Source organism: Molothrus aeneus, chromosome 4 (genome assembly GCF_037042795.1).
Source record: "Molothrus aeneus isolate 106 chromosome 4, BPBGC_Maene_1.0, whole genome shotgun sequence".
In the NCBI taxonomy this organism is placed as follows: domain Eukaryota; kingdom Metazoa; phylum Chordata; class Aves; order Passeriformes; family Icteridae; genus Molothrus; species Molothrus aeneus.
Window position 1 is genome coordinate 65,272,867 of NC_089649.1, and position 60,948 is coordinate 65,333,814.

Below are 60,948 nucleotides of genomic sequence, written 5' to 3' on the forward strand. Positions count from 1 at the left end.
TGAGGCCAAGACTGTATTAGCTGTGCCCGTACTGCTCTGCAAGATCAGCCCCCAGAGCAGGCTCTGCTCCGCGCGTCCGGTCTCTGCCCAGCACAGCGCTCGTGCCCGAGCCCAGGCTGCTGGCTCCCGGCCTGCCCTGGCAGCTCTGCCAGCAGGGTTCAGACACTCTCCTGCTCTGTCTGGCAGGACCTGCCAGAGCAGATCTGTTGGGTTTACTCCATGTTTAACTAGCCTGGTCTACCTGTCACTGCTGAGTGCCAAGGCTCAGAGCTCCAGCACAGCACCTCCCCAGCTCATACACAGGAAACAGCAGGGAGGCCTCCATGGCTGTTTTGTAGGGAAAGACCTGAATTAGTGATTAGTGGTAATCCTAAACTGAAGTCATTCTGCCATAAGCTTGGATCAAGCAGTTAGAAACAAAGGAAACAGTCATTGGTATCATAGAATAATTAAGGTTGGAAAAGCCCCCTAATATGATCCAATCCAACCAATAACCCAGCATTGCCAAGCCCACCATTAAACCATGTCCCTAAACACCACATCTACATTTATTTTGAACACTTCTAGGGATGGTGATTATACTACCTGCCTGGGCAGTCTGTTCCAGTGCTTGACCACTCTTTGAACAAAGAATTTATTTGTAATATCCCATCTTAACCACTCCTGGTGCAAATGAAAGCCTTTTCCTCTTGTCCTATTGCTTGTTGCCTGAGACAATAGGCTGACCCCCACCTGGTTACAACCTCCTTTCAGATAGTTACAGAGAGTGATAAGGTCTCCCCTGAGCCTCCTTTTCTCCAGATAAAAATACCCCCAGGCTCCCTCAGGTGCTCCTCATCAGACTTGTGCTCCAGACCCTCCCCCAGCTCTGTTCTCATGTTATACACCAACACCTCAGTGTCTTTCCACTGAACATCCCAATTTAAAAATGGTTTCCAACCTCAGTTTGTGCCTTGGTTCCCTCCCTGATACAAGGGGCTTGATCTCACTAATTAATTTGCAGGCTGTGACAAGAAGTACTTGTGTTTTTGAAGTACCCAAACACCAAAGAATTCCAGAGACATACCCAGGAGAAATTGAGTAACACTGTATTCAGAGCAGTGTTTAAAGATGGATATTAAATAAGACACTAGACCCTTCCACAACAGTAAGGGTAGAAGAAATTATTGACTAATTGCTCACTAACTGGGCATCATCCTTTCTGGGTACTAAATGAGGTGGGGGACTAGAGGAAACAATGTGTGCAACTATAATCTGTCTTCAAATGCATGTGCATGGAGGGGCCTGAATTAACACTGCATGAACACTATTAGTGCTGACATTTCCTTAGTTGAATGCTAAGTTTTGACTGCTTTTATAACACACTTTTCCCTCTTCCAGTCTTGTACTTCACTGCATTATTTGGGCCAAAGGAAATGGAAATTGAACAAAGATAGTAAATGTTTCCTTCTATTCTCAAACAGCAATTCTCTTCCACTCTACATTGGTGGGAAACAGATCTCACAACACAAGAGAATGGGGCCCTTGGCATCAGCACTGGGAAGCCAGGAACTGGGGTGTCCCAGAATCACAGTTCATAATTTGTGTTGGGACATGACTGTGCTTTTGTTTTCCTATTTACACAATAACAATGCAAATTCAATTTTCCTGAGGGATTTTCAAGGCCTCACCAATACTTGGTGGCACCATTCATAAAGAACCTGGGGAGAGCAGGTTTGCAGTTTGCAGCAGATTACCTGATGTCTCAGTCCTCAGGCAGTAGTAATTACCATTGATTGCCTGGTCACATTACCTGCCAGAATATGAAAGAGCAGAACAAACTGTAGTGAGAGGATCTGGTTTTGCTACAAGTAGCAAAATCCCCCTTAGACAACACTCTTACATGCTGCCATTGACCACAGCCAAGGAAAGAAATAATGCACTGGTGCCAAATATTTATATATTACAGCTCAAAAATACCCTCCAGGAAAAGCAGGAGAGAAAAGAAGTGAGAAGGCACCAACCTAAGACAAGAGGAGATCATTTATAAGAGATGGGCAGTTCATATATCTGTAGGAATGAATAGAGCCAGTGGAATGGTCCCTGTGACACAGCACAATAGTCCATTGTCTCGGTGTCGATAAATCAGCCTCTGAGGCTGTGCTTTGAGAGTCATATGTTCATTATTAAACACTGTTCTGTGCTCTCTCTTGCATTTCCTCGCCAGCCTGGTCCACGCTGTGCACAGGAGAATGCTGCCCCTCCTACCTGGATGAAGCTGTGCTGGTGACTGATCCTGGAAGGGCACTCCAGGTACCTCTGTCCCACAGGGGTTGTTTCAGCTCCACATTGCTCTGCATCAAAGTCTGGCTCCCAGCAGTGCCCATCACAGTGCACTAAACCCCCTCAGTGCCCACATGTGCTGCCAGGACAGATCTCTGTCTCCCCCATTTACCTAGTGGAGTAGGTTTATATGCAAGGTGTTGATAGTGGGGATGCTACAGGGTGGCTTCTGTGAGAAGTTGCCAGAAGCCTCTCCCATGTCTGACAGAGCCAATGCCAGCCAGCTCCAAGGTGGATGGAGGAGATAGGGAAAATCAGGAGCACAGTTAAAACCAGCAGGAAGGGTGGGATAGGAGGAAAGTGTCTTAAGATTTAGTTTTATTTCTTATTATGCTACTCAGATCTAATTGATAATATAATAATTCTTCCCAAACTGAGTCTGTTATTCCCATAACACCAATGGGTGAGTGATCCTTCCTGTCCACATCTCAACCCATGAAGCTTCTGTTAGGATTTCTGTTACCATTATATTGCAGGGGTTCCATACTGTTGTCTCCTTATTGCAAGAGTTTCATACCTCCTTGGTGTTTCTCATAGGCAGCTCCTCCAAGCACTGACTCTTTCTTCTTCTCACAGTAGCCAACTAACTCCAATCCACCAATCCACTCTTTTATAACACTCTTCTTCTCATTGGTTACAGATGTGGCCTGTTAAAGTCAGGCCTGCTCCTAATCTTTAATAATTGGCCCAGCTGCAACTCCTTAGGGGTAAGATTACTTTCTATACTACCTTTATTTTCTCATATTCTATTCCCCTCCAGATTTCTCTCCCCCGTCCAGTTGAGGAGGGGGAGTGATAAAGTGGCTTTGATGGGAACTTGGCATCCAATGAGGGTCAACCCACAATGTACCAGACAAGTCTGCACACCGAGGAGATCTCAGTTCTTGCCTCTGTCAATAGCATCTCCTCCTTCTAGACAGCAGCAAGATCACCCTGACTTGCAGGTTCCTCTTTGGGGGAAGCTTCTGTTGAGACCCATACTCTGATGAACACAGAAAGGTTATGAATTTCTTCACAAGAAGTTTTATAATTTTAAGCACTTTCCTGCTTGAGTGCCATGCAACATCATAAAGACATAAACAGCTTTATGTGCTACCAAACATGAAAAATGCCTTAGAGCCATCAAGAGCTTTTCCCCAAATGCAGGCTTTGCTCTCCACTACCTGCCTGCAAAACAGCTACAGCATATAAGGTGGGCAAAGATAGCTTTATGTGCACCTGGGCCCAGCAGGCAGAGATTGGATCTGAACTCCCCAGAGGCCACTGTTGGCTGAAGCAGATCTAGTGCTGTTTGAGAAGCTGGGCTGTTGATCATGGGCAGCTTTTAAGATTTCCCTTCCTCTGGGAAGGGTGTTAGGCACCATGTTCCCTCTCCCTTTAAAGTTGCCAAGGTTAAAAATGTCCCTAAGAATCCTTCACTGAACCAATCTAACCTGGGATATAAATCCAGTAAATCCAAGCAGTTCTAGGCACACATTTGTTTATCTTCAGTGCTTTACTCAGCTTATGCAATGAGCAGAGAACATTTCATTTGTCTTGGCTCCAAGTCAGCTTTTTCCTCAGTTGGCAGAGGGGAGGTGGTGTGTGCATTACAAGATCCAGTGTAAAACTCTGTTTGAAGGGCCACGGCTGATAACCAAGGGGACAGCAATAACTTTTTGCGTAAGTACCAGACTCAAATACTGGCCACCTGCCCTTATAAAGGGCAAATATTTTGTCAGTGCCCTCTGTGGGAAAGAGCTGGAGGGTGAGAAGACAATACAAGAAAGCCCTCAAAAGATCCTGCAGTCATTCCTGTGCACAGGTACTGTATGGCAGTACCTTCAACTGCTCCTAATTGATGGCTTTTGCTCAAAATATCCTGTTCTGGGGAGGAGGCAGCCTCCCCAAGCAATCTGCTGCAGTGTTCCTGTAGTCAGGTGAGGATGTCAGACGTGCATTATCCCATCCCCAGAGACTGGCTTCCCTCCTCCCTTTTTCAGCTCACTCTCTGGCATGGTTCAAGTTTGCTCAGTAGCTTGGCAGATTTGAAAGTTTCTTGTTCAGTGATCCATCTATCTCTTGCTAAGAAATTTCTCTTTTCCTCTGACCCCTTGATTCTTCCTTCCCTCTCTCTTGGGCAGCAGGGCTGGATTCTGGTGGAATCACTTGTCTGGGAGAAATTCTGACTGTGCTCCCAGGTACTCAAACACATTGCAGACCTGCCAGGCTCTTACTAAATGATGCTAAAGCTTCAAAAGATGGGGCATGAGCCAGTGGCAGGCATATGCCTCTCCTTGGTAAGTCCCCATACCAAATAAGAGCCAAAATTCTCACGCAAGCAGTGCTTGGCTGAAGCTGAAAATTAAAAGAATGATGTCTGGCCATGCAGAGGATCTGTGGCAGCCTATGAAAAAATGTGATTTACCAAGCAGGAGAAATAGAAGACAAATTTCATGCTGCAGATAAGGACAGACTGAAACAAAATAATGTCTGGGTGCAGAGATGAGCAGCTCTGAAAATCTGATATTATTAAAGGAAGATGTTGCATTTGGGAGTAATGGTCTCATTTAAACAGTAATAATGAAAAAAGCATTGGTTATAATATATGGCAGGGAATACATCCATCCTCCTAATGATAACAAGACAGATGATTTTTCCCAAAACTCATGCCACTTTTGGCTGTAACTGAGGAGGAACTGGGGATTGCTCCAGAGCATATGGACCAAGGATTTGCTCCAATGCACATCCTCTTGTGAACATGCCACAGGCTATGATTAAGTGTCTAAAAGCATTTGTGAACAGAAAAATGATATGTGTCTGATGTGGCTGTGTCCTACTGCTTCTGCTTTGAAAAAGGATTTGCAAAGTAATCCCAGTGTTTCTAATGCTTCCCACTGACTGCATGCAGCACATCACTTACATTTCCATCTCTCTGGAGTCCTTGTTTGTTCAAAGGCAAATGTGTAGGTCTGTGGGGGTTCCTTCCCTGTGTTGAATGATATTTTTCATGGTACAGCATAACACCTGGATTAATTTGAAAGCAGTTGCAGAGAGACATTCTAGGGATCCCAAGCAGAAAGGTCTATACCTAGAACAAACTGGAAGGTGCTGTCCCTGCTCTGGGCTCACATCCCACCTGACAGGTCTCTCCTGCTTAGCATACAGTCCTAGATGTGAGAGCAAAGCCCAGCCACTACTACAGGGCTGGGAAGGAAAAGAGAGGAAAAACAACAAATCAGCCAAATGAAACAGGAAAGCATTTTTTAATGCTTTTAGGAGCAGTACCACAGAACAAATATCAGCTCTGCACTAAACCTCTCTCTCCTTCTGGAACTCAGAGCAGAACAGTGTGGCTGCCAAGCTACCAGACCTCTCTCCAAGGCACTGCCAGGCTTTGAACACCTCAAGCCCTCTCAGCAGCTCAATTTTCCCTGGACAGGCTGATCCTCCAGCTGTCCTAGTGCTGTGCTCCAAGCTCACTTCCATATTGTACAGACTGAGCTTACTTCTAATTCTTCTTTGGAAGCTGCTCTGTATATTTCCACTGTCCTCTCTGAGTGTGAAACCTCTCCAGATCCTACACCTGGCAAGGTATTGCTGCCCCTCCCCACCAAAGGTCATGAACTGTGCTTCATACACTCCAGTCTTCTGGCATTTCCTATAGAAATTGGTCCCTCTGTGCCTCTCACCTGCTGCTGAGCAGACACTCTGCTGGTTTAACATGCCCTGAGAAAGCAAGGACAGACCCTGTCCCCAGCTGTGCTACTGAATGCCCTGGGCTTCAGGGGGTAGGCAGGAAATCATAGAATGGTTTGGGTTGAAAAGGACCTTACAGATCATCCACTTGCAGCCTTTCTGCTATAGACAGGGATTACACTCACTTGATCAGGTTGTTCAGGGTTCATCCAACATGGCCTTGAAGATTTTCAGGGTGGGGAATGCTAGAAAGAAGCAGGAAGGTGGCTTCTCAGCTTGAGGAGGTTTGCCATGGCAAGGGAAATCCCTTGTTGCTGTTGTATCCAGCCCTATGCCCTTCCTTAGGGTTTGCCACAAGTACAGGGCTGGGACAGCTGGTGGGTTTCAGCCCTTGATGTATGAGGTTTTGCAGGTGGAGGGACTGGGAGAGGAGGGGCCACTCCTGGCTGGCCCAGGTTGGGGTAGTAATTGGCAAAGGCCACAGCAGGTGAAGTGTGGCACCTGGGAAATGTGCCTGAGTATGAGGAGCTGGTTTTCCTGAGCTATGTGCCAACAGTGTGCCTCATAGCAAAGCCTGCAGACTCTGCTTTGCAGCAGAGCAGGGAAAAACAGCAGAGGCTTGTGGTGAATCTGTAAAGAGCTGGGAAACACTGGTCTGTTTGCATTCAGTTAGCAAATGGTCAAGAAAAATTCTCTGAGGGAAGAAATTTTTCCCTGCTTTCTTCATTCACTCTCCTGACTACCTTTGCCTGTGTCCTGGGGACTGAGAAGCCCATTGGATGTTGTTCAGGGGTATAAACTACTCTTATCCTCAAAAAGTGACTTTTCACAACTATCTTTAGACTTGTACCTGCCAGAGACATCTTCCAGCACAAAAAGATTCCCTTAGATCTCTAAGGCAGTGCAGATCCAGAAAATACTGTTTCAATAATGTAGAAAAATTGGATCTCCAGAGACTGGCATATGCTACAATGAGCTATATCTGTGCAAATAATCACAGACACAACCCACAGACATAAAGATGGAAGGGAAACATCACTAAATATCTAAGCACAGGTTTTTGGAATTTCCCTCTCAGGCAATGAAAAGACAGTGAGAATTTTCCATCAGGCAGCCCAGAGGTTTTTTCTCTTTGAAACTCCTTGCAGGGTGCTACAAGAGGAAACACTTTACTGGAACAAGGTATGACAGAGATATTTCTCATGAAAAGGTCCACTGTAAAATTAACATCCCCAGTTTGGAAGTAGTAAGGAACTTTTTGAGAGTCCTCACAAATGTGCTTCTGCCTTCCAGCTATCTTAAAAATACTGGTGTTGCACTAGAGGCAGACTAAGGCAAATTCAGAATCTAAAAGCTCAGGCAAGAAATTTGGATGCCAACCTGGGTTTTGTAATGACACCTGTTTATTGAACTGCACTGGTAACTGTATGGACAATCTACACCATAGCCCACGTCCATGGCTGGCTGCTGGAGCACTGACATGAGCTGTTCTTGTAGCCTGAGACTGTTTGAGAAGATGACTATGCAAAGGAAGCACAGGTCCAAGGGCAGAGCCCTGAGGGCCCAGAGCCTCCAGGCACAGTTCCAGGTGCTGGCACAAAGCAGTTACCTGGGACAAATCAGGCTCTGCCATCTGCCACAGAGAGATGCAGAGCTGAGCTGGAGGACAAGGGAGGAAGAGACCAGAAGGACTTTCTTCTGCAGGCCCCAGGGAGCTCACATAAGCTGCAGAAACCATTAGAAGCCCTTTTTTTCCAGGTGTTTGAAAAGCAGACAAAGTATTTTTGAGGGTCACAGGAAAACCAGGAAAAAGCATTGGAAGAAGCCTCTTGGAGTTACACTGCTCAGAAAAAGCTCATCAAGGGGATGATACATTCATTAAGGTCCTTGCCCTCTAGAAAGAGGAGGACAGCGCCCACTTGTCTCAGAACAAACATTTCAGGGCAGCTGCAGATTTAGGCTTGTGCTCTGTTGCAAAGATGTACTTGCTACTCTCACAGCCATCCTTTATAGGGGAAACTCAGTTTCTACAGATATAATGAGTCTTCTTTTGCTGAAAGGTCAGAACAGTTCCCGAGCACAGTGAGCTCTGCCAGCAAGATGACTTGTCTGCTACCCGAGGTATGTCCGGTGCAGGCTTCTGCTATCAAAAAGGAAGAGCAAAGCCCTACAATGCTGTGATATGGTCAGACATTTCTGGAACTGATCCCTTCTGATTGAGCACAGCAGCCTTGCTCAGAGCAAGGTTACAGCTGGGTTTTGGGTTGGTGTAACTGCTGTGCAGGAGGAGGCTCTGTCTGAACCAAGGTCTGAGTGGCTGTGGCATTCCTGCATCACTTGTGTTAAACTGGGTTGTTCCTGATTGCCAACATGGGCCAAAATGCCTCCTCTAGTATGCTTGGTCCTCTGTTAGGATAGAAGTGTCTGAGAGCTGTGCCCATGTTTCCCTGCCATATGGGATTTAGCTACATTGGTATAAAATAGCTTTATACCAGGCTAATGTCTTCCATTCTGCCTTTTAAAGTGGTTAAAGCAATCAACTTCCATGCACAGGCAAGACATGCCTTTCTTTCCATGCTTGGAAGGTTTTATTCTGAAGGCCAGAAACATAAAATGTTTCTTTTTTCCTTTGTTTAGTGAAAGTCTGAATCTCAGAGAAGAACCTCAGCTGCTATAGAACTCTTCTGTGCATGGGGACCTGAGAAACAGAAACATTTCATGTTATGGATCAGCTAAGAATTATATGAGAGGAATCTCCTCATTAAAACTGGTTTGTCTTGTCCCCACAGCTCGCAGTGGCTGGCAGCTGACTGTGCATGGCACTTTTTTATTCATGAGCTAATACCAGAAACTGCCTCTGAGCAAGATCTAACATTGGGCACAGCCTCAAGGCACATGACAGTGTTCTTCCACCCACTCTGATTTTCCTAGTGTAGCCATCACTCCTGCATCCAGATTTGCAGCCAGAACTAAGACAGACACAAATCTGGTTAGAATAAATCCAGCTGAGGGCTAGACCTAGTGGAGGGTATAAAGCTGGCCAGCTGCAGCTGGTGAGGTTGTGGTATTTCTTGTCACTAACAATTGTTATGCCCATCAGTTTGGATCAATGCCCTCCCCTTTCCTTTCGATTTTTGAGAATCTGCAGTGTCCACATCTTTGATTGGCTGCCACGTCTTTGCTCTGAAACCTCGTCAGGCTGAAAGAATGAGGCAAGAAACAGCCTTTTTGACTGACTAGATTTCAACTACATTTCTGCTTTTTGGGGGACAAGAAAAATGAATTTTCTTCTGCTGGCCTTTCAGAGAGCTGGGCTGCCTGAAACCAGAGGGACATCTTGGATGAGGAAGGTTGGAAAGAGCAATGCTGGAGCTGCCAGCACAGGTGAGCATGGCAGAGGAGGGGACATGGTCGTGTGTGGTGGATGGTCGAGTTGAAATCACTAAATCACAGAACCAGAGAATGACAGGATGGGAAAGGTTGGAAGGGAGCATGGATGGATCATCTGGTCCAACCACCTTGCTCAGGCAAGGTCATCCCAGGGTACGTGGCACAGGATTGTGTCCAGATGGTTCTTGAATATTTCCAGTGGGGGAGACCTCACACCCTCTCTGTGCAGTCTGTTCCAGTGCTCAGACCAGTAAAGAAGTTCTTCCTCATATTCAGGTGGAACTTCCTGTGCTCATTGCCTTTTGTCCTATTGCTCCTAGAAGAGCCTGGCTCCACCCTCCCTTCAGATACTTACACATAAATGATGACAAGTAGGAGCAGTCAGCAGTGGAAAGGGAAAGTCAGAGGGAGCAGCAAGAGGAAAATGTCCAGCAGACTTGGCTAGGGAAGGAGTGACCCCTGAGTGAGTGGCTCTAGGAAAGGGCAGTGGGATTGGTGAGACATCTCTGTGTCACAGCCAGCCCTGCAATGGGTGGAAGCCTGGAAAGCCTCAGTTCTTTTGAGACAACAAAGTCAATTCACTGCTTGTCCTCTCCAGTGAGGGGCTGCTGTGTTGGAGCCAAATCTTTGTCTGTGTGAAGGAGCCTTAGGAGCAGGACTGGGGAACGTGCAGGCTGAAGGCAGCTCAGGTATTTTTGATCTGGTATCTTCCAAAGGTACTATCCATGTTGATTAGCTCCTTATTTGGTGAGAGGTTACACGGTGAGCCCAGGATACTGTGATGTGTGAGTGTGTTCACAAGTTTGTCCCTTTTGAATGATTATAGTTGCTTCCTGAAACAATGTAGAATTAAGTGACAAATACAGAAGATCAGCTAATTCAGACACTGTTAAAACTTGCTCCATGTTTATGTGTGGAGTCAATAGAGTTGTTTGTACTCAGGCCAAATTTGAAATGACCTACCAAGTCTAAACTGGCCAGTATAAGTAGAAATTCTGACAGCTCCTTAAGGAAATTTAACCAAATGATACCACAAAATCATAGAAATCCATTCAAAAGGGATGACTGCTGAAGACCAGCTACAGGAACAGCACAGCACACACAAAATGTGTTCTCAGTCTCTCACAGAACTAGCCAGCAAAACTTCATAAAAGCCTGCAAATGTATAAAATGAAAGGAGACACAGAAGAAAGTTCAGACTACTGTGGACATGCTAAATATAGAGGGAGAAAAAAGGAGATGGTCTAGGAACACACTAGGTAGCTAAGCAACTAACCTACAAAATGCCAAGTTCAATTCTCCCCAAATTCCTCCAAGAATTGAAAGAACTCTTATGGCTGATACAAATTCTGAGTCATTGAGCAAAATCTCTGATAAAAAGAAGAGATGGAAAGAGAAAATAGCCATTAGCAAATCTTGCATAAGGAACTCAAACCCATACCCTATAATGAATCAGGGAAGGAGGAAAATCCATTCAAGGATACAGAGATGAACTCTAAAACAAATTGTGTCAAAGCCCAGGTGAATAAACTTTAAATTCATATAACCATGCTCCAGAGAAGACAGGAAAAGGACCATAAAAGCCCTTTTGGAAATGCAGATCATTACCTCAGGAGATTGCTTAAAACAGTCTGTTTGTTTTGCTGTAGGAAGAGAGAAAAACAGTTATGAGAAATAATTGCATGCTTTCCATATTTCTTCAGACTCTGAGGTATCTTCTTCAAATGGCAGGTTTTAGCACATTTTTAGCATATTTTTCCCTTCCAGAGCTCCTCTTCCTCAGAGCAAGCACTGACTGCAGTTCACCGTTTCTCAGCATGTCCCGGCACACGCAGGTTGTGTGTGAATCCAGCTGTTTGCCCCAAGGAGTGGGAAGAGCAGGACACAAGAGCAAGGCTGACTTACCATTTTCAAGGCTAAAATTTGGCAGTCTCAGCTAGAGCACTGACAGCATCTCCTGTGCTGACTAAATGTGACACTGGCTGGAAATTTTTTCTTAAAAGATGCTGCTCTAGGCAGGTTTAAGCTATTACTTGCCATGCCATTGCACAGCTCTGCAGGAGGGTTCTGCAGGCAAACCAAGCTCATTTAAGGAGATGTGTGCATTGCACTACAGAGCCAGAGGAAAATTCTTGCCTCAACTTGAAGCAAGTATAGCATTACATTCCTTGAGACCAGAAAATGTTCTGTTACATCCAAAGAGATGTTTAAAATGTGGCATTTTACTCAAAAGTACAGACACAGTGAAGGTGAATTTTCAAAAGAAAAGCTCTGTAATTTCTCATGTATGTGATGACAACTCTGCGTTTACTTAATATTTTATGAAGAAGCCAAATTCCAGATGCATGAACACTTTGGCCAAACCACAAAAACACGAAGGAGGTCAAAGATGCATCATTAACTGCATTAAATACTCCAGGCATAAGCCCCTGAATTGAATATTTCATGAATAGTTAGCAATCTATTTTATGAAGATCTGTAAAATCATTTCTATCCTGCTGCCAGTAGTGAATTCGTTAGCAAACTGTGTCTGCTAACTTTGGTTAATGTAAATAAGGACATAGATATGCTGGAAGCCAGGAAAATAATAGGCTCAGATTTACAGCTCCTGCCAGCTGGGGTAGCTCTGATGGCTTGGCTTCCACTGTAGGCATTCAGCTCACAGAATGACACCCACATTTAGGCATCTACAGGTGTGCATCAAAGTCCCCATTTCAAGCTGTGGAGAGGTAATTTCCCTCTCAGCTGACAGATGGCTTGAATGGTGCTTTGAACTCCACCACCAGTGGAGCAGAGTTCTACTCATGTAGCCCTGGATGCCAAATCAAGGTATCTTCACAGTCTCCACCTGAGGGTTGATCACAGTATGGGGAGCACAAGAGCAATCTTGGTGGGACAGACCTGTGCCTACTGCCCTCTCATTGTCATGGCTGGTGCTCACTTCGAAAAGAAATGGGCATAACTCCTCCCAGTACAGGAAGGTGCTGTCCCTCTCTCTGAATCACAAATTTCCATCTCCCCTCCTGTTCTCTTTCTCCAGATACTCCTATCAATTACTTGAACAGCCTCTCCTGCCAACTGTCACAGTCTTCTGGGTTTAGCATTATTTTTAACTCCTGTTTGCAGAGTTTACTGAATGCTGAGTGCCTGGGAAGATGCTTTTTCTAAAAATGACTCAGTGAGCAAGGTAAATCAGACCTTTTGCTGGAGCTAGCAAAGTATTAAACAGAAATTCCCATGTGATTTGCAGTCTCATGTTCAGTGATTACAATCATCTGCTAGACATGGCAGTACCAAAGTGCTGCCAGAGTGACTTTCTGCCTCTTTGTGGTAACCTGAAGAGAAATATTTTCTTCTTCCACAGAAATGTAGCACTTACTAAAGGTTTATATGGCTCTGAGTTTCATTTTTCTCACTTTGCTTATTTATCTTCTTGCCCTCAACTGTCCTGATACTCTTTGAAAGTAGCTGTTAAATTTATCCCTTCCTTTTACAGGTGATTCTCCTTCTAAGTGGTTTTTTAAGATAGGCCTTTTCCTCTAAAGGAGTGGGGTTTGTGCCACTTTTTTTCCCTTTGATGGCACAATGACAGCTTTGCTCCCAGGTTCCTGGTCTGTTCTCACTCCCTGCGTGCTCAGTGGCAGCAGTGAGCAGGATTACTGCTACTTCTTATCACCATCAAAGCTGCTTTTCTAGCTGTGATGCAACAGAGGGGGCAGGCAAGTAGAGGTAGTTACCAGCGGGGCACCTGCTCTTTCAATTAAAGTCACCTTTCCTTCAGACTTCTGGGTTGGCTAGAACAAAGAAGGAGAAGAACCTGTGCCATGAAGCTCTATTTTTAATCCCAAAGCACAGTGTAGTTCAACAACAAAATATGTGAGGACAGATTTTTGAAAAAAAAAAACAAACATGAAATGCACACATTTTTCCATTTCTAAAATTTTTCCATTTCTACCCTTATGGCTGTAAACAGAAATAAGGTACAAGTCCCCAGATAACTGCTGTATCCTCTGCTACTGCTGATGCACAAACCCATCATCTAAGGAAGCATCCAGGTACTTGCTCAGACTGTACATTGGCTGGAGAAGCAGATTTTCAAAACTTGTCATGTGAAATATCTGTCAGACTGGTGGTGATATTAAGATGAAATTATTTGCATTTTACCTAATGTATGTGAATTTCCACAAGCTGGACCTGAGAACAAGATGTTTTGATTCAAGCAGAAAACAATCCCAATATCAGGTGGCAAAGGTTGGTTTTGAAACACATTCATTTAAAGGGAAAAAGTGGGAGGAACTACTAAACTAATAGTACTAGTAAACAAGGAAGTCCCTGAATAAATCTTTTGAGGCATGAGGCTTTAGGCTGACAAAAGTTCAGCTGCAAACATAATACCTCATTTCCACTAAAGTATTCTGCATTTAAGACTTTTGGCTCATCCACGGTCCACTGAAGCCAGCAAAAACACTCCCATCTTTTTCCATGTGTTTTAGGTCAGGAACTTTCTGAGGAAGATGTGTAACAAATCCAGCACATTGAAAGCAACAGACACGTTTCCGGCTTTGCAGAAAATCTAGCTAGGGAGGGAAAACAGGCAAGAAAATAGGCTATTTTTGTGACTTTTCTTTTGCAACAGTATCTGACTGTGGATTCATTCTTTTTCCCACTTAATAGTATTGGTCCCTTGTTCTCTTACCTTGCCACTGTGTGTAATTGTCATTTGTTGTCTCCTGTCTCACTGTGAGCTCCTTTGGAGCTAGAGTTGTCTTTCTATTCTGGTTTTGTATGGCTCCTGGCCTAAGGGTTCCCATCTAAGATGCTACTGCAATAAAAAAAAAAAAAATCAATAAATAATGACAATATCTCTTGTAAAGACAGCAAGCAAAAGTGCCAGACTTTGCACAGGTTTGGCTGGGTTGAAGAGTCCCCATAATCCTCTCTGTGCCCTTCTGGGCTGCACAGTGCCAAAGGACTCTGTGACTTTGTCCCAGCCCTTGCTAAAATGCTGGTGGGGAGTGCTGAGCCTTTTTGTCTACTCTTGGTGACAAGGGTAGAGCCAAAGGCACTCAGCATGTTTCAGAAGATACTCAGCCCCTTGCAGGATGTGGCTCTGATGCATTGCAACTCTATCATAATCAAGAAGGATGAAATCTGTTACCAAGTCATGGGTACTAAATCATCCCTGTAGTAAGAAAAATGGGAAATTATGCATACCACACCATGAAGCAGTTCATTTTGGGAGGGCTTATTCTGACAGCTTGCAGTTCTCCTGAATGCTCTGCACAGATTTTGCAGACAGTGAAAACAACAGTCCTTCTGACATGCTCTGGAGCTAATTCATCAAAAAGTAACAAGTTTCCCATTACTGGCTCCCTGTCCTCTTTCTGTAGGCATTCTGCCACTCTAGTTAGGTATCCTGGCATCTTGTGCTGGAGCATCCAGCAAGTCCCTTCCCAAGGGCTGTCCGTGGGCTCCCGGCTCTCCAGTTCAGTGTTGCCTGGACAACGTGTTACAGGCTCTGTGAGCCATCAGCATCCCCACACAGACAGATGAGGCTGTGCCACCGAGATCACCCTCCGTGGCTCCATCAGCAAAGGCCCCAAACTGCTAATTAAAAATACATCAGAAGAGAGAGAAGCCAGCAGGCTTCGAGCCTCATCTGAAATGTATGAAGCGAGGACTTTGGATGACATCAGGAAGCGCTGACTCAGCGATCCAGTCCCCAGGACCCGCACTAATACGACAAGCACAGCCTAGAGATGAGGCCGGCTGTTAGGACTGATTAAGCTGACTCGCCGCAAAACGGCCACGAGATCAAAAATTCCGTGTAAGGTCGATAATTGAAGCCCGGCAAGCCTTGGTGGAGGGGATGCCCTTGCAGAAGGCAATTAAGGGCCGCGTTGGAAGCGGAACGCCGCCCAAGAGCAGGAAGCGATGCCCTGAGGAGCGTGAGGGGAGCCCGGGTAACCTCGCTGTGGGCCCGGCCCCGCCGCGCGGCCCGGCCCGAGCGGCGCCCGCAGTACCGCGCGCTGCCAGCAGGCGGCGGGGCGGCCCCGGGCCCGAGACCGGCGGGCGGCGCTGACCCACGGGATCGCAGAATCCCAAAATCACAGAGTGCTGGAATCCCAAAATCACAGAAACACAGAGTCACAGAATCACAGAATCCCAAAATCACAGTCACAGAGTCACAGAATCACAGAGTCACAGTGTCACAGAGTCACAGAATCCCAAAATAACAGAATCCTGGAATCCCAAAATCATAGAATCACAGAATTCCAAATCACAGTCACAGAGTCACAGAATCCCAGAATCACAGAGTCACAAAGTCATAGAATCCCAGTGTCACAGAGTCACTGAATCACAGAATCTCAGGATCACAGAATCCCAGAATCACAGATTCATAGAATCACAGAGCTGCAGTCACAGAATCCCAGAGTCAGAGAATCACAGAGTCACAAAGTCACAGAATCACAGAGTCACAGAGTCACAAAGTCACAGAATCACTGGGTTGGAAGAGATCTTCAAGGTCATCGAGTCCAACCCAGCCCTAACACCTCAATTAGACCGTGGGAGTGAGAGTGACAGGGACTCCCGGCCATGCAGGGACCCTGGTTTGTCCCTTAACCCATACCTATGGCCACCAGAAGCACTTCCCAGCCAGGTTTCCTACAGCCCCATTTAAATATCCAAACACATAATGAAGGCAGATGTTTCCATTCTAGTTTGATTTTCTCTTTCTTTAAAGAATAAAAATCAATGAGTCAGGTCCATTTTTGATTCTCGTTCATCTCACTTTCAGGCCTTCCACACTGCATCCCAGCAGCAGGGCATTGATTTGAAAACAAGTATTTCCCTCCTTTACTGTTAGCTGTAGAAATCACTGTGATTATGAAATACTTTTCAGTGTGAACAACACTGTCCTTTTAGAGGCAAGCAGCAGAGCTGAAACACTGAAAATGGTTTCCCTTATCAAAGGTGGCAACGAGGGGACGGAAGCAACATGCAAGGATTGCAGGCTGACTGCACTGAGTACAGAGTGTGAAGGCAGTTCCAAATGGATATTGATGCATAAATACAAGGTGCCCTTGAACCTCAGAGGTATAAGAGGCAGTGGAAAGGGCAAAACCCCATTTAGAAAATGCTTGGATTTAATTGTCTTTGTATTGGTGGTGTTCTTGAGCTGAGAGCTTCAGAAACCCCATGACACTTTCTCAGGGATGAGAAAGGAATGGGAACCCTCATGTCTAGGGAAGAGGGATGCTCAGAGCAGGAAGTGCTGCTCTCACTGTTGCTCCATGTACAGAATATTTCTTTCATAACTGCAGGGAAAGCACTCAGAGCTCCAGCCACAGAAAAAATAAAACAGACCTCTCAGTGACTTTGCGGATTTAAACTCTGAGGTCTTTGTGCTTTGATTTTCTAACTGCAAAAAGAGACAAACAATGCAATTTGCCTGCTGGAAACAGAAAAATGTTGACAGATAACACAGGGGCAGGGGACATACCTGCAAAGGAAGTCCACAAAGTAGGTTTATCACCAGGGGGTTGATTTATCTGTCATCAGTCAGATAAGTAAAAGTGTTCTCAGTCTGACAAAATCCATCTTGTTCAGCAGGTGAGTGCTAACAGACACACAGCTCTTTAGTTTTCCTGGATGGCACCAAAATATCATGTTTTCCTTACTGAAAAGACTGAATTTCACTCCAGAAGTTGCTTGTCCGCTGTGACCAGCTGTGTCCAGCACAGCACTCAGCAGTGAAAATTACAAATACCCTGACACAAAGACAGAAATCCACTCAGACCAAAGTATCTCTTTCTCCCTATAATCAGAGCAGCTCTTTTTCTGAGGACAGTAGCAGCTGGATCAGTTCTTACCACCAAGTTTCTATTGCTTCTACAAAATAACCAGAGAATATTTTGGATGGAGTTGTCAGCAATAACCCTGGGAACAATCTCTCGTATTTACAAGTCAGAAGCAAACTTCCTGTGTAAAAATCCTGTGGGGTCAAAGGAGGCCAACCTCTGCCATATGAGGGGGACAGCAAGTTTTATCCAGTAGGAAACACTGGAAATTCTTTTTTCTCCTGCACCAAAGCTTCACTTGCTTGCTGCAGCTTACTCCTTCCTGTGTCTCAGCAAGCTGTAATGTAAAAATCAAACCAACCCTGCTTAAATTTTGCACCAAAAAGCATCTGAGTACCTTTGTGAGGAGAAGGGCCCTAAGCATCAGCTGAGAAGTTCAGCATCATTAACTGTCTCAGTTTACCCCCATATGCAGAGAGCAGGAGAGAAAAGAAAACCACCTCTACTACATCCTACCCGTGAGAATGGAGAGTCTCAGTGGATGCAGGGACATAAAGAGGGGTTTGAGTGCAAGCAACTGGCAGCACACACAAGTCAAGTTGTTTAAGGAAATAAAAAAGTGGGATGTGCTAAAAGCCAACCATTGTCTCGTCCTGGAGAGTCGCCCACTCTGCAGGCACTCACTGCTTCTGTCAGCTCTGAGGCTGAATTTAATATTTACACAGCTCTGGAGACGACCCTATCTGGATTTGTGTGACAAACAGCATGAATATAAAATTCTCCTTCTCCAGAGGCACCTGGTTGGAGTTCTGTTTTTCTTGCCAAAACATCATTTTCTGCCTAATCTAAAGGAACGTGGCCCATCAATGCAGCCCAACATTCTTTGGAGCATCATCAGAGATTCTGAGACCTACATTAGCTGAGTATCCGGCAAGCTTCCAGTCCCCCTAAATCTTTTCTAAGCACTCAGCTCCCCGAGGGAAGAGATTTAAGAAGAAATTGGCATGCAGTAAAGCTACTTGTATTTGTTCTGCCACTGTCAGAGAAATGGCTGTGGGCTTCTTTTGGAAAGCTGCAGGTTTCCACTAACATTTTGACATTTGTGCTGTTTTGTCTGTAGCTGACAGGGCCCAAAATGATAAAAAATCAATTCACCTGGTCCCCAACTGGGTGCTGAAGAGAGTTAGTGTCTCTGTACACTGCTATTTTACCCTTTCCTGATGGCAGTCTGCCCTTGGGAACTGAAATCCCTGCCCAATCCCTCTCTCTTTTTCTGCAGTGTGGTGCACAGCTCATCCCCACTGCCATGAAAATGAGATCTTCTGGCATCCTCCCTTTTGGTATAATAAGCTGGGAATTTGCAGAAGATTCCTTAGCTGAACTTACAACACTGGTAAAACTGCCTGGTTCTGCAGCAGATATCCAGGTGGCGTCATGGAGACTGTGGTGGAAATCCTGTGGAGAGGAAAGATGGCCAGAAGGACAAAGTGCTCCAGGGTAAGCAGCCCCCAGACCCAGGAGAGGTCAGAGATTGGTTGGCTCCATTTTCCTGCCATGTCCTTTGATCCATGCCCACCTCAACTTCTGCCAAGGAGGATGAAGCCCTGCTGGAGATGCTGTGGTTCAGTGTCCTGTCCTGCACATGGCATCTCCAGGTGAAAGGCAGAAACTGCAGGTTCTCTTATGCTGGATTTGCAGTTATGGAATTTTCCTGTATTTATCGGAGCAGCTGGAGCTCAGCAACACCACAGTGCAAACCCAGTGCAAACAGCCTGACTCAGCCTTGTCCCTGCATCAGCCAATTCCCCTCTCATGGATGCTTCTCCCAGTTTTGGCAGTGCTGTTGTAGGACATAAATCCATAGGACTCACCCCAACTGCCCCAGTCTCTCTGTAGGGGGAGATTTTAGCTCAGTGGTTACAGTCCCAGCCAGCCCCACAGAAGTGCAGGTCTACTTTAGGCAATTCACCAGTGGAGAAAAAAATGTGGATTTAGATGCTGGCATCATTGGGGATTCTTGACACACGTTGAGCAGGCAAACAGAAGTAAAACAAATACAGACTGAATACGTGTGAGGCTGTCTTGAGAACAACTCCTGTGACTCAACATAACACCCTATCAGACCATGTTTGCTCTGAGGTTACCAGCACAAAGCCAAAAACTGACATATTACTGTGGCTGGATGATAAAATACAGAATAGCTCAATAAAAAAATAATTTTTTTTCATTTCAACCCAAGTTTTCTACCAAGTTTTCCACCATCTGTAGAGGGATTCCCGTTGAGGCAGATGTATCTCCTGCTGCACAGATGTTACACAGAGAAGAATTGGATTTTCCAAGGCTGTGCAAAAGTGCTGCCAAAGTGCCATGGTTAACAGTCCTGACAAGCTTGTATCTCACCATAAAACATGGCAAGCCTTGTCAAGAATCTTGTATTAGCATAGGCTTTTCCCATAGGGTCGTGCTCTAAGCATTTAGGATTGATTCTCTAACACCCAAAGAACAAAGACTGACCATCCTCTTCAGGCTGCAAAACATGTTCTGGGGCTATTTAAGTGACCAGTGTTGGGATTTAGTGTTGGGGAAATTCTTACAAACATTTCTCCATCCCCCCCCTTCCTGTACAGGGCATGACTGGAGAGAGCATATTGTGGTTTCTCAATGTGGGTTTTAGGTTTAACACTGAATTACAAAAAGGTAAAATTGCCAACAGCCCACACCTCTGTTTATTGACTGATAATAGAAACAGAGAAAAAAAATGTTGTGAGCAAACCTTTTTCATGAAGTGCTTGTGTAACTTGTTTTGCAAAACTGTTTTCTATGTTTCCATGCATGTTCAAGATTTACACTGCCACAGTTTGGCTGTGTTAATCTTTTACTAGCCTACACAGCACATGGGCTGATCAGACAGGCAGCTCTTGGAGAGAAGAGGACAGAAAATACAACCATAAGGAAGGAAAAATGTGTAGGAGTTCAGTTTACAAACCAGTGAAACCAACCCATGGGCTATAAATCAGGATGAAGTTAATGTGCCTTGCTTCAAGAAGACCCCATGCATTGAAAAAATAAAGTCTGACTGAACTAATGAGACTGATTCAAACACAATGGAAAAGATATTTGGTGCTGGTGTGACAGCAGAGCATCGCCAGGAGCAGTCTTTGTTGGATCTGTTTTATTGCAGACGTGCTCTTTTGATTCTTGGCATCACTGAGCCAGGGATGTTCACACTAGGAAGCTTAACCCAAATCATCTTACATTTCTGGAGCTGTCTAAAGCTGGATACTTGGAGCCACCTCTAAAGCAAAGCAGCAGGTTTTTGTTTTTGCTTTAAATTATAGAAAAAAATAGAGAGTGTTTGTGCTGCACTGAGTCCTGTGCTTGGGTGTACTAGCTTGGCATTCATGGCAATTTTCAGCCAGCAGGAGAAAGTGACACCTAATATTGTGTGGGCATGGCAGCTCCTGGTGATCACAATGTGGCATTGGTCCTGGTGATCCCTGTGGCATTCTGGTTGAGATTTTATATTTTCAAGGCGGATGGCATGAAAATACATGTAACACTCAGACTGCCCAGAGATCACTTGTTGTTTAGGAAGGACACTGCCATACCATCAGAAGATTGTCAAGATTCAGTGACTGCCAAACTCTGGCACTGTGTCATGCCCTCTGGACACTATTTTGTCCTATAAAGAGATGTAAAGAGACAGAAAGGTAAGACCTGCCCTACATTCAAAAGAGAGTTTGTAATTCAAGCAGCATATAACAAGTCCTCAATATCAAACAGAATTTTTGATTTGTACTGACAGATTTCCCAGACACTACCAGGCTGGTTTATTTGTGTACCACAGCGGTCAATAATGATGTGCAGTTGCTGCAGAACAGCACATACAATATAGGGTAAGTTTCAGAACTGTGGGACAGGAGCTGTGAGCTGAGATGTTTTCAGAGCTCTCACACCATTACAAGTGAGAACCATTTAAAGGCTCCCCTGAACACAAAGTCTTGGCAGACATAAGGAAGTGGGCTTTGCTTCTAGGTCATCATATGTGAAATAGCAGGGTGACGTTTATTGAAACAAATACACTTACAGCATTTGGATGCTGCTGATTTTTTTTCTAAATGTCCTCTTTTATTTTACATTATTATTAGGTACTGCCTCTGCTGATTTTATCTTACTGTGATCCTTTGTCCCTAAGGCAAATCAATTTTCATTCCACTGAATACCTGGAGAAAGGGGGAAAGGTTTCATGAAGGTTTCATTTCATACAATGTCCTTTGTTCCTCTTATTTTCTTTCTAAGTTTTATGGAATTTCTCCACATCAAAAATACAGTGGTGTTTTGTCTGTCTTTGTGATTGAAATTACACAATGTTAAGAAATGTATATTCACTTAGGTTTTAATTCTCAAATATGCAGTTTCTTCAAGTGACAGGAGTTTAGATGTAACTTTGTCCTTATTGTATATCTGATGTTCCAGTCCTCAAAGGATGTTGAATTAATAGGCTTTATTCTTTATATAATGAAAGCCAGAAGAAAATAATTACATGTAAAAATATTTACGATTTGATATATTGAGCTTTCTGAAGCTCTGAGTTTTTAAAATTCCCTGTGAATTCAAAGGAAATTGCAAATGTGAAAAACAGATCATTAACGTTTAGGGATGAGTTTATGGCTATTAAATAAATTTGCTTCTGGCCGATGATAAAATTAATGGGGTTTTGGATGTATTAATAAAGAGATGAAAAACTTACTTGGAAAGATGATGTCTAATGCTTTGATATTCCATTTCTATCTTGTTCCTAAAATGTCTTTAGCCCGTGAGCACTGCAGACAAGTAAATATTGTACAATTGTATTTACATTCCAGATTAATTTTAAAGGTCTACAAGGATGAACTTGATGATGAAGACAGAAAGGTGGGAATATGATCACTTTTCAGTTCTCTTGTCAAACACTTCTGATGAATTTCCTCGCATGGGTACCAGCACTTCCCTCTCTGTCCATGTTTTAGGAGGAAAATCAGCAGGTGGCTCAGGGAGCTGAGTGATGGGGATGACAAGGGACATGCTGCCCTTAGGTACACATTGAAAACCAGCAGCTGATCCCCTTAATCCACCCCCAGGACGTTACTTTGTCCAAATGACTCGTCAGGGTGCAGGGGGTCACAATTTTCTGCTTCTCAGGGGAGCACTGCTGCCCTTCCTTGTCCTGGCTGTCCCTGACACATGTGGGGACACTCACTCATTCTGGTGACAGCACAGAGAAGGGACAACCCCACTAACCCTTGTGGGCTGCTGGCTGCAGCAGGGAGCTGCCTGGCTGGACACAGAATCACAGAATATTGAGGTTGGAAGAGACCTCTAAGATCATCAAGTTCAACCTATGCCCTCACACCTCAACCAGACTATAGCACCAAGTGCCATGTCCAGTCGTTTTTTAAACACATCCAGAGATGGTCATTCTACCACCTCCCTGGGAAGAGCATTCCAGTACTTTATTATTCTTTTGGTGAAAATTTTTTTCCTAATATCCAACCTACACCTTCCCTGATGTAGCTTGAGACAACTCGCGCTGAGTTTCCCAGCTCCTCTGATCCACTGCACTTCTCCTGAGGGCTGAGGTGCAGGTCTGAGGAGCCCTGCAGAGAGTGGTAATGGATCAGTTTGGATGACAATGAACCATGGAGTGGATCTCACACTGCAAGGTAGAGAGCAGTTAAAACCCTGAGGTAGTACAATTTTACTTGTCCCCCCTAACATCAGCACATCTGACACGAGCAAGGAGCAAAAGCACTGAAGAAGAAAATGACATCCTAACACCCCTTTTTCAGGGTAAACCTGCCCTTTATCTCACCCAAACAAAAGCATGTGTGGTGTTTTTCACAGTCCCTAAATGAGCATAATAGCTGCTGGCAGTGAATCTACTTCCATCATTATCAAGGGCCTTGTGATTACATGTGCTATTGGTTCCTGTTGAGATTGTTACAGTGAAAGCCTTTTGTGGAAAATTAAAATGAATAAATGCTTAAAAATCTAGTATCATGTTTCACTGTTGTCTTCTGAGGAGTGAAATTTACCTATGTAGGGGAGAAAGCCAAGAGCCCTTGTAAACAGGAACATCTATTTGCATGGAGTGTTTACATCTAATAAATGTGCTTAATCCTTGATAATTTACCCTGTTTGGGTCCAGGAGAGCTCAGACATTATTTAAGCATGGAGAGAGGAACAAACACTTCCACTGTGCTGGATTGAAGTGTGTGCACAGGCACAAGCCTGCCTGCAGGGTGTACTGACCTTTTGGCAGGCTCTGGCACAGATTAAAAAGTGCCAGCTGAACTAGGAAAAAAATCATAGGAGTGTCCTTAGATGGGGATTAGTTGTCCAATTAATTGTCCAGTTGTCTGGACCAGCTTTCCTGACTTCGGCCTTAACTAGTGTGAGCTGATATTGAGATGAGTGAGATGAAGGACCAGCCTTGATCAGAGCAGATCCAAACTACATTGTGGAGCCTGGGAATGCCTCATGTCCTCTGAAGATGCAATGCCACTGAAATTCATGTCAGTGCTAAAATTCCACAAGGGAGCACTGAAATCAAGGAGGTCTTTACATTTACTTCTTGTTCATGATAAATTAGAAAATGGCTTATGGGATGACAGGAAATTTAAAGAGGGTCTTTCTAAAAGCAAACTAGAGGAGACAGAAAGTTAGAGAGACATTATTATTGCTTCTAATTTTGACATCACTTATCTCATGGAGGATGATGCCAGTTGCACGTTCTTTTTCCTTGAACCCTTGCATTACCAGTTCTAGCAGGGTTAGAAGGTTCTCCTGTGCTAAGCACACCCTTGAGGTATTTTTGAGGAGCCTTTTCTCACAGTGCCACGGTTTCACTTTTCCATTTTCTCTGACCTCCCTGGCTTGGCTCATTGGGTTACTCAGGACAGCAGAGCCTAATCAGAGAAGGCAAGGTGGCACCTGATAAGACTGGAGTGATGCTGACTGACTAGGAAAAGCATCCAGAAGATGCATTTGGGGTGATTTTTAGCTCAGCATTTTGTTGATGGATTTTGGTGCCTGAGGGCAAAGTTCCACAGCTCTGACAGTGCCAGCAGGAAGTCTGAAGCCCTGCTCTGAGTGCAGGATGTGCCCAGGGAGGTTCCACACCACCACAAGCCTATCTAGTCTGTGCCTAACCTCTCCAGAAGGAGTTTAGCTGCTGGCTTTTTCTGTAATGAGTGTCAACTTCAGTTATGCATCACAAGGTGTGTAATGGTCATCACACCTTCTGCTCTGTAGCTTCTATTCCTCTCTCCCTATCCTGATATTGAGGAGAATTTATCTGCCTTGTTGGAATTTTGGCAATCTTGGTATATGGTATCTGACACATCAGTTTATTTAGGCATGTTTAAATAAAAGATATCATGGTCATAACTAAAAAAATACAAGGCCAGATAAATAAGAAGGGCCATTTCCTAGTAAAACCAGCCCTCATTTGTTCAGCCTGCTTATAGTTCAAAGATATCTTCAGGCAAGTCTCAAGACAGAAGTTATCAATAGATAAAAGAAGGCTTATCTGCAGATTTAATTGCAGATAGCGAAGCATGGATAAAGTGAGTATTTTGCTACACAAAACCCAGTCAATATTTAGGAGAGATACCTCCAGCAGGACATGGCAAAACAGTATGAAGAATTGTGAAACTTCTGATTTACCAGAATTGTCAACAGCGGCCAAAATGAAGAAAAAGAAAGAAAGGAAAAAAAAGGCATGGTTAAGTCAGGTGACAGATGACTCTACAGAACTACAAAGGAAGACAGCATAAATAGGTAACATTAACATCCACTTCCTAGAGCAGGCAGGATGGTACAGGGCTCTGCTGGTAGTTGTGAGAGCTGCTGGTAGCCCTTGTACTCTGTTCTGCTGGCTGTGAGCACTTCTGGCATTTAATCAGAGGAAACTGGTCTGTACTGGAGTTTGCAGCAGAGTGATTTTAGTATTATTACTGAAAACTAGAAGTTTGGCTACAGAAGTTTGAAATCTGGTGCCCTCCTCCTACAGGTCACTGCAAATTGATAGGGCAGCTATTAACCCAAATTGCTTCAAGAGAAACCAGGCAGGCATTAGAAAAAGGGAACCTGAGTTTCAGTCAACTGATTGGGAAGTGGGGCACATGGGGATTACAGGTGCTGCCAAGACTGCTCTGGAGGCTGAGCTGGCTTCTAATAAACCCAGAAGCTGTATCTGTGAGCCCTACATAAGTGAACACATCGTGTTCCCCAGTGAACTATAATGGTGTTTTTAATGTAGAGAGAAAATTCCTCTTTCCTGACACTTGCTACAGAAGAATGAGTATTTTTTGGCCATTTTCTCTCTGCTGCTTTTATGCAAGAACTAGCTTCAACTCTAATTTTTCCTTGAATAGATTTTGTGAGGCTGCAGGCTGACCCAAAAGCCCTCAGCAGGCAGAAGAAAAATGCTGGTGCCAAGAGCTCTGCAATAGCCTGCAGCAGCCCAGCAGTGCACCAGGCAGCCAGAGTGTCAGAAGGGCACTTTGGGAGCCCATTGCTGCTCATCTCCACTGCCTAATTGGCAGAAAACTCTGTAATTGCTACAAGTCAACAACACCAAGAGTTCAACACAGGAATCAAAGAGGGGGGCGAGTGAAATGACTGCACATAGCAGGCACCTGCTTCCAGGAGAGCCAGAGGCTGTGCATCTCACAGCAAGTGAGCTGCAAAGCAAGTTCCTATCAACATGCACAGAACCTCCAGCAGGAAATGGGCTGACCTCAGTGAAAGTGCTGATGAGCAGGGAGCTTGGCAGGTGTTGAACTCATGGCACAGAAAGCAAGCCTTGGGTTAAGAAGTAAAAAGCCTTTGCCTTCTTGTGTAAAGAATTTATGGACACACCTATCCCATGAGACCCAGGCAGAGCTCCTTCCTGCTTAAAGAGAAATGTACCTGTCCAACTCTGCTGTATTTCCATGTGCAGGGACCAGGAGTTTAGCTAACCTCAGGTAAACCTCGAGAAATGGCACTCAGGGAAACATCCAGGGTTTATTCCCCTTGATTCATGCAACCCATCTAAATGGCCTTCTGCCCAGACTCTCACACGTCCCCTCTGCTGCATCATCTTGTCTCCCACTTCTCTGCAGACTTATAGAAGAGCAGCCAAAACACGAGGGCAGAATGATTTCAAAGAAGCAGTGCCAGCCTGCCCTATAAATAATGCATACAGATCTTTTGTAGTGGTGAATTTTGCTTCTGAATCATCAACTGTGTTATCTTTCCCATTCCTGTCTTCTGCTGCAGCCTTCCTGTAACCCTTCTAGAATTAAAATAATGTGAACAGCAGATTTGAAGTGTGGTTTTTACTATGGGTTCAGCAACCCATTGAATGGAACTTTCTACTCACTGACTTCACAGATGAGCAGAGCTCCTCATCCAGGGAACAGAAGATGTGGAGCTGGTGCTCAGAGATGGCAGTAGACAAAAGGCCTTGAATTATAACAGCGCTGCAGTGCTCAGTGAAAAAGGAGATTATGAGAAAGGACATTAAATACAGTTTTTGTAAAGCAAACAGGACTGTATCCCAGACAAACCTGACCTTGACCATCCGTTTTACCACTTCAGGGGGAAAAACTCCAAAGGTTTCAGATACTGGTGAGCCAGAAGTAGAAATTCAAAGAGCAAATCATACATTTTCCTGTAAGCCAAAATCTACTTATAACTGATGACTGACATCAAGATAGCATGCTATAACAGTACAGTGGTGTGTGAGCAATTGGCAGAGATACATGTTTGTGCAGCTTTCTTCCTTAAAACAAATGTAAAAGTTTGAGATTTGCAAATTGAAGAGCTATTGACCCAATAATGTTTGTTTTGCTTGAAGAGAGACAGATCCTGCTGAAAGTGTCATTCCAGCCAGGAAAAAAAAAGTGATCACCCTAGGAGTTCAGATGTGGGGCTGAATATTGTACTTCCATGTCTGAAACCTGCCAGGGTGAAAGAAATAAATGTCATAAGGTCTGAACTGTGGCTCAGTGCTTTTATAATTATATCAAGTGTGCTAATGGCTCCGAAGCAGGGACTAAGTGCAGGACACAGCCCCCCATGTCCTCTGCAGGAAATCAAACAGATCCTAAAAGCAGAAGAGATAATACCATGAAAAATAATGTCCTGAAAGCCTCCAACAGCTGAATTATATTTATATAAAGATGCTTGGAGATCCAAAAGCACATAGACATACTTATGTCATTCTCTCCTATCATTCAGTTTGGTCTTGCTGGCTCACTGAGGCTGAGCATTGAGACCAAACTTGGCTTCCCAAATACCCACAGAGGTCACTGCTGGCCAAAGGGATACATTTTTTTCTCTTCCTACCTCTTATTCTTCTTTGAGAGGCTGAACTGGATTGTTGACCGCACTTGCCTTAGAGGAACTGACACACTAAGATCTGAACTGAGCCCTGCAGTTGTGCCTTAGGTGTCTGTAAGGCCTCATATTTTTGGATGCCAGTGTCATAAAATTAGTTCATTTCTCAGACAGCATTAGATGGAGTAGCTCTTAAAAGATGTTCATTTTCTGCAATGGTAAGAAGTAGTGGGGAAGCACTGTAACAACCCAAACTATGAGCACATAAAATGCTGTTCCTCCCCACCATCAAGGGGGACAACTCCCTCTTCTAAAACTATAGAAGCTGGTCCCTTCTTTCTCAAGATACTGCAAAGCTCAGGGACAAAGATGCACAGGATTGCTGAGCTCTTCCTTTTGCTTTCTCCAGCTTTTGTACAGTCAGTGTTGGCTGTTCGGGGGACAGGATGGAGAGCCCAGAATGGTCTTGACTGGCTGCTGTACCCTGGTAGAAACCTGACAGAATTTGGAGTGTTCCCTTGCCTCCCCAACCTCCCTGTGCTGGGAGCACTGGCAGCATGGGGACAATGCACTGGTGATCTCCTTATCCTTTCTTTTCTACCTCCATGCCCCTGGATTTTAATATGTTCCAGGTTGCCTCTCTTGTGTGGGTGTCCCAGTTTAGCTGCAGCCTCTAAACTAGCACCATTCATACACAAACAATGTGGTTGATGAGTCATGCCCACTTCATGTCTTGAAGGACTGGACTCCACTTGTCCCACTGCTGCTGTTCTGTTCCCCAGCAAGAGCACAGGAATTTCAATCACTTCCACTGCCTCCTGATATTTTGTTCTCTGAACACTGAGTTCTCCCCATCTATTCCAGGAGGAGGTGGGCACCTGGGTTACTTGGATGCAATTTCTTGCAGGACATTCCTCCACTGGCATTTCTATTCCCCCTCAACCATAATGGATCATTAATGACCTTCACTTGGATCATTAACTATTATTTATGCAGAAACTCAATAGAACATTGTCAACTTGAAAAATCATATTCCTCAATGAAAACATAAGTTGTTGCTAAAGCTGAAAACATTGACCAAATTTTCTTTTTCAACTTCCTGATGTCCTTGCCAGCAAGCTGAGCAAACCTATGCCATTTTCTTTCTGCACTTCCATTTGTGTTTTCCAGTTCAGTCTTTACCACCACTGTTAGACTCTTCTTGGGCAGAAACAACAAAACCCAATAAAAGCTAATTATTAGAACAGTATTTAAGATAAGCTTCCCTTTCTAATGACATAAACCTTCCTTATCACATATAGCTGTGCTTTCCTCAGGCATTTTCTAGCAGTGACTCTTTCAGCACAAAAGAATAAAGCTCCAAAGCACTGTGATTGAAAGCGTGCCAACCTTTATTGACAAGGAAGAGCCAAGGCTTTGGAGAACTGTGAAACAGAAGCCTACAGAGAAAGAGATACATTATGTATAAGAAGATATTCTAGAAAATAGCCAAAGGGAAAAACAAGCCAGCCTTGAACAACTGTGACAGACTTCCAGGCTCAGCACTTACATTTCTGTTGAAATCTGATGGTGAGAGCTGATCAAGAAGCTGAAATCAATGAAAGATTCACAGATTGCACATGGTGATGAGCCTTGTGCAAAGTTAGATGACTCAGAAAAGGAAAGACAGGTGAAAGATCTGGTTGCCTATTTTCCATTAGAACTTTGTAAGGATGGGGTTTTCAAACTCCCAAAGAGGCAAATTCTAACTTAAATGTAGTAAAATATCAGGGGGCAGTGTGAAATTGCATCAAGCTAACAAATGCATAGAAGTAAAATAATTGTCTGCAAGTGTTTCAGGCCGGTTGTCTACACAAATGTGGCAGCCAAAGAGACAGCAGGCACAGGAAGGACTCAGAGGTCCAAATGTACTCAAGACATTGACAAAACAAATCACTCTAAAACAAAAAGAAACCAGACTATGACTGACAACCAGATTTATACATTGACAACCTCAAGCCCCTCTCACACAGTTCAAACTCTTGAGTGATCTTGCATGTGCTTTATTGTGGGGCAGTCACTGGTATCTGTGCTTTGTCTGGAAGTTCCTAATATTTCAGATATCTGGTTCCACTAAGGAGCTTATTCCTTTACAGTTATCTTAGAAGCATGGTGAGGGAATTGATTCATAATAAAGGTTAATCCATTTCAGAAGACCACTCCCAACATCCCAAAAGAGACCCTAAACTGGCAATAGCCTAGTCATGCTTTTCCAGACAATAAAGAAAATAAATGGTTTATATTCCAGCTAAGCTGTGCAGATGCCAACATTTTAACTTACAATGATACAAAGAGCACTTGTTTTCCAAGAAAATATATCAGCTTAACACAGCTTAAATCCCACTGTGGTCTGCCTAGACCTTTTTTGTCTCATCCACAATATTTTCAGTCCCTAGAAGAAGACCCTTTTAAGGACACCCTAAGGAATGCCCTCTCTGTCTATGAAATCTGCAGGCTGAGGAAGCTGTTGGTTTGTTCAACCCCTCTCCACACCTTTCCCAGCCCCAGTTTCCAGCACTTCATGCCAGGTTTGACAGCAGTCAGCCTGAAGCCTTGCCCTTTCCCACTTCTCAGAGATTCCTCATGGATAGACCTGGGCTGCTAAGTACAGCAGCACCTGCTTATCTCTTCATTTATTAAAATTCAGCTATAAATGTTTCACCCCCAAAGTTCTTCAAGTTATACCCCCAACTTGCTTTTCCAAATGTCTTTTTGAAATAATTGTCCTCAAAGAATGGGCTGGAGCCCTTGTGTTTCTTTCAACCTTTCCCAGCCATAGTGTCACTTTTTCATCAGGCCCTGTTATAAAGTCCCAAACAATTGTTCTGCAAATGCTGTTTCCAAAAATAGCATTTGGGTAGTTTGCACACTACATTTCCATCTGGAGGAGATTTTTTTCTCAGTGGCTCCAAACACATGGATACATAATGGAAAATACTGTCATGGCTTGAATAATGGCTCCATTGAACAGAGAGCAAAACTCCCTAAGCAATGAATCCCAAGCCATGCTGAGCCCTCGAGGTCCAATTTTCCAAAGCTGTTAAGCATGGATGTATGTTGTTTTAAGCAAGCTGCTATTGCAGCACCTTGCAAGATTTATTGTTTGTACTCACATATTGATTCCTGGGGTGTGCAGAGCTGAAGCAGTTGTTACAGGAAGAATCTCTAGAGCATTAGATCTGGAGCACTGTATCTTGGCTCACTGCTCCAGCCAGCTCATCCACTCAGCCTCTCTCCCTCTGCACATCTCTAGGTATCCTTGCACATCTTCCTGCCTTGCTTCCCAAGCAAAACTTAGCAGAACATCTCAAAATTGATTTGGTTTTGAGATCATACCCAGGGCCCTTGAGCTCCACAGTCACTTCCTTGGGAAGCGTTTGAGAAGCCATCTGTGTGTGTGAGCCCAGTATCTGATTTGCCTAATGAGGCACATCAAACTCACCCAAATCTACATCAAAATGTAATGAATGGTGGGATGTAGAAGCAACCTTTGATTCACCACATAAATTAATCACTAGCTGAACTCAGAGGAAGTTGGTGGAGTCCTTTGACTGCAGGCTGCTGGGGTCTTTGTGGTAGGGCTCTTCATGTTTTATCTACTGAAACAACGAAAGGCAACTCATTAAAAACCTCAGCTTTCTGGAGTTATCAGATTTTCAGATTTAATACAATTTCTGCACTATTTCCTGCTGTAATTTCCAGCTAGCATGACTTGAAGCATGAAAATTGGCACAAAATTAAAAGAACCAATTTGGATGCATTAATTTCATTTTATGCTTTTTGTGTGAATCCCATGATTTCTTCTTCTGGACTGCTGTATTTGTCAGTCCAAATAGCCTGGAAGATTCTGTGACTGACCTTGAGGCTTTCACACAGTGGTTCCCATGTAATTTCATCACAGTGGTGGTACTGAGGTAACACAGTAGCAAACTGCATTTTAGATCCACTCCTTCCTTCCAAATGAACAATACACCAGGATTATGCTGGGATCATCCCAAATCCTGCAGTATGGCTGTCTCAAGGTGAAGGGGTGGCTTTGAGCAATGAATGTCAGAAAGTACAAGGCTGAGGTTTCATTAAAGGCTGCTGGGAGCCAGGTCAGGGTAGGGGAACACCATAAAGGGCCAAATGCCTCAGGCAAAACTAAATTTGGGGACTGATAATTTATCTAAAACTGCTGAGCTAAAGGCTGCTGAGCTGACACAGCTGGCACACAAACATCTGACCAAGAGTCAATAATTTTATACTATAAAATCCCACATTTTAATGGCAGGGACTTCTAACAAACCTTTTCTAAAAGCATTTGTGAGATTCTCCCATGAGTGGGGATGCTCTTCAAGGCCAAGTGAAAGAGATTTGCTCACAGTTGTTGGTATGGGAGAATAACATCCAGTCTCTACTTAATAATTATTCTACTGTCTTTAATATCATTGCTTCAATATTGCTTCAGAAAATAGCTCACTATGCTGGTAACTATAACTGTCTAGCTACCAACTGTCTATAACTATAACTGTGCAGTAAATAATTCTGATTAGGGTATTTTATTCTAATGTTTATCAGTAGAATCATCAATAAAATAAATAATTAATCTTATTAATATAAGTATATTGGGTTGCCATCCTTAATCCCACAGAACAAAGCTGTACAAAGATTCAATTGCATCTATAAAATCATTTGACTAAGTCTGGGACTAGGATTGGACCCAGCCACATCCACACTCCTCTCTGAGAAGGAGTTTAGAAGGACAGGGAGTCCTTTCTGCACCTTGTGACTCAACAGGAGAGTTTCTCTAATAAACTTAGTCCAAAGCTTCTTTCTGCTCACAGCATTGATCTTGAGGAGACAATACAAAAACCTTGCTCACATGCCATGTGCAATTAAAGTTTTAAATGGACATGGTGCAAATCAGGCCTCGTGTCAAATAGAAAGCAGTTATTGCATTTTCCCAAGTTTATCATATCTGTCTCCCCAAATTTTTGCTATGACTTTGTTTGGGGTTTTTTCCCTCAAGTGTTGCATCTTTGCACTTGGTGTTAGAGAACTGATCAAGGTACAACACTTATTAAATCAAATGAATTCCTTTACATCCAGATCCAACTCAAACAACATCATAATAAAGTTGTTTGTTTCTGTTATATAACTGTATGTATGGGAAATAGTTGATTATTTACAATGAAGAAGGTTTTAAACTTTGCCACTTCTCCTTGGCTTTTGTTGTGTGGTTTTTTTTGGCACAACAATGAAGTTGTTGTGCAGTCCTTACAATCCATTCCTCAGAATTGCTTCACAGATTCAAAATCACAATTATTCAATGCATTATTTGGCATGTACTACTTTTCTTTTGCAGGCAATATGCAGCAGTCTATTTAGAGAGAGGAGGTCATGTTATGATGGGCCTTGCACATCACATCTTACCTTTGAACAGGAATTTATAACCTTCTCCTTTGTCCTCCTTTGTGAATGCTCACAAAATAACCTTGTTATTTCCTTTCTCTTGCACATCTTGGTATTGAATCTTACTGATGGGATTGTTTGGGGGAAAGAAATATAAAAAGCACAGCTCAGGAAGAGGCATTAGAAATGTACATCAGAGCTTGAAAAAAAGTTTTTCATTAGTTTCCAAGTAGGAAAATTAGAGATTTGATAAATGGCTTAAATGTATAACACTTACCTCTTTATTGCCTGTATATATTACCCAAGTGTTAGCTAAACAGCCAATAGTTAGATAGACAATAATTTTTTTGCATCTTTAATGCCAGAAATCAGACAGAGTTATGATGCCTACTGATTTCACCTTAAAACAATTGTAACTTGAAGAATTTGCTACTTTCATACACAATAATGTTTGTCTTTGGTACATCCACAATTGAGGTACAGTGGCTTGATTTCTTCTTAGGGAAAGAATACTTTTCCTTTGATGAATTTGGAGGCCAGAGATGACAAATGATACATGGGCAGTACCTGAAAGCACTCAAGTGGCAAAGCTATATCACAACTCAAAAATTGCTGGCTTCCAAATTCCTCTTCAGACTTGTACTAAACTGCTACTGATGAGCTTTACATGCTGTACAGTCTGCTATACATTCACCTCCCACACACACCTTGAGTAATGAGGAGCAGGCACACTTTCTTAGGCAATTAAAAAGAAAAGGAATTAAACACCAGGGAAGATGGACTTGTTATTATTATTGTGTTTCTGTGGGGAAAAAAAAATTGTAGATCCATAGTTTTACCTCTCCTTTTTCATTTATTTATATGGAATGAAATATGATGTAAAGAGAATCTGTCCCCTTGAGATGTGTCATTCTGTCCCCATCTATAATGTACAAACTGGTAAAAGCAGGTTGGTGTACCAACAGTTAGAAAAAACAGATATATTCAGGAATCTGTGCTGCAGGCACCATCTATCTTTAGTATCTTTATGCTTTCAAGTGATGAAATACTTTCTGCACCACTATAAAAAGGCTGAGCTTCTGTTTGCTGTTTCACATGGTCAGTACTTGAACTATGGATAATATTCAACCTTGAGCTTGTGATCAGCTTGAGAAACACAATTTATAGGATCAAATTCCTTTAGCCCTCAGCCCCCTCCCTGTTCTGTATTTCTAGGGATGGGGCACAGGAGCTTGGCTCTGTCCACGAAAACCTTTTACAGCGCTGTAAGGGAACAGTAGGGGATCCAAAAGGCAGCTGGTTTAGGCACAGAGGGGAAACAAAACTGTGTGTCCTGTGAAACAGGCCTGGGTCGCCTCATGTGGTTTTCAGTGAGATCATGGAGATTCCCATGTGGGCATATAAGGGTAGACTTCAGGCTGCAGTTTTGAGAAAACAGCTCTGATGATTTCAGCATGAGCAGAACCATGATATGGAGTCCAAAGAATGCATTGAGACATGCCAGACTGAACAAATGGCCCATCATTAACTGGAGACTTCTCTGAAAGGAGCACAGGAAAGATGATGATGGCTGCAGCGACCTGAGATTTAATAATGGACATTTATGAACACCTTCAATGTGAATTCTTTTTTATCTGCTAGGGACACAGACTGGGCAAGAAGATAGCTGGGGTTCCCCAGTGTATAAAGCTCCATCATGGGTGGCTGCTCTGTGCTGCCACTGGGCCTTTTGCTTTTTCTCTCCAACATCTTTGAGCTTAATGGCCTGTCATTGTCATATTTTCTGGAAAAATCCCCTTGCCCAGGATTCCTCTCCTGGGAAGCTGAGAAGCCTCAGAGAAAAATGAAAACAATAATTATCTCATTCACTTCTCCTGTGTTTTGCTGCTTTGCAATGTGTTTTGGACATTGTTGACCAACTGGTCATTTTTTTAGTGGTTTCATGTGAATTGTTTTGACTTAATAACCAATCACAGTCCAGCTGTGTTGAGGCTCTGGAAAGAGTCACTACTTTTTCATTACTATCTTTTAGCCTTCTGTCTGTATCCTTTCTCTATTCTTTAGTATAGTTTTAGTATAATATAATATAATATAATATAATAATAAATTAGCCTTCTAAGAGCATGGAGTCAGATTCATCATTCCTCCCAATGACAGGGGACCCTGAAAATACCACAATGCCCAGATGGAATGACATGATTCAAGGACCCAGTTGTCTCCCCTTTGCCACCCAGCTCGGGAATGGAAGGAATGACATAGGTTTGAGGCAAGTGGACCATGCAAAGTCTACCATGTGTTTTGGTCTCCTCAAGAATCATGAGAATGATTAAGTGATTTTTTTTTTAAGAGCCTTCTGGTGTTTTTCATTCCTCCCCCCTGGAATTCAGCGAGTTAATAACTTCAACTTGTTTCTAGCCACATATATAGAAAACAGAGCAAGAGCACAGAAGCTTGTACACAGGGGACCAAAGGCACCTCTGTTGGGGGATCCTCCTTCAGCAGTCAACAAATTATCACGAGCATATGGAGTAAAATGAATTCCATCCTCTGCCTATGTGGAGGTGCATGTTCTGAACAGAACCCCAAGGCCAGTTCAAGGTAGAAACAGAATCAGATATTGGAAAATCATGGTGACTTTTCAGAAGTTTAGCAGACCCATCTGCTTCATCCACTGCAGCCAGGAATTATTTATTCAAAATGTTTAATACAGCAAAAGTGAGGCTAAATATTTTATACATTTTATACACACACACACACACATATATATATATTTTCAATTGATATTAGTTTTCCATCTCTATTTAATGTTTGCTGCAAAGAACACTCCTTAAGTGAGTGTTGCCTTTCTCCTTAGATGGTAAAAGCACCTGCAAATTAATTTCCCCTTAATCTTTAAATCAGCAAGTACCAGTTTGCAAAAGATGCTTCCCTCTCTTCCATATCTTCTTTGGGAACAAGTAGAGCACACAGCCTCCCTGAGACTTCCCATCTTCTGCACAGCTCCAGCTCCAGCTGAGGAGCACAGGGTTATTTGCAACCACCTCTTCCATCTGCATTTCATTGCACAGCTCTCAAAAGCAGATTCTGGAAAGTTTGGAAATTTCACATGCTGTGCTTGATGAGAGTGTGAGGAATGATCCCTTCTTTTGCACCAGTGCACAAAACATCTCTGGGCTCCCCTTTTCAAATCCTGGCTCTGACCCCACTGTGATACTTTGTCTGCAGCACTGCCCTCAGCCAGGGGGTTGCAGCCCCTGCTTACCATGCTCAGCACATAAATCCCTGGGAGGCTGCAGCTCTGGTTTCTCTGGCAGGAGCCCTGATCTCCAGGAACTCAGCCAGGCTGCAAAGGGCAGCTTCTTTTCCCCTCTACATTGCTCCCCTCTTCTCTCATGCCCTGACTCCTGGCCAGGGAAGGACTGAGCAGAGCATTGCTCCAGGTAAGGGGGTCTCTCTGCAGCCCAAGAGGGGCAAGGGCAAATTTCCTGCCTTGCACCAGTTCCAAAGGGAAAACATCCTTTATGCTTCTCTGCCTTACAAAAGTCTCAACAGCCTCAGAGCCTTTCTGCTTTTAAATTACACATTTGAGCTAAATTTTGAACTGAGCTGGGACTCCTGTTAGCCTCCTTCAGCTCAGCAAGTGCTTTGTCTCACCAGGGTGAGATCTGTGTGCAAACCATGAGTCCCACTGCTACAGGAGGAGCTCTTGTCTTTGGCTTCCAGCCTGGGGCACACAAACTACATGGTCACTCTTAAAGGAAATACTTCCACACTTTATTTCTCTGAAAATGGGGAATGTGTATCAGATGCTCAGATCACCCAGGATTTACCGACAGACACTTCTGGGTACAGAGACATAACTGCTTTCTAAATATGATGTTTCCATCTGGAGAGGGCATTCCACAGGATTTTCAGAGTATTCCAGAGAGTCCATTCACCAGCTAGATTCAGCTAGCAATAACACTATTGAGCTTTGGTGTAACCTAACAGGGTTCTACATTACAAGCAAGATAAACTGTGTTTCCATTTCCAGAATGAAATCCAGACATGTCTTCCTAGAGTTGTTCTGAGACTCAGCTCAAAACTACTGACTTGGAATACACACAGAATTACACCCAAAGAAGGCACTGGCTCAGGTATGAGAAGCTCTGGAGATGTGGGGATCATTACCAGGATTTCTGTCACCTTGCCTGCCCAGAGACAGCACTACACTAACACCATTATGCCATTTCTCTTCCAGGGAGGACTTGGCTGTGAATTTCACAGGCTACCCCCTGCATTCCACCCTGTGTACAAACACCATGTGCCCAGGGCTATCAGCAGCAGTACTGCACCAAGAGGAGAGAAGACACAGCTTGGCTTCAAAAGGTCATGAGCACTGCCTTGGCTCTGCAGCAAAAAAAAAGTACTGGAAATGTTGGGTGGGAGAAAAAACTTTCTGTTTTAAGCACTCCTGCAATTAAACCCTTCTGCAAAATACAGGGTTTCTTCTAGTAAGTGGAGACTCAAGGGGTTCTGAATTTAAATTCACTTCCTGAGCAAAAATAAATTAAAACTATCTAGCTCCAATTTTTCTTCATGTCATCCTGTAATTATAAGGAACTTTATCAAAATCACCAAGTATAGAGTAAGGGGTCCTTAAAGAAACTCACAAAATCATTGCTGTACCTTTATTTCAAATAAGAGTGAGTTGGATTTTCTACTTCAGCAAATTAGAATATATTAATACATTTAGCTTGAATGCAAGGTCTTCTTATTTTTGTATTAAAAATAGCATTTTTTCTCTGTGTATTTTCTGCCTAATTAAAGAACAGACATTAATTAATGCATAAGCACCATCAATTTGTCAAATCAGAAAGAAAGCACACCAAAAATTATAATGCATCTTGCCCTTTTATTGTGTTGCATTATAGACAAAGAAAAGTACAGAATAATCATTCTGTTCCAACCATAAAGTTGCAGTGTCACACTGATCCCTTTGGGAGTCAGACAACATCCACTTGTCATTCATTCCACCTTTATATTGTCACAAGCTGCATATATCAAAATTCAACTGTGAGCAACCATATTTCTAAATGAAAACATGAACAAAAAAACCCATTTCTTGTTACAGGACTCTGCAAGATTCTTTAGGGTACCAGCAGAATAAGCATGCACACTATCAATACCAACCACAGACATGCTGCCCCCTGAAAAGGGGAGCTGTGCTGGAAAATTCACAGGTTCAGGGCTGGGACTCCATCTCCTGCAAAAAGCTGGCTCAAAAGCTGTGCATTACTTTGGTCCAAATATAAGTGGGAGTAAAGAAGCCAAAGGCTGGTATTTTGCAAGGAAGCTGTGTTAATCCTACTGTTTTCTTTGTACAATAAAATTTGGTCTGTGATGGTGCCACAGTGCAGTGTGATGCTACCAGAAGGGAGCTGCTGCTGTGTCATGCTGCTTCTCTTGTACACAAAACAGGTCCCAAGGACCTCTAAAGGGGTTTCCTGGGATACCACAAAGGACAAAGGGGATTTCTTCTTTGAAATGCAGGTGCAAGGAAGGTTTTCCTTGCTGAGAACCACACGCCTTTCAAACAACTTTGGCAAAATATATGGCAACATGCTCCTTTGTGTTACTGAGTAGGACTGCACATGAAATAATAAGTTGGCAGTGGGTCAAAGTTCCCTATTTCCTTGTGTTTTATGTTGCAGACAAAATGGGAGAGAAGCAGTTTGGAAACATACAGACAGCTTCCATCCAAACTTACTGAGCAGGGTGAGAGCAAAATGTCAAAAACACCAGCCACCCATAGAAAGACAGACATACTGAAAAGAATTAGTAAAATTACTTTGAAAACTACTTTTTTTGTTGATCCTGCTCCAATATTCTTGTTTGTATAAAAGTTTTCAGTCTGATGCTCAAGCTGATACACAAATCTCTACTTTGGGATGATGTTTTGAGCCCAATGAAAAATGTATTATTATCAACAGGAACTTTCCACTGGGGCCATTTTCTGATCTGCTTCCCAAAATAAAGGAAAAAATGCAAACAATGAGAAAGGATTTGCTATTCTCTTTTAAAGAGTAACAAGACACAATCTTGCTGTCTACTACTTCTACACTGCTTTAATTGTTTTGTTCTCTCTTGTCTCACACTGCAGCAGGAATACAAATAACATCAGCACTGTAACCCACCCTGACGGAGTGCTGAGTCCATGCAAGAACTGAGGACCATTTTGGTAGAATTTAAATATTTCCTAAAATACAGTTTGCAAGAGAGTCCTGGACAGGCAGGCATTGTGTAGGCTCTCTGCCAAAACTCTCTGTAGAGGCCACTTTGAGTGGTTCAATCCAGCATGTGATTTGCTTAATGAAAGACATTTCTCCAGAAGATTTTGGCAGATGCAATCAGTTCAACTGCCAGGCAGTATTCATGTGATTACAAATGTTACTGATCACATTAGATACTTAATAAATCTCTCCAAAAAGATCACAGCTACTGTGTGGCTCTGAAGAAATCAAAATTGTGAGACAGATTACTGTGTTTTCTGTGCACTGGACTATTGATACAATTGTGGAACAAATTCCTTCCTTGGACTGCCAAGCAGTCAGTGACAACTATTCATTTCTAGATAATGCCAAGTCTGCTTGTTTGTAAATGTTTATCTATGCATCATGGCAAAGTAGCTTCCTTTTCATGTTATTCTTCTATAAATACATTTAAAAATTTGACTTCACTAACTTTCACAGATCTATGGCAATTCACATAAGCCAAGAGATTGCCCCGAGAGTCCAAGGACAATTTTTGGCTTGAAATACCAAAAAAAGCAGGATGCTATCCTTGCATAAAACCCATAAGCAAGACTTTGGCATTGTTTCTTCCCTTGACATTTCAGCAGATGCAATATCACATAGACTTATGACAAACCACAACAAAGCAAAAATAATCTGAGCTATACCTGTTTTGATAAAAATGCTTTTCCTTATGGTGGAGCACAACTTGCACTCTGTATCTTCCTGTAATTCACTGAACAGCATTTTAAAAATGAATATATGTCCATTGGCCAAATCCCAGTGCTCATTTCAGTGTATTGCATGAAAGCAATCACACAGGCCTCTCTTTTCTGCTCTCAGGAGGAGGGTTTCTGTCTGAAAAAAAAAAAAAAAAACCAAACAAAAATCCATGAAATCAAAGAACTGAATATATTGCTTTAAAAGAGTCCATAATTGATTAGATCTAATCCCTCTGCACAGCTGTAGCCAAGGTGCTCTGCTGAGTGAAAAATCATTGTTCTTAATGCTGGTTTTCATCCAGAAAAAGTGATGAAATGAGTATATTCAGAACTGAGATGCAGGGAGAGTATTTTTATAGTTTGAATGTTTTCATTTTCACAGTTAACTTCCAGGGAGTATGCTGTCAAAATTATTAAAGTGTCCTTTATAAGCACTGCGACAGATTCCACTTTCAACTGCACTGCTCTTAATTCCTTGGTGGTGATTGATGGCTTCCTGTTGATGATGCCTTCAGCCCTGTATAATTTAATTGCAGCAGACAGCAAGTGCTGAGGAGCCAGTTGTGCTCTCAGTTACACTGCTGGTTCTCTAGAACAACTCTGAGTTGAATCTAGCTGTCAGTCTAACCCTGTTGTCTGAAACTCATAATCTTTCAAGGCAGATCTAGGTCTGAGTATGTGGTTCCTATTTCAATCTGAGTTAAATTACTGACAGTTGTTTTATTATCAGTACTTGAGCAAAAGCCTAAAAACCATTCCCAATATACATCATTTAAAATTACTTGCTGTTGTATTTGGAACTCCTTAGTGGAAAAGTATTTCCGAGCTTTTTTTCTCTGCATACAGGGGGAAATAAAATTTTAGATCTTTAAAGATATTCAAGTATCATTTATTTAATTGTGATCAAATAACTTAAATATTTTGTGGATTCTTCTCAGACTTTTGTGAAACAAAGACTGAGCCTTTTGCATGGCACCATCATTTCAGAAGCCAATTTCTCATGAGACTCAAGATTGTTGGTGCAAGGAATTCACATCAGCAAGTGCAATTGTGACTGAAGAGAAACTTCTTCCTGAGCATTTCTTGTGGTTTTCACCCTGTGGTCTGCGGTCCCTCAAGCAGTTTGCAGACTGGCCTTGAAGAGTTTCTTGAGGGGAGAAAAAGTGAATTTAGTGGGTTTAAATTCACTGTGAATGAGTTTCCCATCTACACTGCAAAAACCCATTAGAGATTGAAACCCACTTGTTAAGAAATTATCTCAAAGCTCTGTGAAACAACAGAAGGTCTTCTCCCTGCTGGTGTTCCTCTGTCCTGATACCTCCTGACACACTGGACACAGCAAGGGGCTAATTAACCATGGAGAAGGAGAAGGAGAAGGAGAAGGAGAAGAAGCTTTCCAAAGGAGAAGCTGGGCACTCCTGTGTGGTCCTGCTCCCCTCCTGCCTGGCCTGGGCAGCAGCACCTCTGTCCCCCAGCAGTGCCCACTCTCTGTTATTCACTTCTTCTCAGACTGCAAGCCTGTGCAAGACAGGCTGTTTCAGAACGGCTTTCCCTCCCCTCCCCAGCCCTGTATCCTCCTCAACTCAAACTTTTGACACCCACCTTTGCATTACAGAGGGTTTGTTCACATTCCTTGCCTGCTTTCACTTATCAGCTTAGCTCAACGGCAGGCACTGCTCAGCACTGCTCCCTGCTTGCACAATGAAATCTTGGATGAGTGAATGCTCCCATTGTTGGGAGCCCAGGAGAAATCATAGAATCATCTTAACATCAAACAGGCTTATTGGATTTCACAGCAATGCCAACAAGCTGTCACTGCTACCACAAACTCTGCCTGGGCGTCACTCAGGACTATTTACGGGCAGGAAGAGCAGCTCTGGGAGCACTCAATAGCAAACTGAAAGACTGTGAAAGAGAGGTATCAATTACAAAAATTAATTGTGGGCCTTGATGGCATTGGCTTAGAAAGTCTCTGATATGCAGGAGCAATCCTGCATGGGGCTTGCCTTGTAGCGACAATTTCCAAGAATCAGGAGTTATTCAGTGAAGTTATTTGTGTGTCAAACTCAAGAAATTATAGCTGGTCAGCATGAGCCAAGCATCAGCAGTGGAGTAAGGATATGGAAGCTCTACCTGTCAGAGTATAGAAGGCCACAGTGTGCCATTTGTAGGGCCTTGGCTGCTGTATTTCACTTTAGTATCCCTGCATCAATAATTTGTGTTTAACCAAAGCATCTCTGATAGAAAGCCCTTTGGAGTATCAATCCAAAGGCTGGGAAAAGTGTACAGTAATACAGCCTTTATTTACCAGCAGTGTTAAGATCAGTTGTCTAAGGGTGGGTGATCCTACAAACAGCTGTTTAAGGTTCTGTTTGGTTTTGTGATGCACAGTTCCTGTGCCCCTTGCTCTGTAACACTGGGAGCTGTCTCAGTCATGCCATGGCATGTCAGGCCTGTCCAGGTCCTCACAGGAACAGAAATTCATCTTGTGGCACCCTGGCACCAGCTCCTCCCTTTATACTCTGCCTCGCCTCTCCCAAGGCAGCGCTGCTCTCTGGTGGGCTGCACCCTCAGTCCACTCTCCAGGCAGAACAGACACCACAGACACATCTGAACACCTCTGTGCCTGGGATTAAGGAATTGTGCTGCCTCCATTGCATTCCAAAAAAATCTTTAACTTCCCAGCAAAGCCTGTTGACAGCACAAGAACCAGCACAGCTGCAATTGCACCTGGTCTTGACATGTCATGTGTAAGTACAAAACATTTCAGCTGACCCTAATCCAAACAAGTGGAACTCTGCTATGCACCAGAAGTGCCCAGCACAGCTGCTGGAAGTAAAGCCCCTCTACTGACACTTTACCACTTAAAGAGTTATTTATTATTACTCAAGTGCATGGGAAACTTTTGGAATGTAATCCACACTCAGAACTTTGTCCTAATCAGTTTGTTATTGATAGCTCAGGAAAGCTGAAGTCACTCCAACTTTATTATCTAGGGCCTGACACGGCTGCCCAAGGTCACAACAAACCAAAGGCAAAGCTACACAATTGACTGATGATTTGAGACACATAATTGATTTATGTCCCTTTGGTTGGCTTTGCTGGGAATGACAATTTGAGCTGAGTGTGACTGTAGAGGAGCCCTTAAGGAGCCCTCTCACCTGCTCAAAGGAAGGAGTGGTAGAACAAGACATACATGGAGGGGGGCTTTATTAGAGGAGAGACACCTTCTGCCTCTTGCAAACTTCAGCAGCAGAACCACTGTGGAAATCCTACCCCAGCCAGTTTGTACATATTTACAAACCCATACATGTATGAATTACTAAAATCAGGGCATTTAACACACCCTCATTTTGCTCACTGAGACCTCTGGAGACTGCCACGTGAAGTGGCAGAATCCTCTGTGTGCTGTGATAAATGCATGAAAAAATGTGCTTCTCCCTTTTCCACAAAGCATCGACCCCCGAGCAAAGGGGGTGAGTGTGTTTGCTTCCCTCTCCTCTGCCAGCCCTGCCTGCCACCTTCTCTCTCTCCTGCTCATTTCTGCTCCTGCAGTGAATAGTCAGTCCACAGCTGGGAAGCAATGGTGTGAGGCACAGAGTAAATCGTCTGTCTTGTTTTCCTCTCCTTTGTACATCTTCTTTCCCTCTCCCTTTGGTGCAGGGACTGTCTGAGGTAACTCCTTAGGCTGTTATGCAAGAAGTCAGACTGGATGATCATTACTGAACCTCTGCAGACTGTGAAAAACGATCCGTGCTTGCTCTAAACCTATTTGCTGGGATGGGAGTGAGTCAGCAGGGGTGTCACGTCTGCTGCAGCCAGCCAGGCAGCCCTGGCCGCCGGGAGATAAATAAAGGCCGAGGGAAAGGCAGAGATAAAGGCTGGGGGAGAGCGTTCCCGCAGGACACGTACCCGCGTGTCCAGGCTGTACGCCGTCTTCTTCAGGTCCTGCAACGCCCTCTGCATGAACTCGAACGCGTGGCAGTCAACGCAGGGCCGGCCTGCGGGGGAGGCAGAGATAGACATCACTGTCACAGCAGGAAAGTGCCGTTCAGCAGCACAGTTTAGCAGGAAAGTGCAGTTCAGCAGCACAGTTTAGCAGGAGGAATACTCACAGAGCTTGCCAGGAGAAACTCCAGCTCTTACCAGGCACCCACACCTGCATGCGTGCAAAATCAGGGCTGCCTGTATCCATCTCTGTGCAAAATCAGGGCTGCCTGTATCTATCTCTGTGCAAGATCAGGGCTCCTGTATCCATCTCTGTGCAAGATCAGGGCTGCCTGTATCTATCTCTGTGCAAAATCAGGGCTGCCTGTATCCATCTCTGTGCAAGATCAGGGCTGCCTGTATCCATCTCTGTGCAAGATCAGGGCTGCCTGTATCCATCTCTGTGCAAAATCAGGGCTGCCTGTATCCATCTCTGTGCAAAATCAGGGCTCCTGTATCTATCTCTGTGCAAGATCAGGGCTGCCTGTATCTATCTCTGTGCAAAATCAGACCTGCCTGTATCTATCTTTGTGCAAAATCAGGGCTCCTGTATCTATCTCTGTGCAAGGTCAGGGCTCCTGTATCCATCTCTGTGCAAGATCAGGGCTCCTGTATCCATCTCTGTGCAAAATCAGGGCTGCCTGTATCTATCTCTGTGCAAAATCAGGGCTGCTCATATCCATCTCTGTGCAAAATCAGGGCTCCTGTATCTATCTCTGTGCAAGATCAGGGCTGCCTGTATCTATCTCTGTGCAAGATCAGGGCTGCCTGTATCCATCTCTGTGCAAGATCAGGGCTGCCTGTATCTATCTCTGTGCAAAATCAGACCTGCCTGTATCTATCTCTGTGCAAGATCAGGGCTCCTGTGTCTATCTCTGTGCAAAATCAGGGCTGCCTGTATCTATCTCTGTGCAAAATCAGGCTGCTCATATCTATCTCTGTGCAGGATCAAGGCTGCCTGTATCTATCTTTGTGCAAATGTGACAGGATCAGCAAAAACCACAGAGAGCTTTGCTGGGTGTGCTTTTCTGAGCATGGCTCAGATTGACTCTGCCTGCTGCTTCAGCCCCCAGCCTCTCCCGTTTGAACTGAAATCCTTTCCCTATTGTAAATCAAAGGCAACTCCGATGAAGGGGAGAGAGAATGATGCATCTGACTCCATCATCAGAAGGCTAATTAATTACTTTATTTTATTTTTTTTTATTGTACTATGTACATTGTATCTAAACTGAATCTGCCACGCACTCACTCTTGCTCACAACTGCTCACACTGCACTCCTCTCTCATTCTCTCCTGACTGTCCCATGACAGTCTGACACACACACACTTCTTGGCCCTGATAGGACAAGGAAACAAAACATCTTCACTGTGGGTAAACAATCTCCATACTGCATTCTACTTTAGCACAACACAGGCACAGCAAGTGAGATAAGAATTGTGTTTTCCTTCTTCTCTGCTTGTCTCACAGCTTCTCTCTGTTCAGAGGGCATGTGAATTCCACATTAGCCCTTCTCAGACATGGGTTAATTCTCAACAGATACACTGAAAATAGCAGTTTGCAGTGGTTCAGGAACCAGACAGGCAGGTCTGTTTTTACAGGAGCTCTTACAGAGCAGCTTGGCAAGGGACAATGCCAGATCTGTATTTGCTTTCTTTCACCTGCTGCTGTATTTTTTCTCTGCCAGGAATGCAAAGCATCCCACTGGCTCTGCAGCTGCTGCCAGTGTGTGTGCACAGAGGGGCAGGGCAGGGAAAAGGCAGAGACTGGAGGAGGAGGGGACTTGACAACTAAAATGGCTCACTTCTTTCCATGCTACCAGATTTCCAGCTAACTCCCTCTGTTTCATTAATATCTTCAATCTTATCTTAATTTCTAATTTTAAATTCCTGTAGAGACTCCTCTCTGCTGTTGTCCCAAATGTGCCCAAGGAAGCTGGCACCTCTGTACACAAGTGTGAATATATTCATCCCTAAAAGTAAAGAAAACTAAATAATTGGTTTACAGAAAGAACTGTAACTAAGACCACAACATGGTCTTGTAAAAAGTCTCTCCCCATCTTTCTTGTAGGCTCCCTCCAGGTGCTTAAAAACAGGGAAAAGGAGAAAATAGAATCACACAGACTGAGGTTTTTTTTGACTTCCATTCCCAGTAACACACCTGAAAAAACCCACCAAATTGTCTCTAAATATCTGACATTTCTGCTCTGCCAGGGACCAATCTCTGACTGTTTGAAGTTAATGATGTGTGAGTTTTCAGCAGAAGAAATTGCAGGCACTGGAGGAGATGCAGGGGTCATGGGGAAAGATGACATTTCCTACTGATCCCAGAGCCCCCCTGGTGGGGGGAGTGCTGAAATCCTTGTCCTCATGCAGCCACCTGTGCTGCTCTCCCAGAGCAGAGGGTGCAAAGCTGCTGCTGAGATGGCTGGGGAGCTGTGTGGAGCCAGGGACCTGCTGAGCACCCTGCAGCACCCTCTGTGCCTGGCACCCTCTGTGCCTGGCACCCCTCTGTGCCTGGCACCCTCTGTGCCTGGCAGCCTGCTGCTAGCACTGCCTTCTGACTTGTACCTGGGGGAAGGGAGCAGCCAGAGTGCTTGTCAGTCCCCAGCAAGCCTCTCAGGGGTTTTGATCTATTCAGGAGGAGTTTCTGTCCCACCTGTCCTTCTCCACCTCCCCTCAGCACAAGTGGCATCGCAGGGAGACCTGGGGATCAAGCTAGGGATTTAATTCCCATTCTGTGAGAAGATGCAAAGTCCCCACCTCTGTCAGCACTGCTCACAAAGACTCTGCCTCTGCAGGCACAGGAGTAGTGACAGGATGGTTTTGAGCACACTTTAAAGACACTCAACCTCCTCCTGCTTTCAGTATTGCAGTAATTTAATTGTTTCTACTTCAGAGCATGAAACAGAGCCCTTAGAAAGAACCTGCATGCTCAGATGGTGTCAGCAAATCCATCATTCACTCAGTGTCATGCCCTGCTCCCTCTCACTCTGGTCTGCTCAGAAACACCTTGCCCTGGCTCCACCTCAGGGAGGTGCTGCATGCCCTGAAGTGCTGACAAGCACCAAAGTGTTCTCAAAATCAGAAACTGAAGGAGAAAAAAAAAATCAGGTGATAAGTTAATGTCTCCTGCTTCTGCAGTGGGGAGAAAGCACTTTTGAGGAGAGGCATGAATTCCATAATCTGTCACTGCTTGTCACGCAGGAAGTGTTCCCAGGGCTTTGTGAAAGCTGTGATGGGATGGTTGGGATCATTCACTGCTATTTATGACAGCCAAGTGCTCCTGTGTGGACAGAGGGGCACTAGTGGAATGGCACAACCATGCCAAGTGGTTATTTCACTTCTGCCAGTCCTGGGAAAGAAGCTGCCCTGGTATCAAAGCATCTTCTGCAGCAGAAGGGTGGTGGCAAAGGGGACACCTGCCTGTGCAGCTCTGAGTGTCCTGAATCAGACCTGCAAAGCTCCTAACACAGCACTGCCCCGCAAAGTCAGAGTGCACATGCAGCCAGTTTCAGCACATAACAGGATATTCACTCTTTTCTGTCATTTATTGGGCTGTGCTCCATGGTGGAGGATCCTTCTCCAGGCACTGCTGTCTCTGGGTCAGGTCAGCATCCCTGCCTGCTGGGAGCCAGTAGCCAATGGCAGATACTCAAGGAAGACACAAGAGTAAGTGTCTGGCAATGTTCTCCTAGCCTAGCAGGATGCTGGAGGATATCCTGCATTTGGCTGGTGTTTCTACATCTGATAAGCCCTCCATGAATTTTTCTCACATTAATTTGCACTGTTGCTTCCTGAATCCATGCAAACTTTTGTCATCTGCAACATCCTGTGGCAATGAGTTCCACAGCTCAGCTATTCACTGAGTGAACAAAATAGCATTCTTGTCTGCTCTGAAGTTGACATCTGCTGCTTTCATTTCCTGCCTCTAATTTTTGCAGTGGAAGAGACAGTTACTAAATAATCACCAACTTTGTCCCACTCAGGACTTTGATGTTCTCCATCACTCTCTGCCTTGGTCTGCTTTCCAGAATGAAGAGCTGAGCTGCTAAGCTGACCTGCCTCTGTGGATTTGACCTCTCTTCATGCCCACAATATTTTCAGCAAGGTGCCCATGGACATTTCCCCAACAGAAATATGCCTAAGCATCTGTTTTACCAAACAAATCTAAATAAGCGCTGTTGCCAATAGGAGCAATCCCTCTGTGCTTTCTGTCCTTGGCTATGGCATCCCACACTTCCACTTGCTCCCAGCAGGAGTGACAATGCAGCTCCTCCCTCAGCTGGATCACTGACCTTTGTCCCCCCAGAGCAGATCCTGAATGCCCAAGTTCTGGGGCCAGGAGAAGAACAGTGCAAGGAGAGGAGACCAGGTCATGGAGAGGAGAAGGGCAGAGGCAGCACAGGCTTACATCAGCTTAAAGCAGCCATGAAACCAAATCTTGAGTCACATCATAGCAAAGTTTAGCAGAGTGCTATTAATTCCTTGCTGACAGCTGGAAACAGACCATCATTCATAGGGAGACTTAACAGGTCTGTGGATTAACATAATGAGAATTATCAAGAGTCAGCTATAACTCTTTAAATAGTTCCTGTCAGCACAAAGACTCTATGTGTCTTTGTGTGTTTTGGGAGAAGTGAGAGAAGAGAAAAAATGTATTTTTTGGCTTCTTCTTGGTGAAGACCTGAGACTGAAAGCACTGTGTAAGTCTAATTTACTTCCCTTTGCATACACTTGGTGTTTATTCTTTGTATTTCATGCACCTTGGCTAATGAAAACAGACTGACCAGCTCCTGGTCCTCATATTCCATATTTTAGCTTCCACAGTGGGTGATCTGGGCTATAAATGCAATGGGAGGTTGGGGAAATAACTTTTTTTTATCCTAGTGGATTGCAGGGAACTTTAAAGAAAATAATCTGTGAGTATTAATAGCACCACTTCAAACTTGAGCAATCTTTTGCATATGCTAAGTGCTGTGAATAAAGTATAAGGACACAATTAATCATTGCTAATTAGAATTATGCATAAAGAGCTGTGCCTGGCTGTGTGACTGGCAGAGAGCAGGGGATGGAGCCCCAGCCAGATCCCAGTGCCTCACACAGGACAGGATCTGTCTGCACTGCTAAAGAGATCTGTGACTCACTCTCATGCTCCTCTCCTGTGACTCCTGCACCTCCCACACTTGTAAGGAGCATTGCTGCCCCTGTCCTGCTCCTGGTGCTGCAGGAGGGACACATTCCTCCCACCAGCTGGGGAAGAGACCGTGGGGTCCATGTGGGAATGTTCCTGCTAAGGGCGTGCTGCCAGTGCCATGTCACACACCTGGGAGCAGATGAAAGCATCGAGCCCCACACTGCTCTGCCCTGCTGAAGGACACTCAGTATGGCCCAAGTGCATCCCACATCCCTGTTAGGAATGTGCACTGGAGACCCCTTTCCCCTCTGGGCCATCCTGGGTCCAGTTTGCCTGGGCTGACAGTGAGGCCCAAGTGCAGCCATGGGGAAGTGCTGCTCATGCTGCAGAGGCAGTGCCCTCTGGAAGGGTCAGTGCCCACAGGGACCAGCTCCTGGTGAGATGTAGCCAGTGGAGCCTCAAGGAAAAGATCCAGGAGTGTCTCTACTAGATCACACCAAAGTGAGTGCCTGACCCAGTGCCCAGTCTCCCACAGCCTGCTCTCTTGAGGAATATTGGAAGTCTGGGAGCATCCCCAAGCCTTGAGAGTGGGATAGCTCCACTCTGGAACAGTCAGCTCTGTCTGACTGGCCTCCTCTCATGGACACAAGAGTGCCCAGGTCCATCCTAGCAGAGTACTGGTGCAGTCATGTCCCCATGCCAGGGTGCATCCCTGGGCACTGTTATACCTTCATGCCTTGGAATAGCATGAGAACAGGGCAAGTCTGGAGGGATGCATTCCCAAAGAGCCTCCCAGGTGTCAGGAGCATGCTAAGGCAGCCCCTGAGCCAGAAGAAATCCCCCTGTATCTAACAGCCCTTTCTAGGATTTTTTCCCTTGAATTTAAACCAGTTCTGCAATCTCACACAAACATTTAGCATCCACAATGTCCTAAGGGAAGAGTTTCACAGGTTAACCATCAGGAAGAGCCCTGGCAGGCAAAGGAAAGTGTCTGGAGCACTTAGCAGCTATGCAGCTCTCTCCCAACAAGTGGATGATGAGGAGCATCAGGAGTTCCTTGTGGCTTTAAAACTCTGTCCCTGCAGCAGCCCAAAACAATTTACAATTCACAATCAGCTGACAGCCTTGCTCCTGGCCTGGTCTCAGACTGAAATAGCATTTTGCTTTTGTAGCAGTGCTCACAGCCCCTGTTCCTTGGGATGGGGCAGTGTGTCTCTGGGTAACACTGCCCCAGAAACACTCTGACCTGCCCTGCAGTCCACACTCTTACATTCAGGAATGAGACAAAACAAGGAATCTTCCTCAAAGGCTGTTCAAGGGACTCCACAGCCTGGCTAGAGAAGGGTAATAAGATGGTAAAAAGATTCCTTGATCCTGTAAGAAGGATGGGACAGACTTTTTTGCAGGGCCTGTTGTGATAGGTCAAGGGGTAATGGTTCTGAAATAAAAGAGGGTCAATTTAAATTAGTTAAGGAAGAAGTTTTTTGCTGTGAGAGTGGTGAGGTGCTGGCATGGGTTGCCCAGAGACGTGGCAGATGCCCCATCCCAGGAAATGTTCAAGGTCAGGTTGAACTTGACTCTGATAAAGTTGAAGATGTCCCTGCCCATGGCAGGGGGTTGGACCAGATGAGCTCTAAAGGGCCCTTCCCACCTTTCTGTGCTTTTATAATTCTTTGACACTTGGGTCAGAAATCCTGGCCAAGAGTTTTGTTCTACAATTCAAATGGGAGTTTTCACTATACAAGTAGAACAAGAAACTCCTGTATACATTTTCCCAAATGTGTTGACTTGCCTGTGCTGACACAGACACACAAAGAGTATGAACCATGTATTTTCCAAGCCTGATTTTTTCTTTGAGGAGATAAAATGGACTACTCATCACAAAACTTATTAGAATTAATGAATTCCTAGGAAACAGGCACACAAAATAACAGTGAGATCTGGTTTAGAACAGACCAAAACTTTGCCCTAATTAAAAAAAATATATATATATAATGGAAAAGAAAGAAATTCAACATCTAAATCCCATTAGTTTCATCTAATGGAATTAATTGTGAATAAAATGCAGTGACAAAATCAGACTTTGTATTAAATATTTTGATAGTCATATAAAAAGATAGCTGTGATACAAAGTAAGCATGACTAAGAACTAGAGATTTGTTTTTATGCAATTATCTTACTTGTTTGTTTTTTTCCAGAGGACATTTTTGTTTCTAATGAGTGGCTATTTCCCACTTGCTGTCACCAAAACACCCCGAGAACATTGACTCCATCCCTTAATAACTTTGAACTATTGCCTCGTTTTGGAGCTGAGAAAGTTTAGAGACTTAAAATGACAGAGGAAGCTCATATAGAGCTGTGATTCAAATCCGAGAGCTCCCAGCTCTGTGGTGTGCTCAAGCCAGTCTGTCAGATTTATTTATTTTTTAGGTTTTCAGGATTTCAGAAATTTATATTTGCTTTCCAAATGCACTGTTTGGGTAAACACCCCCTGTGTTGATTTGTAGTAGCTACAAGGAAGTTGAACTTGACCTATTGTTCCAACCAAATAATAAAATAAGCAAGATGCAAAGCCCCAGCAGAAATACACACAAATTTTCTTCTAACAATAATCAGACTAGTAAGGACATCATAGGTATTGTGGCAAACCCATGTATATCAATTAAAACTATCTAATGAAATGAAACTCTCAATAAGCAAATCTTAGAGACCTACAAAGAGCTTGAGCACAAGATCAAATGAAAATTAAGAGTATGCAGTTATCAATTTTCCCCTAAATAACTACTAATCCTTTGCTTGCATGCTGTTTCTGTGGCTGTTGCTTTCATGTGCTTTGCTGCCACGGCACAAACTCATCATTATCAGGCAGCGCCGGGTTCCCCTGGAGCAGGGAGCCCGTGTGGCTGCTGGGGGCAGCGGAGGAAGGCAGGCAGGGCAGGGTACGACTGCAGGAGGTGCGATTGCAGCAGGTACCTACTTTCTGCAGGGATGGCAGTGCCGGGGTCCTGGGCAGCCCCCACGAGCCCGGCGCTGAGCAGGCTGAGCGCCGACAGCAGCAGGATTCCCACCCGCGCCTCGCTCCGCACGGGCGCCATCGCTCCCAGCAAGAACTCAAGCTGTCTTCCCTGCCTGCAACGAGGAGAAGCAGTGAAAAGCCAGCAGTTTGCTCCCTGCAGGCTGCTCACCAAGAAGCGGGTGAGATGTGCTGAGCCCAGAGCCCTGCACGCACAAACCCGCTCGCACACGCCGCTGCCGGCCGCGCCGTGGGCCCCCGATGCACCCCAAGGACCAGCCTGCCCAGTACCTGCTCCTTCTCCTTGCCTGGGTGCCAGAGCCTCGGAGCAGCTGGGGAGAGCAGGCAAGGCTCCAGCAGGCACTGCGAGCATGCGCCCCTTCAGCATCCCCCCTTCCCTGATTAGGGTCATTGCCATGGAGATTTGCTATAGCAACGCCGAAAAATCGGAGCTGCCAAGTGGGGAAGAAGATTTAAAGGGACCACAATGTGATGGGCGGTCACTGCTGCACTCCTCCTCTGCTCCCAAAGGCCATGCCCTCTCCTTGGCAGGCACTGGCTGCTGAGACCCACATAGGAGAGTCTTGGGCAATTTTTGTGTTTGTTGCTGTTATTCCTGAAGGGACTGTGCTGAAATACTCAGCTCCCATCCCTTGCTTTAGCTGTAACTCACTTAAAGTGAGATCTCATTCTGTGAGGCATCAAATGAGAGAAAAACTCAGAAGTTTGCTTGGATAAATGAAGTTGCAGAGCCTGCTGATGGTATCCTGTACTTTGGGGAAGAATCCATTATGTCTTTGTTTAACTACACTGAAAATGAGGCCTTGTGGACAGCAGCACCCCTGGCACATGGACCAACCATGAAAACAGATCCTGCACAGCATCACCTTAGGGTGACCATGCTAACAGCCCAGCCAAAACCTACACACTGCAAAAGTTTAAGGATACTCTCTTCAAGCTCAGCTTTTGACCTGGGATCAGCCCTTATTTATTTATTTATTTGTTTATTTATTTATTTATTTATTTATTTATTGTGTCCTGACAAAGTTAAAGCAGGAAGCTTCCTGGAGAGGGAATCTGTGTAAGCACCTGGCTGACACCAAGCATTCAGACAGGGGAGGTGATACCTTTTGGAAAAGAGAAAGAGGTGCTCTAACACCTACCTGCTTGCCCCAGAGCACGATTAAAGGCTCATTTTGCAACATAACTGTTCAATTCATGGCTTTGTTGTTCTCTCACAGAAGGACACTCCATCTCCTCTCACCAAGGAGAGGCTCCAGCCTTCCTGGCCTGTACAGAATAACCACCCTGCCAGGCTGTGGAGGTACCAATCTTCCCAGACATAGACATAGTTTATCCTTGGCTTTCTTCAGCCCCAGAAACTTTCACCAGCACTGCCCTCTGCTTCTATTTCACTTGTTCCTGTGGCTTTTTCAGAGCTACATCTTACAGGCCTCCTTTCAATGCTTGTGCTTTTGGATCAGGTTAGTTTAAAAGTCCTCTCACAGGACTTTCTGGCAAAGTGGACGTGCCTCTCTTGCAAGGGGGCAGCCCAGAGTTATGGAAGCAATTCCTACAAGAATGACACACTGACAAATATTTAGCCCACAATGCAACTGCAACTCAAATTCTCTTGTGTGGAAGGTCCAGCTGAAGGTCTCAGCCACTGGGATCTGCGTGAGACTAGGCACACATATGCACCAACATGTCTCCACTGGCTTTATGAGAAGCTGAGACTCCTAATCCAAGCTCTGATGCTGGATGCCTGAAGTGACGTTGTGTGAGATGGACCAGTTTTACATTGTTTGTCTCATCTCAGGCCTCCCAGGGCTGTTACAGGAGCAGCTCCACAAGAGTCAGGATATAAACAAACATTATAGAGCCTGACTGTACACTCATCTAGGGCTGGTCACACTGTCTAGCCATGATCTTCAGTTTTAAATAGCATCAAATGGGAATTCTGGCACAAAATCCAAAATCCTCACACTTCCACTCACCCTGGCATGTGAGTTTCTTGCCTGTACCCTTATTATGGTCCCATAGCTATAACCCACTTTTCATACATGAGTTTCAAGAAAGGGACAGGAAGGAATTACCTACAGTTGCAATAACCTTTGATGAGGTAGAAAGCACTGTTTGTTCTTTTTCAAGGTATCAATGTAGTCTTTTCTAAAATTCTAACTACTGTGATATCTGCAGTAGGGCATTCTGTATCCACCACCCAAAGGGGAACAAGATGCTATTTCAGTGTCCCTTATACAACTAAGCTGAAAATTATGTAATTATTTCCCCCCCTCTTCTCAGTGTCAACATAAAACAACCAGACATCACACTTACAGAGTCTGGCCAGTTTTTGTGTCAAATGCCAGGGTCTTTAAGAAACATGAAAAAAGTTTCCAACTCCTCCTGCTGACAGAACCATGTGGTCCAAGACATGGTTCTCAATTCACAGAGAACAGGAGCCAGTCTGCATGGAAAAGTTCCAGAAATCTGTGCTATTTTCTCACCTCCAACAAAGCTGAAGAGGAGAGACACATGAAAACATTTGCATGACATGCTTAGCTATTACATTCACTATTGGGTATTCACTATTACATTCACCACAGCTAAGGAATACCAGTACCAAATTAACTTTGGAAGACAAGAAAATTCCAAGAGATTCACAGAAGTCGTTTTAGTGTCTGAAAAATATCATAGTGAATCCCAGAGGGCTGTCAGAAATATTTTTACTTAATTTTCTTTTTCTACAGAGAATACACACCTAATAATTTCTTGCTAAAAGAGAGAAAGAATTTCCTCCAAAGCAATCAGAATGATCAGGCATTTAAGGGGAAGATGATTAGTGAGGATATGATAGTGGAGCCCTGGAAAATGTTAAAGATAGACTTTGAAAATGTTAGGCTTTGTGTTTTCTCAGATCACTGCACCTGCATAAGCAGTAAGATAAATGATGTAATTGTTAGATGTGATGATTGTTTAGTAACTAAATATAATTATTGTGTAGTCATAAGAAGAATCATGAGAAACTATGTTAGAAATTTAAGGGGGAACCATGAGAAGCCATGCTTGACTGAAATCTATGTATACAATAGAACAATATAAGTTTAATAATTAACATGAAAGTTATAAAATGATAGAATATAAAAACACGATCATCTCGAATGTATGGTCGGAGTCAGATTTGAGTTGAATACTCCTGACACCCAGAGCTCTTAATAAAAGCACCTGCATATAATCACTTATGTGATGATGTGTTTCTGAACACTAACAGATAGACATCTGGTGGCTTCCTTGGAAAATTTCTTACTGTTTCCTGAGGGTTACAGGTATTGAAACTTACATCTTTGAAGTGGGGAAAGAAAATTTATATATCCAGTGAAAATGACTTAAATTGAGTTGAATATGTGTGCAAAAAAGGAAGATGCAGGCAAAGGTTCTGGTCTCAGAACTAACTCCATTCTTACAGTCATGGGCACACGTGGCAAACAGGGCAGTTAATCCCAGCCTAATATGAAGTGCTACATCATTGCCCAGTGACATGGCCACCAGCCCTTTGCTGGACTCAAACAGAAGATAAAACCACAGGCACAGAAGAATCTGTGTCTGGTCACCATGACCTGAAGGACAGAAGGGCAGGAGAACAACCCCGGGCATGAGCCCAGAGAGGCCAAGACACAAAACCAGATACAAGCAGTGTGAAACATGAAGAAATGAAGAACAGCAAGAAAGCATCCTTTAAACACAAGGGGAGTAAAATAAGGAAGACAAAACCCAAGGGAAGAGTTTATTCTCTGTTCAGCAGAAGGGGAAAGTTAATTGAGTTGTGCCTTGAAAAGTGGTTCAGAACTAAGCATCTCTGTTATCTACCAAGGAAAACAAGGTGAGCAGAAGGCTCACACAACTAATACCACTGAAACTGTTTTAGGTAAAAACATTTAGCAGAAATTTACTTTGGTTACTGATGCTTGTAGGTTGGTGATGGTCCCTTTTCTATGTTTTGGTCTGCCTGGAGCTCTCTTTTTACTCAGGGCTATCACTAGACCCAGCACAGGAGACTGAAAGGAGAACCTAGAACAACCACCATCTGCAATTCTTGCTGAGAGCTCAGGGAAGATGTGACTCAGGGAAGATGTGACCCACCCTTTCCCAGTCTTGGAAAAGGGTAAGTGCAGTGGCTGTGTTTAAAATGAGGAAGAGAACTGAAAAACTAGACACAAGCCAATCTACCATCCACCCCTGAGAATGTTTTTCAAGCAATAATCCACCAACATTTTGTAAGTGTTTGAAAAACAAGAACTGGAATTGCAAATAAGAGCTATTTGTCAAGAATCAAGTCAAACTAGTTTGGTTTCCTTCTGTGACAGGTAACAGGCCTTGCAGATAAGGAAAGCCAAATTCAATCAGTTTCAGGGCTGTGTCACACAGCATTGTCAGGAGCAAACTAAGGAAACCTCTGAGGCCAGCAAAACTGGCTGGGTCACTGCTGGGGGTTAGCAGTGGGTCACTGTCCCCATGGGAAGATCACATTGGGACTGCAAAGTTCAGTTCAGGGGTTATTCAGCATTTCATTAGACAACTGGATAATGAATAAGCAAAGTGGTTATTTAAGGTGTAACTTCGGCCTGGAGGTTATAAGCAATGCTGGGGAGAGGACTACAATTCTAAACCAGGAAGACAAACTAGAAGAAAGGGTCTAAAAATCAAATGAACTTTTATAAAAATGAAAGCAAGGTGCTACACTTCATCAGGATTAATCAACATCTCATATTTGGAATGGGGAACAGCCCATTAAGTGGCACTTCTATGGTGAAGCTAGAGAGTCACAAGCTGAAATTGGTTTATAATATTCTCTCATTGCCCCCAAAAATACAATTATACTGGAACCCGCAAAAAAGAAGTGCAAGAGCTTAGGCTGACTTCAGCACAAGGCCTGAGCTGCAGTGCTGTGTCTGGTTTGGTCACTGCAGCACTAGGAACTGTCAGAGACACCAACAGCAGCAGAAATATCCACAGGTTTAAATGGCATCCAGGAAGAACAACCAAAGCCCCTGGAAAACTTCATAATAATGAGGATGGCACTGGGATGGATTTCCTGCAGAAGACAGGGGACTATTTAGGCCTGTAGGTATAAATTAGACATCATTTGGGAACATAATTGGGATGGTGGCCCTACATAAAGACAAGGGAAGAACTGAGCAATTTCTTATTGATACCTTTCCCTGTCCCTTCTCTCCTAATTCAGTGATTTAGAATAACTTTGTTGCCCAGCTCTCTGTGTTGTAATTCCAGCACAAACACAGATACCCCTGGGAGAAATTCATTGCCCTTGTGCAGCATCTGAAATTCAGACTAATTATTTCTCCTCTCTCAGTTATCAGGGCAAAGGAAATGTTTTTTCTCATTTAAACAAGTATGATGTCAGAACATTCCCACTCTGGGATGGGTCACTGATAAGCCAATTCAGAGACATTTGGCTGCAGGGCAGCTGGCAGGGTCCACAGTTTCTTCATCTGCCTTTAAACAAGTAAACCACAACCTTGCCAATGAATTGAGGCTGGTGCACTATTTGACATTTTAGCCCATAAACAGAAGAGATTCTGTTTTCTTTTTTTCTGACAGCCATCTCAGGCCTGAGAAGGACTGAAAATAAAATCACCTTATACTTACCTTGTCCCTCATGCTATGAGATAATGATTCACCTTTGCTTGATGGCTCAGGATTTTCTTTAAACACTAAGTCAGAGGTTTGGCAAGGGGAAAATCCCCCTCATGAAATGATCAATTTGTTCTTGGCATCATTGCTTGACAAGTTCCCTGTCTTAGAGCTTCCTGGAAAACCCTTCAAGAGTCTGACCACAAGCTGAACCTTGGTCAGCCTGTGAGGCTTTGACACACTGAATCTGTCCCAACAAAGTCCACGTGACACTGCCAAACAGGGATGTGGCTGCAAACAGGGAGTGGATGGAAATTTGGCACTAAGATCCTTTAGTGTAGGAACAAGCTAACTCCAAGAGGCCTCTTTCACCACAGTGTAAGATGTGGGAAAGCACCCAGGCTTGATCAGTTCTCCAAAAATCCACTGAAGCCAAGTGTGACAAGCATCTTAAAACACTTTCAAAAGCTTAGAATGCTTTCAGCTATGCAGGAGGGGCTGTGTCAAGCTGTTGTGAAATGAAGGTCAGTTCAGAATTTTGAATCCAAGAAAAAGTAAGAGCCACTGGTAAAATACCAGTTTTTCTAGTTTATTGATGAGGTTTGCATGGGACTGCTGGAAATCCAGCAGGCAAAAGTGTGCTGCACATGGGGTCAATTTACAGCATAGGCAAGGGTTGTGTGCTCTGTATGCCACCAGGGACAAAGCTGAAATATTTGCCTTGCTACTGCCAATCTTATCCCTGTCTAGGAAGACATAGGCATGTCACTATACACTTGCTTAATTTGTGTGTAAAAATCCTTTCTTGAATTTATGTGTTTGTGTCTTGGTTTGAAAAGGCAGGTGTGTGCTAAGGAAGGCAGGAGCCACCCCTGAAATGGAAAATGTAAACCTCCTCCCTCAGAATTGTTATAAATTTGAAATTAAGGAGGGCTCTCAGGCAAAGATATGGGAGCAGGAACAACAGTTCTTTATTAGGGAAGAAAATAAAAAGATAAAATAAACAATGAAGTAAACTAAAACAACACTGATGGAGTCAGAACACAACCTGACACCCTGTGGGTCAGGGTGTTGGTAGCAGTCCAGTTGGAATTGTGGCTGCAGCCCTCCTGGAGTGTCAGGGATCTGGTAGAAAGGTGTGGTCTTCCTCTGAAGATCCAGTGGAAGAAGCAGCTGTTCCTCTGAGAATCCAGTGGAAAGGCTGTGCTGGTGTCCCAAAATCTCAGATTATATCCAGGTAGGAATGCTTTGCTCTGGGCAGAGCATCTCCCAGTGGGATGATGGAATTTTATCAGCCATGCAGGGACACTCACTGGCCCATTAACAGAAGATATCTCCTGGAGGGAGGATTGGTTTGTGGAAGAGATAAAGAAAACTGTCCAATGAACAGAAGATAACTGCCCCACCTCTAACAGATGGCAACTAGAATACACATTGCCTTGCAATCTAGGACACTTTGGGAAGAAACTGTTGGTTGACATTTTAAGTGCTGGGATTTGGGCAGGTTATTCCATGGCTACCAAAACCAGAGTGACTAAAAACTGGCAGTCCTCTGCACAGCCTGTGCTTACAGAAAGGGCAGGTGGGGAGAGCTCATCATAGCTTAGGAAAGCTATTGACTTCCTAGGATGTGGTTCAACCTTCCCTGTGTGAAATTGTGCATAAAACAAATGTGCAACATACCAGCTGTCAAAAGGCATTTAAACATTGTTCAGGTCCTGTTTTGGTGCAAGCCCAAACTGAGGAATTGTGCATTGGTTATATTTAGTGCTGCTGGCTGAAACCAGACACAGTTCAGGGGCTGGATGCTGTGTTGCAGGGTATATATAGTCCAGGGTGAATGCAAGAGCTGCTTAGGCAAGAAGCCTTGTGTAACAAATTTAGTGCACAGATGAAGTTCTGCTCTTTAACCAAGGAAAAAAAATAGCCCACAATGCCCAGAACTTTGAGACAAGTTTTAGCACGGCAGGTGGCCTCCATGAAAGCCTGGATTTTAGGCAGTCACAAACATTGGTAACTCTGGGCTTTGCCCTGAAGTTTGTGTCTCTCCCCAGACCCCATATTAAACTGAAAAGGTGCCAGGTGAAACTTGCATGGTCATCTTAATAGGCTGCAGTCAAAAGATTAATAGATACAACCTCACTAAACCTGGGGACTTTAAAGCCTGTTGGAATTAATGCAAAGGAAGATGCTAAGTTTCATCTGGTTCAGTGCAGAAGCCACAAAAAACAACAGATTTTGTCAGCATTGCTTGCCTAAATTAACTTAACAAAAGTTAGTGCAGATTTAGTATTAAAAGCTACTTTTTGTTAGCAGATCTGTCCATTAATTTGGACAAGATGAAACTCTTATAAAGAAAAGTTCCTACGCTTTCTATTTTGTAGAAAACTCCCATAGATGAATATCCTTATACACATCAAAATGTCATGTTATAAACATTTTTAGCACTTAAAGCTAGATAGAAGCTGTGGTTTTTCTCTTTATCTAACAATTCACATGGGTCCCTCACTGCACAAAAATCCCAGTAATGGGACTCCTTCATTTGTGTCTCTATGTTGCCCACATTTTCTGCCTGCATTGCTTTTGCATAGCCAAATACTTTATGGACTTTAGGAATAAAATAAAAGAATTGGGTAAAAATAAAGTTTTAAAAGAAAAGCATAAATTCTTAGAAAACATTTAACAATGAGATGTAGCTTGGGGCTGAGGCTACCATTCTGTTTGCCTGAGCATGAACATTAAGTGCAGTTATTAATGCACACACAGAGAATATTCAGATCCCTCCACATCTAAACAAGAAATTGAACATTGCTCTCCCTTGAAATCTGCATTCTGCCTACTCTGTGGAAGGGTCTAACTTGCATCCCCAGTCAGCAGCAGTCTTTCCAGCTGATTTGGACTCTCAAATAAAAGTGAAGATGTGAAGAATAACGGGAGGGTTGCCAGTCCTGCCCCATTTTCAGACTCCCTTGACAAAGAGAACAATCTATAGTTCTGTCACTTAAATTTTGCAGAAAAGTGCAGTGTCACTTGCTTTGATTTAAACAGCAAAAGGTGCTCAAGGCTAATGAAGACAAGCTGATGTCTTAGCAGGTTTTCAGAAAGTTCATGGTTCAGAGCAGGAATCAAATGATGACAGCCCTGACTGTGAGGAATGAAAAGTGTAGGCAGATCA

At 43.9% G+C, this 60,948-nt stretch overlaps 1 protein-coding gene across 1 annotated transcript; it reads right to left on the reverse strand.

Moving 5' to 3' along the window:
- Positions 1–37,867: 37,867 nt before the first annotated feature.
- On the reverse strand, positions 37,868–52,508 carry NICOL1 (NELL2 interacting cell ontogeny regulator 1). The gene is made up of 4 exons (XM_066548723.1): positions 52,413–52,508; positions 52,086–52,237; positions 43,900–43,988; positions 37,868–40,123 (listed from the first exon to the last, which is right to left on the reverse strand). The coding sequence occupies exons 2-4, from the start codon at positions 52,201–52,203 to the stop codon at positions 40,058–40,060; spliced, it is 273 nt and encodes a 90-aa protein (XP_066404820.1). The 5' UTR covers positions 52,204–52,237; positions 52,413–52,508; the 3' UTR covers positions 37,868–40,057.
- Between the last annotated feature and the right edge of the window lie 8,440 nt (positions 52,509–60,948).

What these genes read in the sequence shown, in the direction of transcription:
- NICOL1 (XM_066548723.1), bottom strand. Translation starts at nt 52,203, where the DNA reads ATGGCGCCCGTGCGGAGCGAGGCGCGGGTGGGAATCCTGCTGCTGTCG. An exon ending in CACTGCCATCCCTGCAGAAA is followed by an intron (nt 43,989 to 52,085) that starts GTAGGTACCTGC and finishes CCTCCCCCGCAG; the next exon opens with GCCGGCCCTGCGTTGACTGC. An exon ending in CGTACAGCCTGGACACGCGG is followed by an intron (nt 40,124 to 43,899) that starts GTACGTGTCCTG and finishes TTTTTTTTTCAG; the next exon opens with ACAGAAACCCTCCTCCTGAG.